This window comes from Bubalus kerabau, chromosome 1 (assembly GCF_029407905.1).
Source record: "Bubalus kerabau isolate K-KA32 ecotype Philippines breed swamp buffalo chromosome 1, PCC_UOA_SB_1v2, whole genome shotgun sequence".
Lineage (NCBI taxonomy): Eukaryota > Metazoa > Chordata > Mammalia > Artiodactyla > Bovidae > Bubalus > Bubalus kerabau.
The window spans coordinates 184,255,585-184,316,532 of record NC_073624.1 but is presented as its reverse complement, the minus strand read 5'-3'; the positions used below and the strand labels follow the sequence as shown (position 1 = coordinate 184,316,532).

General features: G+C 54.1%; 2 protein-coding genes across 9 annotated transcripts; one reads left to right on the top strand and one right to left on the bottom strand.

The window, feature by feature from the left end:
* The first annotated feature begins 12,813 nt into the window (after positions 1-12,813).
* DOCK6 (dedicator of cytokinesis 6) lies at positions 12,814-60,225 on the top strand. 8 transcript variants are annotated; one of them, XM_055545111.1, is made up of 50 exons: positions 12,814-12,965; positions 21,201-21,288; positions 21,936-22,111; positions 22,590-22,658; positions 22,910-23,039; positions 24,603-24,815; positions 26,499-26,584; positions 28,255-28,321; positions 28,425-28,574; positions 29,498-29,578; positions 29,699-29,852; positions 30,009-30,136; positions 30,274-30,367; positions 30,745-30,907; positions 34,111-34,228; positions 34,317-34,387; positions 34,580-34,718; positions 34,805-34,906; positions 35,557-35,643; positions 36,362-36,593; positions 36,812-36,973; positions 38,022-38,185; positions 39,020-39,124; positions 41,297-41,389; positions 41,623-41,718; positions 42,395-42,535; positions 45,768-45,881; positions 46,006-46,176; positions 46,508-46,647; positions 46,738-46,907; positions 49,015-49,175; positions 49,444-49,626; positions 50,289-50,415; positions 50,715-50,799; positions 50,946-51,042; positions 51,177-51,311; positions 51,576-51,728; positions 52,194-52,352; positions 52,466-52,566; positions 53,343-53,535; positions 53,623-53,766; positions 55,109-55,240; positions 55,333-55,347; positions 56,872-56,997; positions 57,096-57,185; positions 57,739-57,975; positions 58,340-58,483; positions 58,579-58,685; positions 59,346-59,507; positions 59,982-60,225. In XM_055545111.1, exons 1-50 carry the CDS (start codon positions 12,922-12,924, stop codon positions 60,022-60,024), a joined length of 6,342 nt encoding a protein of 2,113 aa, XP_055401086.1. In that variant the 5' UTR covers positions 12,814-12,921; the 3' UTR covers positions 60,025-60,225. The 8 variants fall into 8 exon arrangements, 7 of the variants coding, with proteins under 7 accessions (XP_055401086.1, XP_055401078.1, XP_055401120.1 ...); XM_055545103.1 differs by having other exon boundaries at positions 51,147-51,311; XM_055545145.1 differs by lacking the exon at positions 39,020-39,124.
* On the bottom strand, positions 30,788-32,956 carry ANGPTL8 (angiopoietin like 8). Its single transcript, XM_055545168.1, has 4 exons — positions 32,567-32,956; positions 32,228-32,389; positions 31,365-31,474; positions 30,788-31,281 (listed from the first exon to the last, which is right to left on the bottom strand). The coding sequence occupies exons 1-4, from the start codon at positions 32,861-32,863 to the stop codon at positions 31,254-31,256; spliced, it is 597 nt and encodes a 198-aa protein (XP_055401143.1). The 5' UTR covers positions 32,864-32,956; the 3' UTR covers positions 30,788-31,253.
* Positions 60,226-60,948: the final 723 nt, after the last annotated feature.

The window sequence follows — 60,948 nt, the reverse complement described above, 5'->3', positions numbered from 1 at the left end:
AAACGCAGCCTCTGTTCTTTCTGCATTTGAGTCTCTCTTAAGTCTGCCCATTTCTCTCCACTCTGGCCCCTGGCTTTGTTCCTTCAGGCCATCACCATCTCCTCCTTGCTACCCCATCCCAAGTCACTCTCCACTCTTGTACCCTGGCAATCTTTCTAAAACAAAGTTTAGAAAGTCTGACTACCTCCCTCTCCTGCTCTAAATCTTCCCCATGGCTCCCTAGTGCCCTTGCAATAAAGTCTGGTGGAAGAAAAAAGTGAGTGTTAGTCTGACTCTGCAAACCCATTGTAGTCTGCCAGGTTCCTCTGTCCATGGGATTCTCCAGGCAAAGAATACTGGAGTGGGTAGCCATTACCTTTCCCAGGAGACTTTCCCAACCCAGGGATCGAAACTCGGTCTCCTGCCTTGCAGGCAGATTCTTCACCATCTGAGACACAAAGTCTGGTTAGATCCCACCAACTTCTCCAGTCTCCTTTCTCTCCAGTTTTCAAATTACAAATGGATGAATCTCTGGGTATTCCCTGATGGTCCAGTGGTTAGGATGTCCTGCTTCCACGACCAAGGGCGCAGGTTCAGTTGCTGGTTGGGAAACTAAAATCTCACAAGGTGAGCAGCATAGCCTCCTCCAACCCCCAGAAAAAAGGATGAATCTCAAAGAAAAAAATCTCTATACTCCAGTCAAATTAATGCCACCCGGTTTCCTGAATATCTCTCCTCTGGGTTCTGTTCACACAGTTCCCACTGCCTGGAAGGCCCTTCACCTGCCTGATTCCAGCCCAGCCTGTAAGTCTCAGCTTAGATGCCCCTTCCTTTGAGAAGCCCTCCAGCTGGATCAGACGTTGCCTCCGGGTCCCCCTCAGTGCCTAGGATCCCCCACGACTGCTCTGATTACTGGAGCATCATCTGTTATCCAGACAATGAGCTGAATAAATAAATAAATAATAAATTTATTATCCAGACAATAAAACAACGCCCCAAATTCCCCCTTGCTGGTCTTTCATTGCCAGCCCCATCCCCCAGCCCCAGGCAAATACGGATCTGCTCTCCCACACTAGAGATCTGTTTTCTGAGAAAGTTATATAATTGAAATCATACGATATGTAGCCTTTTGAGTCTGGCCTCTTTCGCTGCAACATAAAACGTTTTGGGGCCTAAAGCTTTGTCGCCTGTATCAATAGTTTGTTCCTTTCTGTTGCTGAGGAATGTTCCATTGTATGAATAGACCTGAGTTTATTTTATATTCACCCATTGAAGGACAATTGCGTGTTTCCAGCAATTGGTGATGATGAATAAAGCTGCTGTAAATAATCACATACAGGGTTTTTTTTTTTTAACATGAACATAAAATTTCATTTCTAAATACTCAGCAGTGGGATTGCCAGGTTGTATGATGGCTGTGTGTTTAGTGTTTTAAGAACCACCAAACTGTTTTCCAGAGTGGCTGTACCATTTTGCATTCCCACTGTTCCCAACCAGAGTTCCTGGCTTCCTTCGTCAATAGAAATTGACCAGAGGCCAGACAAGAAATTCAGGCAAGGCTTTCCTGGGGTCCCTGCTGCAGCAGGAGTAGGGGGAGTATAAAAAACAGGTTCTCTTGCTCGCGCCTGGAGTGCGGGGGGAGCTGGTTCCTACATCGGGTGAGGGTGGGAGTGGGTCCAGGGTTCAAGACCGAAGCGTGGCTTAAGTGATCACCCACCTCCTGTGTGGGGTTTTGGTCTTTTTGTATTTTGTTCATAATTTGTTCCAACTGTGCATGCACGCAGTTATTTTTAGTCCCATATAGTTTCTTTGTGTTTTGGTGCTGGAGGAGACATTTGTCCAGTTGCAAGCCCTGTGGCAAAGGGTCTGGATCCCAGCCTGTCTCACCACCAGCAGCATCTGAGAAGCCCAGTTTTTCTGCATCCTCGCCTGCACCTGGTGTTGTTGGTATTTTTAGTTTGAATGTTAATCACTCAGTCGTGTCCAACTCTCTGCGACCCCACAGACTGTAGCCCGCCAGGCTCCTCTGTCCATGGGATCCTCCAGGCAAGAATACTGGAGTGGGTGCCCCTTCCCTTCTCCAGGGGATCTTCCTGACCCAAGGATTGAACCCGGGTCTCCTGCATTGTGGGCAGATTCTTTACCATCTGAGCCACCATCCTAATAAACATGAAACAAGTCTTTTACGGCTGCCATCATGAGCCAAGGTGAAGAATTTGAACCTGAACATCTGAGCATATACTCGGTGCAAGGTGTAGCCTACTTTTCTTGGCAAAACTGTTTTAAAGAGAAAGGAAGTTGCTGGCCTGAGAAAACTTGGTCTACCTAGAAGCTGAAGTTTTGTTGAAGTCATTGCCAACTGCCCCAAAAATTAATTGTTAAAAACTGTCTTTCCTAACTTGTATCCAAGCCCCACCAGTTTTTTTTTTTTTAATTCTTTGAAGGGGCTATCTAGAAAATCAAGTAAATATGGGTATATATATATTTTTTTCTCTAATATTTTATTCAAAGTGGGCTTCCCAGGTGGCTCAGTGGGTAAAGAATACACCTGCAATGCAGGAGATGCAGGAGATGCAGATTCAATCTCTGGGTGGGGAAGATCCCCTGGAGAAGGAAATGTCAGCCCACTCCAGTATTCTTGTCTGGGAAATCCCATGAACAGAGGAGTTTGGCAGGCTATAGTCCATACAGTAACAGAGTGGGACATGATTGAAAGGGCTGAGCACAAAGCACAATATTTCACTCAAAGGATGACTTCCTGTACACCCTGGCATGCATTGATTTTCTCATACCAATCCATTCCATATGCTTCAGGGATGTTGCTTTCATTGTTTCTTTGGTTGAAATTCACGGCTCGTTCTTTTTTGCAGCTGCATAGTATTCCACTGCACAGAAACAGTGAAGCCAGCCCCACAGAAAGAGTCATGTCCAATCTTGGCTGTTTAGTTGACACTGCTATGAATATCCTCATCGTTTTCCATGGAAAGACTAGATTTCTAGAAACAGGCCTTCTGAGTCCAAGGGTTCAGGGGTTTGTAATTTGGAAACCTCCAGCTGATTTGTCCTCCACTTGGCATTTACCTAATGACACCTCTGCCCATGAGGGACAGGAGAGTCAGATGTTCCTGAAACAAACCAGAAGGTGTATCTGACCTGCTCTGCACCGCTCCAGGGCTCCCCACGGCCTGCAGGGCTACGCCCAGGCCCCCACTGGGAGGTCCTGCAGAACCTGCTGCCACAAACCCATCAGCTTTGAGTCTCATCTTTCCCTCCCTGACCTCCACTTGGGAGACTTCCATTTCTCTCCATCTTTGCTTTGTTGTTGTCATTCTACTTTTTTTTTTTTTTAATTCTAAGGAGTTCCCTGGTGGAGGACCCAGTGGTTAGGACTCTGTGCTCTCACTGCCATGGGCCCAGGTTAGGTCCCTGGTCAGGGAACTAAGATGCCACAAGTCACGCAGTGTGGTAATAGAATTTTTTTTTTTTAATTTCATTTATTTATTTATATTTTACCTCTCTCTCTCTTTTTTATTTAATTTATTACTTCTCTCCATCTTTTCATTGCTCGTCCCTCTGCCTAGAACTCCCTCCCTGATTCAGCCTGAACTTCAGGTCTCAGCACTGACATTATGGCTTCCCATGCCTGGCATACAGCAGGTGCTCAATAAATGCTGCTGGAGTGAATGAGTGAATGAATAAATAAATGAGGTGGAAAGGGAAGCGGGGGCAAGCTTATGGGGCACATAAGAGAGTCTGTAGGCCACAAGGAGAAGCATGGCTCCTTCTCAGGGCGATGGGGAGCCACAGCAGGCTTTAGGCTGGGATAGGCAATTTGAAAAATTTCTCTTATTTGTAGGGGCCATCTTTTTGTGCCTTGGGACCTTATCTTAGTGATAACACTTAGTGACATACTTAGTGAAAGTATGTACGTGCCTAAAAGAGAACCCCTCATAGGATTTCCCTGGTGGTCAAGTGGTTAAGAATCCACTTTCCGAGGATTCGGAGGATTCCAGAGGACGTGGGTTTGATCCCTGGTCGGGGAACTAAGATCCAACATGCCACAGAGTAACTAAGTCCCTCCACTGCAACTGCTGAGCCAAGTGCCACAGCTAGAGAGAAGCCAGAACAACGAATATCCCGCATGCCGCACCTAAGACCCCACAGCAGCCGAAAAACAGAACAAAGCAAAAACAAACACAAAAAATTAGAAAATTATTTTAAAAAAAGAGAGACAGAGAGAGAGAAACCCTCAGGGAACTTCCCTGGTGGCTCAGTAGCTAAGACTCTGCACTCTTTTTTTTTTTTTTTTTTTTAGACTCTGCACTCTTAATCCAGGGGGCACAGGATCATGTTCCAACTAAGACCCAGTGCAGACAAATAAATAAATATTAAAAAACAAAGCAGAAGTCCCCTCAGAAGATAAAGGAAACCCATTACAAATCCATTACATAGGATACAGTTATCAAAATATTTTAAAAATATTTGTCTATTTATTTGGCTGCACCAGGTCTGATTGGTGGCATATGAGATCTTTGATCTTTGCAGCAGCACCCAAGATCACTAGTTGTGGCAATGTAAACCCTTATTTGCAGCATGTGGGATCTAGTTCCCTGACCAGAGATCAAACTGGGGTCGCCTGCACTGGGACCATGGAGTCTTAGCCACTGGACCGCCAGGGAAGTCCCTTAAAATTTGTTGAATTGTGACAGAATTTGGGCATCTTTGCTTACGCATTAAATAGCAAGAGAGATCCAGTGGCAGCTCTAATGACTGCTATCGTTGGAAGCAGGGGCAGGCCTGAGTGATGCATTTTTCCCCTCCAAATTCATGGATCTCCCTGAATTCTATTTGCAGACCTCTTGGATGTCTGGGAGCCCTGGAGGAAAATTCCCAGACATTGGAATGTGACAAGAGCACCAGAAATGAGCAAACTGGACAGAAGTGTCACTGCGAGGGATAAGAAGGGGTTACCACGGACAGTGGATACATGTCCAGACAGACAAGCGTCCAGCGGCTTGACCATCTGTTCAAAGAAAAACAGGAAGCCTGTGGCCTGCCCCTCTGGCCTCCCTGGGCCCAGCCTTTGTCTTTGTGACTTACACTCCCAAGGCAGTCCTGGACACCCCGAGCCAGCTCCCTGCTTCCTTCCCGTACTCCGGAAGTGGCAGGAAAAACAACCCACTGAGGCAGCATCTCCCAGGTTCTGTGCTCTCCTGACACCATCTCCTGGGCTCCGAACATGGGCCCCCAGGATCAGCTCTGAGAGTAACATCCCCGTTGCACAGGTAAGGAGGCTGAGGGCCCGACAGCCCCTCATCCCCGACCTCTGCCAATCCATATGGCCAAGCCGGGGCTGGAATCCAGGTCTCTTCGGACTCCATGTACTGCCTGTGACCATTCCTACTTTAAACTCACCACTGCGCACTGTATAGTCCAGGAACACTGCTCAATGTTATGTGGCAGCCTGGATGGGACAGGGGTTTGGGGAAGAATGGGTATATGTACATGAATGGCTGAGTCTCTTCGCTGTCCACCTGAAACTATCACCACATTGTTAATCGGCTATACCCCAATACAAAATTAAAAGTTTTTTTAAAAAATAAGTTCACCATTGACTGTGAGACACCTTTTCATTCATTCATTCATCAAGTGATTCACCAAATTGCCAAAATGCATCTGAAGAATCGCGCTTCCCAGGTGGCTCAGTGGTAAAGAATCTGCATGCCAATGTGGGAGAAAGCAGGAGATATGGGTCCAATTCCTGGGTTGGGAAGATCCCCTGGAGGAATAAAAGGCAACCCATTCCAGTATTCTTGCCTGAAAACCTCCCATGGGCAGAGAAGCCTGGAGGGCTACAGTCCACCAGGTAGAAAAGACTCGGACACAACCGAGCAACTGAGCACATACATTTGAAGAACCCCTGGAGCAGTTTCCCGAATACGACAGACCCGCCCAAAAGTATGTGATTTGAGGCTGGTGGCTGTTTCTCTTTGCACCTTGGTTTCCCGCCCCTGTGGCTGGTGACCTGGGGTGATGACACCACCTCCTGGGATGACTCCAGGGCCTACACACTGCAGGTGGTCAGGAGATGCTTGCTGAATGGAAGTTCCCTGTACCCCTCTTTCCCAACCTGCCCTTATCAACTTATCCCCCTACACCCCTCCCCTTGTGGCAAAAAGGTTCTCTGCCTGTGGGCAGAAGAGCTGGGGGCAGGAACAAGTGTCCTGGTTGCACCATTCCTGCTGTGGGCACCAGAGGGCAGTGGGCACCCACATTCAACCTCCCCCTATATGCCCCCAACACCCCTCAGTTTGGAAAGTTGAGGAATTGACCAAATTGATCTCAGCTTCCCTGGTGGTCCAGTGGTTAAGAATCTGCCTGCCAATGCAGAGGGTGTGGGTTCAATCCCTGGTCCAGGAAGATTCCTCATGCCACAAGGCAGCTAAGCCCCAGTAACACAACTACTGAGCCTGTGCTCTAGAGCCCGGGAACTGCAACAAGAGAAGCCTCCGCAACAGGAAGGCAGCAGACCACAACTAGAGAAAGCACGTGCGTAGCAACGAGCACCCAGCGCAGCCAAGAATAAATAACTAAGTAAAAATTTAAGATGAAAAAAGGAATTGAACCCCCTGCCATCAGGCTGCTTTCTCCCACCACACTGAAAGAGTAGGCACCAGGTGGCAAGGAGGCATCAAAGTCCTCTGGCCACTGGATCCTGTACCACTCTGTCTCATTCATTCTCTTATACAGCACCTACGGTATGTCCAGCCACGAGCTAAGCACTCAGGACACAGCAGCGAATAAGGTAGAGAAAAGTCCTTGCTTTTACAAAACTGACACTTGGGTAGGAGAAACAGATACCGTGGAATCAGGCAGTTACAACCAAGAGTGATCAGGGCTGTGAGGGGGAAAGCAAGGGGCTAGAAGCGAGGGGGCGAGGAGGCCCTGACCCAACTTGGGCAGGGGAGGGAGGTGATCAAGGAGACCTAAAGAATGGTTTGAAGTTCTTTCAGGTAAAGATTAGGGGAAATAGTGTTCCAGGCAGAGGGTACAGCGTGTGCAATGGTCTGGAGGCAGCTGGTTTTGACCCTGACAAAGATAGAAGCAAACATATTACAAAACAACGCTACAATGATTCAAATAGCGAGGTCCTGGAACAGGCACTGAGCAGCAGATCAAGAGAACAGAAGAAAGAGAGACAAATATTTATGGCGCGCTGACTGTGTACCAGGTGGTGGGGAACTCAGACAGGAATTTTGTTGTTGTTCGGTCGCTAAGTGGTGTTTGACTCTTTGCAACCCCATGGACTGCGGCACACCAGGCTCCTCACTATTCCCAGAGCTTGCTCAAACTCACGTCCATTGAGTCGGTGATGCCATCCAACCATCTCGTCCTCTGTCATCCCCTTCTCCTCCTGTCCCCAATCCTTCCCAGCATCAGGGTCTTTTCCAATGAGTCGGCTCTTCGCAACAGGTGGCCAAAGTATTGGAGCTTCAACTTAAGCATCAGTCCTTCCAATGAATATTTAAGGTTGATTTCCTTTAGGATCGACTGTTTTGATCTCCCTGCTGTCCAAGCGATTCTCAAATCTTCTCCAGCACCACAATTCAAAAACATCAGTTCTTTGGTGCTCAACATTCTTTTTGGCTCAACTCTCACATCTGTACATGGCTACTGAGAAAACCACAGTTTTGACTCTACAGACCTTTGTTGGAAAAGTGATGTCTCTGCTTTAGGCATGGATAACGCAGGACAGGGCTTCCCTGATAGCTCAGTTGGTAAAGAATCTGCCTGTACTGCAGGAGACCCTGGTTCGATTCCTGGGTCAGGAAGATTCACTGGAGAAGGGATAGGCTACCCACTCCAGTATTCTGGCCTGGAGAATTCCATGGACTGTACAGTTCGTGGGGTCACAAAGAGTCGGACACGACTGAGCGACTTTCACTTCACTTCACCTCAACACAAGACAGTGAAACACACTGTGATCAGGGCCATCACGGGGGAGGCATAGGCAACCATGAGGGCAGGGATGTCCTCACTGAGACTCAAGGGATGAAGAAGGGATCAAACAGACAAGGTGTGGGTGGAACAGCATCCCAGGTGGAGGGAATAGCATTGGGAAGCAGCATGAAGACAGCTGTCTTCAGTTTCACTCCATCTCTCACATAAACATTCAACTTGCCTACAAGTCAGTCTGCCCAGAGCCCACCCACTTCTGGGCCATCTCCACAGCCCCTCCCCAACTCAGCCCAGGCGTCTCCCACCTGGGCCAGTGCCGTCCCTCCTCCCAGGTCTGCAGGCTGGCACCATCAGATCCCACCATCTGTTCCCCAGCATCAGCCAGAGGAGGCTGAAGTCCCCACCAAACTTGGCCTCAGTATTTTTTTTTTTAATATTTATTTTAGTTTTGGCTGTGCTAAGTCTCTGCTGCTGCATGTGGGCTTTCTCTGGTGGTGGTGAGCGGGGGCTACTCCCCAGCTGTGGTGGCTTCACTTGTTGCGGAACACAGGCTCTAGGGCACGCAGGCTTCAGTAGTCATGGTACATGGGCTCTGGAGCATGGGCTCATTAGTTGTGGCACATGGGTTTGGTTTCTTCACGGCATGTGAGATCTTCCCAAATCAGGGATCAAACCTGTGTCAGTTGCATTGCAAAGAGGATTCTTAACCACTGGAGTACCAGTGAAGCCTGGCCCCTGTTTGAGCAGCTGCCAGGGTCCAGTCCAGCCTGGTGGTACCTTGAAGAGGACCCGCCTTGCCAATCAGATCTGGTTGGCATGGGGGTGGGCAGGTTGCTGGGGCAAGGCCTTTATTGGAGGGATCTGGGGCTTCCCTGATGATTCAGTGGGTCAAGAATCCACTTGTGATGTAAGAAGAGACGCAGGAGATTCAGGTTCAATCCCTGGGTTAGGAAGATCCCCTGGACAAGGTAATGGCAACCCATTCTATTATTCTTGCCTCAAAAATCCCATGGACAGAGGAGCCTGGTGGGCTACAGTTGAAAAGGTTGCAAAGAGTTGGACATGCCTGAGCAACTAAACTCAAAAGTCCAAGATGGTGCACGAGTCAACTTCCACTAGACACTGAGCCTCAGTATATGCTCACTGTAACACAACAGTAAGCTAAATGACACACCCCAGGTGCCATGACAGTTCCAAGACCGACCATCAGGGTCAAAAAGTGGGTGGTGGCCTGCTTCCTGGAAATTCCCACCTCCTTCCCCCAAGTAGCTAGAATGCTCCTCCTGCTTATTAGCCTATGAAATTATCCACCCCTCTAAAAACTGAAAACCCCATCCCCTGGTCCCAGTCTTGCATTCTGAGATGGCTCCTACTCTGTGGAGTGTATTTCTCTCTAAATAAACCCACTTCTTACCTATCACTTTGTCTCTCACTGAATTCTTTCTGCGAGGAGGCAGTGAGAACCTGAAGTTCATTAAGTCCTGGGACCAGGTGTGTGATCTCAGTTAAAAGATCGTGGCTTTCAGTCCCAATCTGTTATCTGGTTTTGCTAAGGTAGAATTCATAGTCCCACCTGGCCCCTGCGTGGAATCAACTCCTACAAGGGCCTGGAGCTTAGTACTGACCACAACCCTCACAGAGCAGACAAGGAAACAGAGGCTGAGTGGTTGAGAGATTTATCGTGGGTCACACAGTGCGACCTGGATTAGAACCTGACTGGTATTTATCTTTTAAAAAAAATATTTATTTATTTATTTGGCTGCACTGGGTCTCAGCTGCAGCACACTGGATCTTCAGTCTTTGTTGCAGGCTCTTTAGTCGTAGAAAGGTGAAAATGAAAATTGCTCAGTTGTGTCTGACTCTTTGCGACCCCATGGACTATATACAGTTTATGGAGTTCTTCAGGCCAGAATACTGGAGTGGGGAGCCTTTCCCTTCTCCAGGGGATCTTCCCAACCCAGGAATCGAAGCCAGGTCTCCCGCATTGCAGGCATATTCTTTACCCGCTGAGCCACAAGGGAAACTCAAGAATACTGGAGTGGGTAGTCGTAGAATGCAGGATCTTTAGTTGCCTCATGTGAACTCTCAGTTGCGGCATGTGGGACCAGTTCCCTGACCAGAGATTGAATCCAGACCCCCTGCATTGGGAATGTGGAGTCTTAGCCACTGGACCGCCGGGGAAGTCCCCCAACTGGTATTTAGAGAAAAGCACTTAGGAGTCAGGCTCCCTGGGCCACAGATCTGGAAGGACAGATCTGAAACTGATTCACTCGGTGAAATAGGACAAGTCATTCTGCCCCTCTGGGTCTCAGTCTCCTCATCTGTACAAGGGGTATGTGACAGCACCCACTTGTGCGGAGGAAAACAGCACATACAAAAGCCCTGAAAGAGAGCTGCGCCTAAAGCTTAGAGCCAGGTGGAGAAGGTAGGCAGCCAGGGTGGCGTGATTATGGGAGACAGTGGGAGGAGGGAAGGGCAGGCTGATGTCGTGATCAGAGCCAGAGCCTTTGTGGGCCACAGCGAGGACTTTGGTTTTTACTCTGAATGAAGTGGGAGCCATGAAGGAGATTCTAAGCAGAGGAGGGACCTGATTCCAGGGTTCGCTGGCTCCTTCTGACCATGGAGGCGTGAGGGCAGGAGCGGGGGACCAGGTAGGATGAGGCCTGGGCTGGGAAGAGGCAGAGAGGAGTGGAGAAACCTGCCAGTCTTTGCTCACCTTCCTGCTTCCAGCCCAGCAGCTCCCAGCAGCCTGAAGGCAAGGCGGGGACTTTAGCCTGCCAGACTGCAGGTTGCGTTGAGGGTGCGGTGAGGCAGGGAGTGATGGGTGGGGTTACACCGGGCGCCTCCCAAGCCACAGTGGCTGGACAACTGGGGCAGGTGTGTGGGCTGCTGACACACTTGTGCACATACCACAAGCCAGGCTGTGCCCTCAGGAGCCTGGGGCTACATGGCAGGGCTACAGTGTTCCCCCACCATCCAGGCCCCCCTCCTGTGGGCTCAGGATCTGACACTGATCCACTGGGCAACTGGGGAAAATCACTGTTTCTCTTGTTGTTCAATCACTAAGTTGTGTCCAACTCTTTGTGACCCCATGGACTACACCACGAGAGGCTCCTCTTTCCTCCACTATCTCCTGTAGTTGGCTCAAATTCATGTCCATTGAATAGGTGATGCTATGTAACCATTTCATCCTCTGCCTGTTTCTTTGGGCCTCATCTGTAAAAGGGAAGGGGTATTGCCAGCACCCATTCGCAGGAATGGGCTTCCCTGGTAGCTCAGTTGGTAAAGAATTCACCTGCAAGGCAGGAGACCCTGGTACAATCCCTGGGTTGGGAAGATCCCCTGGAAAAGGAAAAGGCTACCCACTCCAGTACTCTGGCCTGAAGAATTCCATGGACTGTATAGTCCATGGGGTCGCAAAGAGTCGGACTGAGTGACTTTCAGTTTCACACACAGGACTGGAAACAGTACGTGCAAAGGCCCCCAAGGTACAGCTCATCCCTAGTATGATTCAGTCCCCAGTTCTACCTAGGACATTTTCTGACCAGGGCTAGAAGGGCCTTCAGAAGGAGGCCCCTGTGCATGCAAAGGCAGAGAGGTGAGCAAGAAGCTGGATATGCAGATGGTAAATAGGGCTGGAGAATTCCTCTAAGACTGCTGCAGTGGGACAGAGACAGGAACCATTGGGGAGAGATCTGAGACCACATATTGGCCAAGACGTCCCCACATCCTCCTTCCACTGGAGGCAGCCCCATGGCGCAGCCTCCCCGGCTGGCTCTCGCAGATCCCACCACCAGGTCCTGTGTCACATCCCTTAGCAGGCGCCTCGGAACCTGACTGGACCCCTCTGCCTCTCTCACCACAGACTGTGCTGTGCTAAGTCACTTCAGTCATGTCCAACTCTTTGCGATGCTATAGACTGTAGCCAGCCAGGCTCCTCTGTCCATGGACTCTCCCAGGCAAGAATACTGGAGTGCATTCCATTTTCTACTCCAGGGGCTCTTCCCCCACCCAGGGATCCCACCCGCAGTCTCTTGCCTCTCCTGCACTGGCAGGTGGATTCTTTACCACTTCACCACCTAGGAAGCCCGTGCCTCAGTTTTGTTCAGTCACTCAATCGTGTCCAACTCTTTGCGACCCCATGGACACACACACCCCACCTCCCCGCCCCTTACCATCGCCCAGAGTTTGCCCAAGTTCATGTTCATTGCATCGTTTATGCTGTCCAACCATGTCATCCTCTGATGCCCTCTTCTTCTGTCCTCGATTTTTCCCAGCATCAGGGACTTTTCCAATGAGTCCTCTGTTCGCATCAGATGACCAAAATACTGGAGCTTCAGCTTCAGCATTAGTCCTTCCAGTGAATATTTAGGGTTGATCTCTTAAGGTTGACTGGTTTGATCTCCTTGCTGTCCAAGGGGCTTTCAGGAGTCTTGTCCAGCACCATAGGTCGAAGGCATCAATTCTTTGGCCTTCTGCCTTCTTTTCGGTGCCTCAGCTTACTCATCTGTAAAATGGAAGAAACGATAGGTCTCCCCAGACTCCACCCCAGTTCACCCCCTGCCCCACACATGAGAACTACAGGGCTTTGCTTAATAAACGCTGGAGATGATACTTATGGTGCTTATAGTGATTTTAGCCAGAGGGCAGAAAGAGCATCCCCAGGGGAGGGAGTCAGAGACCCCCCGCCCCAGTCCCTTGTCTTCTCCTCCCCTGCCCACCTCAGAGCCTCAGTTTCCCCAGCTCAGCCCCGAGGGCACGAGGGCGGCCCGGGGGACCCGCGCCCCTCCGGCCGGCAGGGGCAGCACAGAGCGGCCCGGGACACCCGGAAGGGCCCCGCCCACGGCCCGGCCCCGCCTAGCCCGGGCTGCCCAGAACCGGGAGGCGCTGCGGCGGCGGCGGTCACGGCGGGGACGGTGCGCGCGGCGGCGGCGGCAGCGGCAGCGGCAGCGGCGAGGCCGGCGGCCGGACGCGCGGGGCGCCATGGCGGCCGCCGAGCGCCGCGCCTTCGCGCACAAGATCAACAGGTAGAGCGGCCGTCGGGCCCCCTCCCGGGCCGCCCCCACGTGTCCGAGCCCCGCCCCGGGGCGGCCCAGCCCTCCCCCTCCTGGGCGTCCCACATTCAAGCCCCTTGGGTCTTCGCCGGGTCCGCCCGCTTCCTCCGGCCCGGGGGGCGCAGGCGTGGGGAGGTAGGGAGGGCGGCGCGGGTCGGGACTGGGGGTCGTGTCGGGGCTGCTGGCGTGATGGTGGCGGAGGTCCGCCCTCGGAACCGGTGGGACGCGTGGGGGTGTGTCCGGGGGCCTTCCTGGAGGAGGTGGCTCCCGCGCTTCCTCACCAGCTCCTGGCCGATTCCCGGCCCTCGAACCCCGGGGCGTGGGAGTTGGGGGGCTCTTTCCGTCCCATCTGTGCCGGGTGTGGGGCGGGAATGTATCAGGCACCGGAATTTGGGGCCGGGGATAGCGTTCCTGGCAGCTCTTGAACCCCCTCGGGAAGTTTCCCGTGCTCTCCTCCCCGCCAGGGTCCCGTGCCCAGTTGTCTGGGGCGGGTGGGGGGTGGGGAAGGGGACAGCTGTGGATGTCCCCCCGCCCCCAGCCCTGCTTCAGGCTCTCCTAGCACCGCCTGGACGCGCTGGAGATGGATGGGTGATTGAATGGAAGGAGTGGGGGCTGGGGACAGAACCAGCTGGTGGGCAGACGGGGGAGGGGACGGGCGCCAGGCGCTGGGGAATCCGTTTCCGTGGCCACTGGAGACTGTAAGAGACTCGGCCCGGGGAGGGGGATGTCGGACTCTCTGGGGCTGAAGCGCCTCCCCCCACCACTCTGGTCTGTACCTCCAGCAGTGCATTCAGAATCTGCTGGGGGCAGGGAAGCGGTTCTCTTGTATTAGTGCGTGGGCCGGGACACCCTGTGTGTCCAGCACTGCCCTGATGGAGACACCCCGGAAAAGAACCCACCCTTGGGGGCAGATACAATGGGGCAGACAGAGGAGAAGCCGGATAAAGTAGATTACATGTTAGTGGTAAGCAGTATGAGGACATACCAGGCAGAAATGAGAGGTGATGAGTGTGAGGACTACTTTAGACCTAGGAATCAGGATCAGGAAGGTCTGGAGAAGAAGATGACAAGTAAACAAAGAGCTGAAGGAGATGAGGGAGGGATCCATGCCCGGATGTGGGGGGAAGGGCATGTGCAAAGGCCCAGGGGCAGGAGCCGGTGGAGTGTGTTTATAGATATCTGTGGCCAGTCGGGCTTCCTTGGTGGCTCAGATGGTAAAGAATCCACATGCAATGTGGGAGACCTGGGTTTGATCCCTGGGTTGGGAAGATTCTCTGGAGGAGGGCATGGTAACCCACTCCAGTCTTCTTGCCTGGAGAATCTCCATGGACAGAGGACCCTGGTGGGCTACAGTCTATAGGGTCGCAAAGAGTCAGACACAACTGAGCAACTAAACACATAGCAGGCTGGAGCAGAGTGAGAAAGGGGCTGTGGGAACAGGTTGTACAGGGCTTGTGGGTTATGGGGAGGAGTTCAACTTTTACCCTGGGTGAGGTGGGAACCATGGAGAGTTCAGAACAGGGGAAGGATGCTGTGACCTGGTGTCTGGACGCATATCAGTTGGGCAGTTTTTACGTTCTGCTATCTCTGTGTCTGAATTGTCCCTCTGTCTTGGACCTTTGGTGTTTCTGAGCTTGGGGAGGTTATTACTGTTTCTTCACCACTCAAGTCCCTGTGTCCTTGGGTCCTGGCTTCCACTCAAGTGAGAAGCAGAGGCCCTGGGTTTTGCCCTGGGAGATGGATACTATAGAGCTCAGGGTAAGAAAAGCAGAAAAAGATCTTGGGGCTGCCGTGTTGTTGTCGTTAGCTGTTAAGTCGTGTCTAACTCTTTTGCCACCCCATGGACTGTAGCCCACCAGGCTTCTCTGTCTATGGGATTTCCCAGGCAAGAATACTGGGGTGGGTTTTGCCATTTCCTTCTCTGGGGGATCTTCCCAACCCAGGGATCAAACCTGTGTCTCCTAGAGGGCAGGTGGATTCTTTACTGATGAGTCAGAGTCTACCCCACCAGGGAAGCCCTGGGGCCCTAGTGAACCACAAACAAATGGCTCAAGTCTTCCGGCCGTCCTCTGACAGGGTCTGCAGAGCAGACACCCAGGTTCTACATACTGAGACCTAGGCCTGTATTCATCTCCTTGTTCGCTGAAATCATTCATTCCACAAATGCCACAGTAACCTGCATGTTAGACTGTCCCCCAGGTTCCTAATGAACAGGCTCATTTAAAACAAAGATTTGGAGGGATGACTTAAAAATACAAACTCATAGAGCCAATGGTTAGGACTCCAGGCTTCCACTGCAGGGGCATGGGTTCAATCCCTGGTCTGGAACTAAGATCCTGCAAGCCATGTATCCAGATAAAAAAAAGTGATGGTCATTGTCACCGTTCCAAGTTGGATTTTATTTTAAAGAATACAAGTGAAAAAAAAGAAAAAAAATGAACATTGTGTTCCATACAGTAACATTTGTCTGTATTGTTTGTGCTCAGTTGTGTCTGACTCTTTGCAACCCTATGGACTTCAGCCCACCAGGCTCCTTTGTCTGTGGGATTCTTCAGGCAAGAATACTGGAATGGCTTGCCATTTTCTTCTACAGGGGTTCTTCCCGATCCAGGGATCGAATCCACATCTCTTGCATCTCCTGCATCGAATTGTCTCCTGCATTGGAGAAGGATTTACCATTTGAGCCACCATGATGGATGATACGCATTCAGAAAAATGCCAAGTTTAAAAGAGTAATTATGAAACAAATTCCAGGATTTCCCTGCTGGCCTACTGGTTAAAACTCTATGCTTCTAATGCAGGAGGTACGGGTTCCATCCCTGGTCAGGGAACTAAGATCCCACATGCCTTGCAGTGCGGCCAAAAATTTGAAAAAAAAAAAAAAGAAAGAAACAAATGCCATGGAAGAAGTCACTTGGATCAAACCAGTGGCTGTCTCTACCTTCCTGAGCCTTCCCACTCTAGCCGCCTTTCCAGGTGATCTGCACCTGGTTCTGCTCCTCAGGGAACTACCAGGCTGGTGGCTGCTACTCTCATTTCCCCACTTGCATTATAATTTCTTCATTTAATTCGGCTCCCTGTCTGCTCTGAGTTGGTTTTGCCTGTTTAGAACATCCCATAAATGGAACCGCATGGAATTTCGAGTCCTCTATGGCAGCGAGATGTCAGGAGAAGGGCTCATCTGTGTTGCTGCTTAAGTCAGACGCATCCCTTTTCATCGTCGCATACTATTCCCTCTGCTTGTGTATTCTCCATCTTCAGTCAAGGAACTTGTGAGTTGTTTCCCTTTGAGGTTGTCATGATCAGAGCTACCGTGAACATTCTTAGCCATGTATTTCCTCCTGAGTATCTACACCTCAAAGTGGAATTGCTGGGTTGGCATGTTTTCAACTTTGCTTGTTCATTTACAGATGGTTTTCCGAAGCGATTCCCCTAGTAGCAGATAAGAATTCCTAATCCTTGGTGGCATTCATATTATTTGCCCTTAAATTTTGCCAGCACTCATATTATTTGCCTTGCCAGCACTCACTGTTCGCCTTTCAATTTTTCTGCCAGTCCAGGAGGTGTGTGTATAGGGTGGGATATGAAGAGGAATCTCTTCATGGTTTTATTTTTCGAATTTTATTTTTGGCTGCACCACGTGGCTTGTGGGATCTTAGTTCCCTGACCAAGGCTTGAACTCATGCCTCCTGCAGTGTAAGCGCAGAGTCCTAACCACTGAACCACCAGGGAGTTCCCATTTATGTGTGTGTGTGTGTGTTTTTTTAAAGATTTTAAAAATTTATTTACTTATATTTATTTTTGGCTGCGCTGGGATCTTTGTTGCTGCTTGAGGACTTTAGTGGTGGCGAGCAGGGGCCGCTCTCTAGTTGCGGTGCTCTGGCTTCTCATCGCAGTGGCTTCTCTTGTTGCAGAGCACAGGCTCAGAAGTTGTGGCACACAGGCTTAGTTGCTCCGCTGCCTGTAGGATCTTCCCAGATCAGGGATTAAACCTGTATCCCCTGCACTGGCAGGAGGATTTTTTTTTTTTTTTTACCACTGAGCCACCAAGAGAGCCCTATAGTTTTGTGTTTATTCATTTTCTTCCCTCACTTTTTGCAGACTTAAGTCAAATTCCAAGGCTTATGTCATTCTTATTTCTGGTTTTATCATCCTCCTTCCCTGTAAGAGTAGATCTCTGTTAATCTGACCAGCCCTAGGGGGAGGTCCCGGAGAAGGCAATGGCACCCCACTCCAGTGTTCTTGCCTGGAGAATCCCAGGGACGGGGGAGCCTGGTGGGCTGCCGTCTATGGGGTCGCACAGAGTCGGACACGACTGAAGCGACTTAGCAGCAGCAGCAGCAGGGGGAGGTCCACAGTCTCACATGAATTCCTAGAGATGCCACTGCTTCCTCTTTCCCCTCTGAGCACCTCTTAGAATCACATCAGGTTGTCAAGTTTTCACCTTAGAAAGATTGATCTCATCAATCAAATTCTGAGACCTGTTCCTGAGAAAACCCACTAAGTTCAGCTCAGCATTTTGCCTGCTTTTTGTAATGTGGTCCACGGGGACATCCGAAGCACATCTGATGTGGGAGTGAGACAGAGGAGTGGGTAATGACTCCAGGTGAGGGTCCTGAGCATCCACAAGGGTGGGCTGTGCTTGGTGAGACACAGGATGGTGGGAGGGCAGGGTATCTGTGTGTGTGTAAGTGGCTAAGTTGTGTCTGACTCTTTGCAACTCCATGAACTGTAGCCCACCAGGTGCCTCTGTCCATGGAATTCTGCAGTCAAGAGTATTGGAGTGGGTTGCCATTCCCTTCTCCAGATTCTCTGTATGGACCTGGTTAATCTATATAGCATAGATTTGAAGATTTGTCAGGGTTCAGATGGTGCTGAAGGCCGAGACCGGATGGGACTGCTCTGGGGGCAGGTAAAGGGCAGGTGTTCCGCAGTCTCTGTCCTTGGCTCTGCTCCCTGTCACGGGCGTCGTGGCATGCCTAACGCTGAAGGACTTTGACCCCCAGCTGACCAGGGTTCCATTCTGGGCACTGCTGTGTGACCCTGGTGCCTCATGACCCCTCTCTGAGCCCCACTTGCCTTTGGTTTACAAAAGCAGGGTCAGAAATTCCAGTTTCCCAGGATGCTCTTTGAGGCAGTGTGGTGACAGCAAGTCTTAATTAAGCACTTACTGTGTGCCAGGCCCATACTCAGAACAGCTCCTAAGAGGTGGGTGCCAGGGTGCACAGTGGTAAAGAACCCACCTGCCAGCACAGGAGATGCGAGACACATGGGTTCCATCCCTGGGTCGGGAAGATCCCCTGGAGAAGGAAATGGCAAACCACTCCAGTATTCTTGCCTGGGAAATCCCACGGATTAGAGGAGCCTGGTGGGCTACAGTCCATGGGGTGGAAAAAGAGTTGGACACGACTTAGCGACCAAACAACAACAGATACCACTAAGCCCAGAGGCCTGGAGAAGAGGTGTCGTTCACCCATGCTCGCCCAGCTCCAAGTGCAGAGCTCTGTGACTCGGTAAACTAGTTCCCATGGCCATGCCATTGTGGACTCAGTGGGTTCCCACCCTGGGGCACTCACTCCAAGGCCAGTGACCAAATGAAGCTGGACGTTCGGCCCCCGCTCCCCTCCCTGCTTTGCAGCAGCAGCTGCAGAACAGCTGGGCCCAGGGCACAGACAGGTTCCCTGTTCCAGCATCTTTTGTAAATCATCCCCAACCCTCTGTGCCCAGGCTTCCCGAGGAAGCGGCCGGGACTTGGGGAATTTGAGGACAAGTCTCTGGTGGCTCCGAGGGTAAAGAACCTGCCTGCAATGCAGGAGACCTGAGTTCCATCCCTGGGTCGGGAAGATCCCCTGGAGAAGGAAATGGCAACCCACTCCAGAATTCTTTCCTGGAGAATTCCATGGACAGAGCAGCCTGACAGGCTACAGTCCATGGGGTCACAAAGAGTTGGACATGACTGAGCAACTAACACTTTCACTTCCCCTGATTTTTAATATCCTTTGAAATTCCTGCAAGCTAGTCTTCCCTCTTCGCCTCCCACCCCCCATCCAATAGAAATAGTTGACACAGAAAATAAATAGAATCCAGGGTCAGAGAAAGAAGGAGGCTGCAGTCTCACATCAGAGACCCCACGTTGAATCAGGGTCATGGTTGAGTTCTGTTTGACCCACACACATTTGAATTCAGAGGCCTCCAGACTCCGCTGAAGCTCCCAACTGACCCCACCCCCACCCCACACCTGTCTTACCTGGGCCCACCCCGCACATCTATCTCACTGGTGATGCATGGGCCACATTTGCAATCCTTAGCACTTTTAATTTCTTTTTGTTTCAATAGTTTAAAAAAATATTTATTATTTATTTCTTTGGCTGCACCGGGTCTTACTTGTGGCACTCAGGATCTTTAGTTGCGGCATGTGGGATCTTAGTTCCCCAACCAGGGATTGAACCTGGATTGGGAATGTGGAGTCTTAACCACTGGACCCCCAGGCAGTTCCAGGCATAACTTATTTTATTTTATTTTTTAACTTTACAATATTGTATTGGTTTTGCCATATATCAAAATGAATCCGCCACAGGTGTACATGTGTTCCCCATCCTGAACCCTCCTCCCTCCTCCCTCCCCATACCATCCCTCTGGGTCGTCTCAGTGCACCAGCCCCAAGCATCCAGTATCGTGCATCGAACCTGTACTGGCAACTTGTTTCATATATGATATTATATATGTTTTAATGCATTCTCCCAAATCATCCCACCCTCTCCCTCTCCCACAGAGTCCAAAAGACTGTTCTATACATCAGTGTCTCTTTTGCTGTCTCGTATACAGGGTTGGGCATAACTTTCTATTAAGCAGATTTCCAAACAATGAGAAAAGAGTGATTGAGGCCTGAATCTCCCACAGTTGCTTTCTTGATTTTAAGAGACACTGAAGCCCAGAAAGATTGTCCCACCTGCCCAAAGCCACACAGCTAAAAGATAAGGGGCTTTCTTCAACTTACGGTAGATTTAGGCAAGGTGGACTAAGAGGGAGATCAGAAAAGATTCGCTCGTTCCATCAAAAAAAAAAAAACATTAATGGGAATTCCCTGGCGTTCCAGTGGTTAAGAGTTGGCACTTTCACTATCAAGAGCTTGGGTTTGGTGGAGGAATTAAGACCCTGTAAGCAGTGTGGCATGGCCAAAGAAAATAATTTATTGAGCATCTACTGTGTGTGGGGTCCAGTGCCGGGGCATTCATGGGGACAGCACAGTCCTAGTCTTGTTTGTACAAAGCCCTCGGGGAGCAAGGGTCTCCAGGCACAGAGTCCAGCCTCAGAGCCTTGGCACTCAACTGTTCCCTCTGCCTGGCACACTTTCCCCCAGATAACTGCATGGCTGTCCCTTCCTACAAGCTCAGCTGAAGGAATTGAGAGTTTGGGGAACCCCTGCCCCTACTGGGTCTGTTCCCAATTCCTTCTCCTCCTTCCCCTCCTCCTTCTCCCATGCTGGCTCTCTCTCCCCTGTGGGTCTCGCCCCTTGCCCCTCAGTCTCTGCTGTGACTCTGAAGGCCAGCGCAGACGCAGACGGCCCAGGAAGGTCACTGCACTGACCTTGGTGGCTGGGCTGTGCTCCAGGAGTCGTGCTGGCCTCTTACACACCGTCAGCCTCAGTCTTAGACCCCTGATAGGGTGTGTGTATGAACACCAGGACCCCTGCTCAGCTCCACTGCTCTGTGAGGGCAGGGCAGCTCCAGATGGGTAAACTGAGGCTCAGGGGCAGGAGTGACTCGTCTAGCAAGGGTGGAACGGGGCTCACCTTCCTGATAAGGGGTTGGGGTGGGCAGAGATCCTCTAGATGAGGACGTGGAGACCTTTCTGCAGATCTAGGAGCCTGTCCTGGTGGGAAGAAGAAAGTCGGAAGAAGAAAACGGGAAGAAGAAAGAGCGGGGATCAGTGACCCCCAGGCGCTGCCCAACCGCAGCCCCCTGCCCCCCTTATCTGTACTTGGAAGAGGAAAGGGGGTGATGTGTCTGCCACAGCCTTGGGGGCACCTATGCTGAGATCTATGCATCCTGGATCCTGGGTTCTCTTGGCCCGTGGCCGGATTTTTTTCTTTCCACAGCCTGGATTTTCCTCTCCTAGCATGAATCTGTGGGCCCCAAAGCCCCAGTTCCCAGGGCCCCGCTGCCCAAGTTTTCGTGCCCCCCTATGGTCCCCTTCCTGTCCCCACAGGACGGTGGCTGCCGAAGTGCGGAAGCAGGTGTCCCGGGAACGCAGCGGCTCTCCCCATTCCAGCCGGCGCTGCAGCAGCTCCCTGGGGGTGAGTGTTTGGGAGGCGCTCCCCCACCCCCCCTGCTGTGGGGGAGCTGAGGCTGGGAGGGGCCCAGCTGTGGCAGGGGAGGGGGGATCCCAGTCCTGGCCCAGCACTGTCGCATTCCCGTTCCCAGTGAGGGTGATGGGGAGGCTGGCTGGTCCCCCTCTGCAGGGAGCAGCCCCGTGGGTGGTCAAGGTGGGAGAGGTTCAGCCCCCACCCCCGCCCCTCCCCATGCCCACACCTCCTGCTGTCTAGACTGGACCACCCAGCTGGGGATGCTGGGGAGGGAGGTCTGGGGAATGGGCCGCTGCAGCAAGGGAGGGGGTGGGGCTCTCTCGCCCCCAGGGCCTTAGGAATTGTCTCTTTCTTTGCTGCAGTCCACAGGCCTTTCCTTCCACCAGGAGTTTCCTGCCCTTCCAGGCACAGGGTGTGATTTCCTGCCTGGAAAGAGGGACCCGGCCCAGCTGGGGTGGGGGTGGAGTGGCTGAGGTCACTCACTGTCCCCTGCGGCTCCTCCAGGGCCCCTCCTACCACTCCAACACCCTCCATGGCTCCTACCGCCCCCTTGGTTGTCCGAGGCCAGCCCAAGCCCACACTCAGCCTCCAGCCCCCAACCCCGAGGCCCGGGTCACAGCCACTTTGCTCCACCTCAGGTCCCACTGACTGAAGTCGTTGAGCCCCTGGATTTTGAGGATGTGCTTCTGAGCCGGCCGCCGGATGTAGAGCCTGGGCCTCTCCGGGATCTGGTCGAGTTTCCAGCTGATGACCTAGAGCTACTGCTGCAGCCCCGGGAATGCCGCACCACGGAGCCCGGTATCCCCGAGGACGGGTGCGTCGAGCCCCGCACCCTCCCTGTCTGTATCCCCACGCTGCCTCTGTACCCCACATCAACAGCCCCTCTCCCACCAAGCTCCCAAGAGCCCTGGGTTCAGCTTCTGGCTTGGCTGTGTGACCTTGGACAAGTCCCCTTCTCTCTCTGAGCCTTTACCTCTATATCCCTGAAAAAGACAGAAGGACAGGCCGCTGGAAAGATTTAACACTGGGTCCTGCTTCTGTGTGGGGCTCCTTGATGGCTCAGACAGTAAAGAAACTGCCTGCAGTGTGACAGACCTGGGTTCGATCCCTGGGTTGGGAAGATCCCCTGGAAGAGCGCATGGCAACCCACTCCAATATTCTTGCCTGGAGAAGCCTATGGACAGAGGAGCCTGTTGGGCTGCAGTCCATGGGGTTTGCAAAGTCGGACATGACTGAAGTGACGGACACCTTCACTTCTCTGCTTTTGTTTACCCTGATTATATTTTGTGCAGAAAGATGGATGCCCAGGTGAGAGCTGCGGTGGAAATGTACACTGAGGACTGGATCATTGCCCATAGGAGGTGGGTCTGACTCAGGGGCAGCTCAGGGTAGAGAGGCCAGGTCTGAGCCCAGAGGAGCCCGTTGTCTGCCGCTGTCGCCGCTCCTCCTGGTTATCAGCCCACTGTCCCTGCAAGGGTAGCTGGACTTCCGCGGCGGTGCGTCCGGTGGATGGATGGCCCTGCAGGCATCACGGGGGCCTTGCAGGCATGTCAGTCAGCACCTTGGGGAGCCCTGGGGAGCCCCCATCTCTGCTACCCTCCCATCCTCCTAGATACCAGCACCTGAGTGTGGCGTACAACCCCATCACCACGGAGACTCAACGAGAGAGGCAGAAGGGGCTCACCCGCCAGGTCTTCGAGCAGGACACTTCTGGGGATGAGAGGTCCGGCCCCGAGGACTCGGTGAGGGAGCCCTGGCAGGGGTCACTATCGCAGGCGGGGGTGTGGTGTGTGCACGGCCTGCCTGAGGCTTCAACTCTCAATCTTCTGTGATGAGCAATGACCTGAACAGCCTCCAGCCCCACAGGAAATGTATCAGCCCTGTAACTGAAAAGTTAAGAATCATAATTATCAGCATTTATGAAGTGCTTTTTTTTTTTTTTTTTTTAAGTTACCCAGTCATGTCCAGCTCTTTGCGACCCCATGGACTATAGCCTGCCAGGCTCCTCTGTCCATGGCATTCTTCAGGCCAAGATACTGGAGTGGGTAGCCATTCCCTTCTCCAGGGGATCTTCCCAACCCAGGGATTGAACCCAGGTCTCCCGCATTGCAGGCAGATTCTTACCCATCTGAGCCACCAGGGACCCCTATTAAGTGCTTGGTGAATACTAAATGTTTTATACTTGTCCTCTTTCATCCTGTGAAGCAGGGCAACACCCATTTTTCAGATAGAGAAATTGAGGGGGCTGTTCCTTGGCGGTCTAGTGGTTAGGATGCGACGCTATCACTGCTGTGGCCCGGGTTTAGAACCTGGTTGCAAGGAACTGAGATCCCGCAGGCTGCCCAATGCAGCCAAAATTTAAAGAAAAAAAAAAAAAGAAACCAAGGCATGCCTGGCTTAGTAGAGGGCTTTCATTGGCCTGCTGAGGTTTGAACCTGTATTTTGTCAACCAATATTTTATTGAGTTCCTACTTTTACCAAGAATCATATAAAGAATTACTGTTATTGTTTCCATTGTTAGCTGTTTATGAATGTAGTTGGGGAAACTGATGCCCTTAGCTGTTGGGGTTAGAGACCCAGGGTCACAGAGCTGAGCTGGGATTTAAACTAGGGTAATCTGCTTCTGGGGGCTTCCCCGGTGGCTCAGCAGTAAATAACCTGCTTGCCAATTCAGGAGTGTGGGTTCAATCCCTGGGTCTCGAAGATGTCCTAGAGGAGGAAATGGCAACCCACTCCAGTGTTCTTGCCTGGGATATTCCATAGACAGAGGAGCCTGGCAGACTCTAGTCCATGGGGTCACAAAAGAGTCGGACACAGCTGAGCAACTCAACACCAACAAATCTGCTTCTGACCAGAGCTGTGTCTAGAAGGTCTGGCAGATCCTGGGCTGGTAACACCCCCGGTGAGAAGAACTCTCCCTCCCCTGGCAACAGTGAGCAAAGTCCTCAAAGGCTCTCATTGGCCCAGCCCAGACATATCCTGACTTTGCTGTGTTCTGATTGACCAGGCAAGGGTCATGTGATGCCCAGACTGGGAAGTAGCCTTCCCAACCATAGTAAAAGGTGACACCCATTTCGCAGATGAAGAAACTGAGGCATGGCAAGCTTAGTAGAGGTCCTTCACTGGCCAGCTGAGTCTTGAGCCTTTATTTTTTCAACTGATATTTATTGAGTGTCTACTTTTACCAATAATAATCATATCTCCAGACAGAAGTTTCTAGAAAGAAGGTCAGCAAAGCCCTCAGGTGACCCTTGTCATGGCGACCTTAGCCCCTGATCCTGAGCGTGCCCATTCTCTACTGGCAGGATGACCCCCGACACTCCTCAGGCTCCCTGGACGACACCCCACGAAGCAGTGGTGCCTCTGGCATCTTCGACCTGAGGAACTTGGCGGCAGATTCTTTGCTACCCTCACTCCTGGAGCGCGTGGCCCCAGAGGACGTGGACCGGCGTAATGAGGCGTTGCGGCGGCAGCACCGGCCCCGCGCCCTGCTCGCGCTCTACCCCGCCCCCGACGAGGTGGGTGCCCCGCTCAACTGCACAGCCCCGGGATCAGTACACAGCCAATTGACGTGTATCCCTATGTATGATCCCAGTGAGATTTCTGGGTGCCTAATGTATACCCTGCCTTTTAATTCAGTAGCTCTTACTGGATTCTCCTATATTGTATACCCCTGTATTTATCCAGGCAGCATTTATTGGGAACTTACTATATGCTGCTGTATTTACTCAACCAATATTTATTGTATGCCTACTGTATAGTCTTTAAACAAACGGCATTTAATCAACCAGCATTCATTAAGCACCTATTATATATGCCTGTATTTATCCCCCTGGTGTTTATTGGGCACTCACTGTGTTGTTCAGTCTCTAAGTCATGTCCAGCTCTTTACGACCCCATGAACTATAGCTCACCAGGCTTCCCTGTCCTTCACTATCTTTTGGAATTTGCTCAAACTCACGTCTATTGAGTTAGTGATCCAACCACCCCATCCTCTGTAGCCCCCCTCTCCTCCTGCCCTCAATCTTCCCCAGCATCAGTGTCTTTTCCAATGAGTCAGCTCTATTTAATGACTATTATTTATTACATATCCCTTTATTTTTATCTACCCAGCATTTATTGGGCTTTTACTGTATACTCATATTTATTCTGTCAATATTCACTGTATATCTACTGTATAGTTTTCTATTTAATCAAACAGCATTTGAGCAACTAATATTTATTGAGCATCTGTATATATCCAACTAACTTTTATTAAGCACCTAGTATATACATCTGTGTTTTAATTCAGCGATTCATTGAGTGCTTGCTGTATAGCCCTATATTTATTCAACCAGTTCTTACGGGGTGTCTAATATGTATCACTATGTATGTCTAGTCAGCATTAATTAGATATTTTCTGTATACATCTGTGTTTGTTCAACCACATTATAATAGGTACCTACTACATACCTCTGTATTTATCCAACCAGGATGTGTGAGTGCCTGTTATATAGCAGCCACTGAGGATACAGCCATGAACAAGATAGACCCAGTCCCTGCCCTCTGAGTTCAGTCTAGTGGAGAAGAGACCTCCCTACAGGAAATGACAACCCAGAGTAGTGCCATGATGAGCCATGTGTCATTGTCCCTCAGGGTTTCCCAGGTGACATTAGTGATATAGAACCTACCTGCCAGTGCAGGAGATATTAAGAGATGCTGGTTCGATTTCTGGGTCAAGAAGACCACCCCCCGCCACCGGAGGAGGGCATGGCAGCCCACTCCAGTATTCTTGCCTGGAGAATCCTAGGGACAGAGGAGCCTGGAAGGCTATGGTCCGTAGTGTTGCAATGAGTCGGACACGAGTGAAGCGACTTAGCACACACGCACGCACATTGTCCCTCTCACAGCCCTCCGTGTCCCAGCCATGGGGCCCACTGCATCAGGGCCTGGTGAGGACCTGGAGTGTCAGATACCTCTGGGTGAAGGAAGGCTTCCTGGAGGAAGTGCCAGCTAAACTGTGACCTGCTGATGAGCAGGTATTGACCAGGCCAGGAGGAAGGGAGAAGGAGGGCATTCCAGGCTGGGGGAACAGCATGTGCAAAGGCTCAGAGGCCAGGGACTGAAAGCTTAATCAGGCTGAGGGTAGAGCTGGTCTCAGCCCACACGTTCCAACTGCTCCCTGGAGGATGGGTCCCAGCTGCCCCTTCGGCTCTTGGCAGGATGAGGCCGTGGAACGCTGCAGCCGCCCAGAGCCACCGCGAGAGCACTTCGGACAGAGGATCCTGGTCAAGTGTCTGTCGCTTAAGTGAGTGTGCTGATCCATCCCTCCCTTCAGGCACGGCAAGGCGGGGACCATGGGGGATTACGGTGAGGCACACAGTCGGCGCTCATTATGCGAGCCAGGCCATTACTGTGTGCATCCCTGAGACCATAGACTTTTGGGCTGGGAAATAAGACTTCTTTCATTATTCAAAGCCACTAACCCTAAGTTCCAGTTGAGTGCCAGCCTCAGCTCTCAGCCTTCCATGTTTATTTTTTCTTTCTATATTTATGTGTGTGTGTGTGTGTGTGTGTGTATTTTTTATTTAAATTTTTTAAATTTATTTTAATTTTTAAAAAACTTTTGCTGTGCTGGGTCTTCGTTGCTGCACTGGCTTTTCTCTGCTTATGGTGGGCAGGGTTGCTCTCTAGTTCCGGTGCGTGGGCTTCTCCTTGTGGTGGCTTCTCACCTTGTGGAGCATGAGCTCTAGGTACACAGGCTTCTGTAGTTGCAGCACTTGGGCTCGGTAGTTGTGGTGCACAGGCTTAGTTGCTCCGGGGCATGTGGGATCTCACCAGCCTAGAGATCAAACCTGCGTCTCCTGCACTGGCAAGCGGATTCCTTACCACTGAGCCACCAGGGAAGCCCTCCACGTGTATTGCCTCTGACCTTCACCGCAATATCACGTTGTGGGTTCGGGTGGGAAACGGAGGCTAGGGAGGTGAAGTCATTGTGCCCAAGATCACAGTGACTTGTGAGGCCAGAATCTGGCCCTCGCCCAGTCTGCAGCTTGCACCCAGGCTAGAGGGGGCGCTGGTGACCCTGGGCCTGGCTTCTTGCCGCCACAGCCCCCTCCACATCGGCCCTGGGGAGCAGCCAGAGTGCGTGGGAATGGAGCGGAACAGGATGTGGCCTTGGACCCAAGCCCGGCCCTGCCCCTCCCTACCCTGAGTTCCTGCCTGGATGGGCGCAGGAAAGGGAGGCCCCATCTGGCCTGAGGCCTTGGTGGGCCGCCTGCCTCCAATACACAGACTGAGAACCAGCTCTGTAGGCTCATTCAGTCATTCAACCAACAGTGAGCGCCTGCTGTATGCAAGTTGTATCACTGGGATGACCACATGGGGCTCCCTAGGTGGGGAACACAACACACACAAAGGTCTGGAGAAAGAAAAAATGAGGCCAAGAGGTGGGTGGGTTTGCTCCACGCAGGGCAGTGGTGAGCCTCAAATTTTAAGTTTTTTTTCTTTTTCTTTTTGGCTGTGCTGGGCTTTGTTGCTGTGCCCTGGCTTTTTCTAGTAGCATCGAGTTGGGGCTACTCTCCAGTCGTGGTGCTCAGGCTTCTCATTTCGGTGGCTTCTCTCGTTGTGGAGCATGGACTCTAGAACGTGGGCTCAGTAGTCGTAGTGCACGGGCTTCGTTGCCCCGTGGCATGTGGAATCTTCCTGGACCAGGGATTGAACCCATGTTCCCTGCATTGGCAGGTGGATTCTTATCCACTGGACCACCAACTGAGGACAGACCTCAGTTTCCCCTTTTGCAAAATGGGACAGGCCTTTCCTACAAGTCCTTAGATGGTGCTTCTTTGTGACCCATTGGGAATCAGATGCCCTCCCCTCCCAGTGTGCCGAGGCTGGGCTGGACCTCCAGAGGGAGAGGGCATATGGAGATGAGAGGGTCAAGGTCAGCCGCTGCCAGAGAGCCCCCACTCATTGCAGGTTCGAGATTGAAATCGAGCCCATCTTTGGCATCTTGGCCCTGTACGATGTGCGAGAGAAAAAGAAGGTAGGAGCCCCTTTCTTCCCCTTCCTCCCACCCGCTCCTCTTCCTTGCTGCAGGGTGATGGTCTTCCTGGGGGTGGTGGCTCAGCTGTTTCTTGTGCCCCTAGATCTCAGAGAACTTCTACTTTGACCTGAACTCGGACTCCATGAAGGGGCTACTGCGGGCCCACGTCACCCATCCTGCCATCTCGACCCTGGCCCGCTCTGCCATCTTCTCTGTGACCTACCCCTCGCCTGACATCTTCTTGGTCATCAAGGTATACCCACTGGGGCTGGCAAGGGGGTGATCATGGTGAAGGCCACAGGTGAGATCCCTGCTCTCATAGAAGAAGACATGTCTCCAAGAATGGTGATCAGGGCTGTCATGCGGGAAGCCCAAGAGGAAGCCTGAGCCCCCAGGGAGCTTCTGAGTGAACCCAGGTGGGGAGAAATCACCAAGGGCTTCTTGGAGAGGTGACAGCTGAGCTGACACCCATGAGTAGGCAGCCTGGGGAGAAACGGCATCCTGGCACATGTGGGTAGACATTTAAAATGGGTTTTTTGTTTTTTTTTTGTTGTTGAGTTTTTCAGTTTATTAGGGGTGGGAAAACTTAATTGGCACATGGTTTGGGATTTTGTTTCCGGGAGTGAGCTCAAATTTCCTTTCCCAGAATGTTCAATTAGTTTTTGATCAATTAATTAATGACATTAATTGGACACCTTAAGGCAGGCACTGCTTCCAGTCAGTCAGGCTTCACAAGGATTCTGGCCTTTGCTCCTCACAGCCCAGGGAGGTGGGGGTTGCCATGGGGCCCATTTTACAGATGGGGAAGCTGAGGCACAAAACCCAGAAGAAATGTGCTCAAGGTCCCACAGCCCCCGAGGGGTCAGGATTGGAGTCCAGGCCCAGAGCCGCGCTTGGAGTGGACTTTGCTTATTCTAAGAAATAAATATGTAAATATGGGAGGAAAAATGGAGTCTTGGCTTTGGGGGCGGGGCTTAAATGGTGGGGCGGGGGCAGCTAGTTACACAGGCTGACAGCTAACACTCAGTCCAAGGGATATGGGAGCCACGGGAGGTGTTGGAGCGAGAGCCCTAGCTGGGTGGAATGTTTGGGAGACGGTGAAGGTCAGAGAGGTTGGGAGTGAGGTGGGGAGGTTGGGGTCCTGGCAGCACCTTACTGGGCTTGCCCGCCCCTCAGCTGGAGAAGGTGCTGCAGCAAGGAGACATTAGCGAGTGCTGCGAGCCCTACATGGTGATGAAGGAGGTGGACACAGCCAAGGTGAGCGTGGGAGGCTGGGCCGAATGTTGAAGGGGTACCCCCGCATAGCAGATCCTGGATTCAGCAGGCCTGGGACACTGAGCATGTGGGGGGGTGTGTGTGTCGGGGGTCTCCTCCCAGAACAAAGAGAAGCTGGAGAAGCTACGCCTGGCAGCTGAGCAGTTCTGCACCCGTCTGGGCCGCTATCGCATGCCCTTCGCCTGGACGGCCGTGCACCTGGCCAACATCGTGAGCAGCGCCGGCCAGCCAGACCGAGACTCAGACTCAGAGGGCGGTGAGGAGGCGGGGCCGACGGGCCAAGGGCGGAGCTACTAGGGTGATGAAGGGGCGCCCTCTGCTGGCCGGACTAGGTCTAACCAGGCCTGAGTCTGCAGTGTCTTGGCTCCCCGCACCCTTCATTTCTGTCCCTCTCCATCACTGTCTCCACTAGAACGCCGACCCACCTGGACTGACCGCCGCCGTCGGGGACCCCAGGACCGGATGAGTAGTGGGGACGACGCTTGCAGCTTCTCTGGCTTCCGCCCAGCCACACTAACCGTCACCAACTTCTTTAAGCAGGTGTCATGGCTGGGGGCGGGGGCAGGGGGCTGAGAGACGGGGACCCCACGCACATCCCCATTTCCCTCTTGCGGCCGCACGATCGCTGGGGATCCCCAAACCCCTCAGCCCTGGTTCACTGGGGCGGGTTCGTGCAGGAGGCTGAGCGGCTCAGTGACGAGGACCTCTTTAAGTTCCTGGCTGACATGCGGCGCCCGACATCCCTGTTGCGACGCCTGCGTCCCGTAACCGGTGCGTGGTGTGCCCCGTACATGAGACGTGTCACTCATGTAGTCACTCAAACCCGCATCTGCTGTGCCGGATCTTGGTGACCATGATAGACAAAGCCCTGACTTCAGGGGTGGACCTTCCAGTGGGGGCCAGAGATGAGAAACAGAATAAATAAGACAGGTAGTGGGTCAAACCGGGAATGTGGGCAGAGCTGATCAAAGATGGGAGGCAGCAACGGGAGTTGAGGGTGACTTCCCGCCATAGCACCTGAAAGATGGAGCCACCAGAGGGCATTGTTGGAGAGTCAGAGCCCTGACCTGAGCTTGGAGTGTGTGGGGGGGGCAGGGGACCCCAGCTGGAGACTCCAAGGAAGGTGCAAACTGGCTCTCCCTCCCTAGCCCAGCTCAAGATCGACATTTCCCCAGCCCCCGAGAACCCCCACTTCTGCCTCTCCCCGGAGCTGCTTCATGTCAAGCCCTACCCAGACCCCAGAGGCCGGCCCACCAAGGAGATCCTGGAGTTCCCCGCCCGTGAGGTCTATGCCCCTCACACCAGCTACAGGTACAACCTCTGGGGCAGCTGGGCACTTGAATATGGGGGTCATCATGCAGAGTGAGGTCTGCTTCCCTTCCAGCACACACAGACGCTGGCCTGAGATGCCACTGCTCTGCTTTAATAGGGAATGTATAGGTATGAAGGGGCATATCCTTCCTCCACCCCTCCTTGACCATCCATGTTCTCTGCCTGCGTCCCCACCTGCTTCCTTCTTTGCTCCATGACTGGAAGCCGGGCCCAGCGCCCTGGCTGACCTCAGCGGATGGGCAGCTCCTCCCTGTGCAGGGGCCGCATGGGGCAGGGCTGTGTCCCTCGATGCATGACTGGTCCTCAGTTCTGCCCAGGCTCAGGCTCAGGCTGGGAGTGCAGCCATGTGGAGTCTGGGAAGGAGGTGAGGCTTAGCCAAGGCACAGGGATACCCCCATTCCGCTGCCCTTACACACCTAGACCCCCTCCAGCTCACCTCTCCTGAATCTGTCTCAGCCGCTGCTGCTGTGCCATCATCTCCTGCTTCTGTCGCTGCACATGACCCGTGAGGACCCACATGATGTGGCTCTGCTCATCGGCATGGGCCTGTGGGTCAGGACAGAACCCTCAGCTGGGGGCCCCCTCACCTCCTATCCCTGTATTCTGCCCAGACTGCCCCCGCTTCCCACTGTATCTGTGTGATCTGCAAGCCACTGCCACTCCTTGGCCTCAACTTTCCCAGCTGTAAAATGGGGATGAAATAGGAGTCCCTCTATGGGATTGTTCTGAGCATGATAGAGATTGTGATGATTTAATCGCTAAGTTGTGTTCGACTCTTGCAACCCCATGGACCGTAGTCCACCAGGCTCCTCTGTCCATGGGATTTTCAGGCAAGAATACTAGAGTGGGTTGCCATTTCCTTCTCCAGGGGATCTTCCTGACCCAGGGATTGAACCTGTGTCTCCTGCATCACGAGTGGATTCTTTACCTCTGAGCCACCAAGGAAGCCCATGATAGAGATTATTAGAGGGTATAAAACAGTGCTGGGTACATCATGGGTGCTCCAGAAACACTCTTCTAGCATTTGTTGAATAACTATTACGTGCCCCATCCCAGGTTGAGGATTTTATCTGCGCTGAGTCCCTGGCTCTATTTTGAGACATCAGTTATTGTTCTTATTTACAAATAAGGCAACTGAGGCATGGGAAGGCACATGGCTTTTGCCCAGGGTCACATAGCATAGAGCCCAGGGTACCAGAAGCCTTAACTGGGTCTGGGGGTCTCTGGGACAGAAGGTTCAGAAATGAGGTCTGATTGTGAATCAAGGTCTTGATTCCCCCAGGGCCAGGAACCCCTTACCTTTAAGGCCTCAAATTCTTGGCGGACATGGCCCAGCCACATGCCCTTCAGTTGAACTTCTAGCCGCTTCATTTTCTCCCGCAGCACCTGCTGTCCCCGGGCCACCTTCCCCAGCGCCTGGGCTGTGGCCTCTGCCTGCAGCTTGAGACCATCCTCTTCTATCTACCAATAGACCGTGGATGTTAGTAGGATGACCTACTGAGATCAGCCTGATTTTAACATTGGAAATCCTGTATTCCAGGAACCCCCTCACTCCTGGGAAAACCCCAAAGGTCAGCCCAGGCATAACTCCACCATAGACTCCTACCCACCCCACAACACCCCAACTGCAGTGCCCACCTGCATCTCCAATAGACTCGCACGTAGCTCTTGGGCTGCATCCTGGCCCTGGCTGACCTCCTTCCCCAGGAGCCCCAGCACCTGGCCATAGAGGCTCAGGCTGTTCCTGGCCTTTGTCAGCTGTGCCTCTGTGGCCTTGTACATGCCGTTGAGAGCCTGGCTCAGCTGCAGGGCCCCGTGGAAGAGCAGGGTCAGCTCCTCCTGCTGTGCTGGCTCTGAGCCACTCCTGGAACCCAGCAGGGCCGGCTGGGCCGCCGTTGCCAGGGCACACAGCAGGCACAGCACGAGCGCGGGCATGGCTGGAAGGCTGGGGAGGGTGTGGCCCCAGCCCCGTTGGGGCTGCCTTTTATGCCTTAACCCCCCCCCGACTTCAGGTCAATCGTTAGCCAGCCAGCTGGGCGCCCCGTGTTGTGCAAGGGCCTGGAGGTGGCACCACAGTTGCGTCAGGCGGATGTCCAGCCAGCCACGCTGGAATCACGCTGGCCAGGGCTCGGGGCCAGGTGCGGGCTGGGGCCCTGGTGAGAGGATAGGCCCAGGCCTGGCTGGAGAGCCCTACGGCTCCTAGCCTCCGTTTCCCATTTGTGGATGGGCACGACGACAGTAACGACAATAACAGCGAGGCGTTTATGGTCGCCGGTGGCTCACCCGCAGCTGCCTCACTGCTATCACACAGTAGCTGGTCTCGTAACCTTCTCACAAGCCTGCAATGCCCAGTCTTTGTTGACCTGGTTAAAAGCTAGGGGAGCAGGTGATGGCGATCCTTTCAAGGCCACACAGCCTGACTCCAGGACCTCCACGTGCCCTGGATCAATGCTCACTGCTGTTTTTCTCCCTGGATGACTGTGGGCAAGTGCTTCTGTTTCCCTGCCTGTGACTGTGAAATGGGGGATGATGTGAGCATTACCCCAACAGGCTGCTGGTAAGAAATAAATGAGTCGCTTCACGTCAGGTGCTTAGAACAGAACCCAGCACAGGGTTGGCCCCACATAAGTGTTTGGTGCAATTATTGATGTTATTGTTGCTTAGTATCATTGATATGACAAAGGCTCAGCTGGGAGGCTTGATGCCCCCATTATATAGTTAGGGAAGCGGAGACCCAGGGGCCTGCTGGGGCTTGTACAAGCTTACTGTGGAGGAGGGAGGCAGAGCCCTGACCTCAGCCCAGCTCTTGTCTCCAGCTCTCGCCTCCATTTCCCCAGCTGAGAGACAGGCCATGTAACCCTAGTGGCCTCTTCTGGGGGAAGGGGCAGTCGGGCTCCGGAGCTGGATGAGGGGCAGGTCAGCCTGGCCCTGAGCACCCATGTGTCTCCTCTGCCTCACCATGCACCCTCAGTGGCCCTGAAGTCCCTGTGTATTCCCACCCTCTGTCACTCTGTTCCCCCATCTGTGCTCTGAATGGTACCCATCTATTCCCCACTCTGGACTCACGTCTCCCGCCTGCTGCCCATCACTGTCCCTGACCCAGCCCTCCGTGTCCCGGTGGGGTGGCCAGTGTCCCCCAGGCTCTCTGTCCCTCTGACGTGGCCATGCCCCTGCCCCCGCAGGAGCCTGCTGTACGTGTACCCACACAGCCTCAACTTCAGCAGCCGCCAGGGCTCCGTGCGCAACCTCACCGTGCGAGTGCAGTATATGGCAGGCGAGGACCCCAGCCAGGCCCTGCCGGTCAGTGGCTGGACCCAGGGGAGGTGGACGGAGGTGGGGGGCTGGGGGTTGGTCCCCAGCCAGTCCCTCATGCCTTTGCTCCCCCCAGGTCATCTTTGGCAAGTCCAGCTGCAGTGAATTTACCCGTGAAGCCTTCACACCGGTGGTCTACCATAACAAGTATGTGGGCTGGGGTGGGGGACTGGTGGGGATACAGATGGGCAGGAAGGGGGTGGGGGGATGGGCAGGCTCCTGGAGTGCAAATGGGGGCACCTGAGGCAGACAGCAGGGACAGTGGGGCCCAGCAGAGGGGGTGGGACAGGCAAGGGGGAGCCTAGCCTCCAGCAGAACCCCCCAGCCTGGCCCCGCCAGGTCTCCCGAGTTCTACGAGGAGTTCAAGCTGCGTCTTCCCGCCTGCGTGACTGAGAACCACCATCTGCTCTTCACCTTCTACCACGTCAGCTGCCAGCCCCGGCCTGGCACGGCCCTGGAGACTCCTGTGGGCTTTACTGTGAGCCCCCCACCGCCTCTCCCCATCCATGCCCCGCCCTCCCGGCCCTTGTCCGGCCCCACACCTGACCCCCCGTCTCTCCCCAGTGGATCCCACTGCTGCAGCACGGCCGGCTGAGGACAGGCCCCTTCTGCCTCCCCGTGTCGGTAGACCAGCCCCCGCCCAGCTACTCAGTACTCACACCGGATGTACGTGCCCTGGACCCCCTGCCAACCAGCACCGGGTCCCAAGAACCCCAGTCATGCCCTGCTTTCCTTCCCGCAGCACCCCTGGGCGCCTTGTCCTCTGCTGAGGCCTCATCACACCCACCCCTGTTATTAATCCTGTGTGTCTTCCTGCCCCATCTGTATCCCTCCCTGCTGTGGGGTGTCCCTCGCTTGTTAATGCCCCCCCGCCCCCGCACTCACTGTTCCCCACCAAGACCCCACTGCCTCGCCGCTTCAGGCCCCCGTTTGCAGCCCTGCCTGCCTGACAGTCTCCCCAGAGCACTTCCTCCCCATGGGAATGCTGTGTCAACCTCCCACAAACCCTTTCATTTGCGCCCGGGTCCTCTCATTATGCTGTCTCCTGTTCATTCCCTCCAATAACATTCATCCTCAGTCTCCCTTCTCCTGTGAGCGTCCTGGGCATCCCTGAGCTTGCCCTGTGGACCCCCGTCAGTGCTGCCCACAATCCACCCCCATCTCTGGGCTGGGCTGCGGGGCCAGGGGGCAAGGTGCCCAGCAGTTCCCCCAGGCAGGGCCACAGTCAGGCCACAGTGTCGCAATGGCTGAGCTGGTGGCCTGAGCGGTGGCGGGGGAGGGCGGGCCCGTGCCCACCTGGCGTGTTCCTCCCGCAGGTGGCGCTGCCGGGCATGCGCTGGGTGGATGGTCACAAGGGCGTGTTCAGCGTGGAGCTCACAGCTGTGTCCTCTGTGCATCCCCAGGTAGGGGGCGGGGCCGCAACCCGGGAGTCTGGCCCTGGGGTTGGGCAACAGTTTCCTCTGTCCTGGGAGGCCTGGCCTTGGGCCATGGACGTGACTTTGGTCAGCAAGGCTGGCTCCCAGGGAAGCTGCTGACTCAGGCGGGGTAGCCATGCCAATGGCCATCGCAGCTGGAGCTTTGGCCTTTTTTGCATGGTCTCTCCTCTTCCCCCGGCCCCAATTTGTCCCTTGCTATGTCTGCGATCTCTCCTGTCTTTTTTTTTTTATCTATTTATTTTTGGCTGTGCTAGGTCTTCGTTGCTGCACACACTTTCTCTAGTTGCAGTGAGTTGGGGCTCCTCCCTAGTTATGGTGGCTTCTCTTGTTGTGGAGTGCAGGCTCTCGGGCACACGGGTTTTAGAAGTTGCAGTGTGCGGGCTTCAGTAGTTGGGGCATGTGGGCTCTAGAGCCTGGGCTCAGTAATTGTGGTGCACAGGCTTAGTTGCTCCGTGGGCATGTGGGATCTTCTCAGGCCAGGGTTTGAATCCACATCCCCTGCATTGGCAAGTGGATTATTAACTATTGGACCACCAGGGAAGTTCCCTCCTCATTTCTTTTCCATTCACTGGCTTCCAGCCTCGGTGTCTTGACCCACTCAGTCTCCCGCTCAAATCCCAGTCCTACCCCACTCACCCCTGGTCCTTCCCTGTTCCTACCCCGCTCACCCCTGGTCCCCCACCAGGACCCCCACCTGGACAAGTTCTTCACCCTGGTGCACGTCCTGGAGGAGGGGGCCTTTCCCTTCCGGCTGAAGGACGCGGTGCTGAGTGAGGGCACCGTGGAGCAGGAGCTGCGGGCCAGCCTGGCGGCCCTGCGCCTCGCCAGCCCCGAGCCCCTCGTCGCCTTCTCCCACCATGTGCTGGACAAGCTCGTTCGTCTGGTTGTGCGGCCCCCAGTCATTGGTGGCCAGATTGGTGAGCTGTCACAGACTCAGACTTGAGCTCCCCCATCTAGAGAGTGGGCCCGGGGTCTAGCGGTGACCTCCCATAGCCCTTTTATCTCTCTGGGCTCAACTTTCCAATCTGAAAAATGGCCCCTCAGTCCCCTAGTCCCCTGACCTTTTGAAGACCACATGACCCCCCTTGGATCCTGAAGCAGGAGCTTGGAACTTAACCTCTGCTCTGCCTGGCAGTGAACCTGGGTCGTGGCGCCTTTGAAGCAATGGCCCATGTGGTTAGCCTCGTCCACCGGAGCCTAGAGGGTGCCCAGGACACCCGTGGTCACTGCCCGGTGCTGGCTGCATATGTCTACTACGCCTTTCGACTGCCTGGCACAGAGCCCAGCCTCCCGGGTGGTGAGTGTTGGTGGGAGACTCGGGGGCACAGGAAATACCTGAGAGGGAAGCATCCTAAGCAAGGGGAAGGCATGTGCACAGGTCCTGAGGCTGTACAGGCCTTGGTTGGTTTACACAATTTATAGGAGAGCGAGAGAGAGAGAGAGAGAGAGAGAGAGAGAGAGAGCTTTGTATCCCAGCCCCAGGACTGTGGTCTCTATAAATTTTATTGACAAGCGATTCAGCCAGTTAGCAAGCAGGGACTGGAGCAGAGCAGCCTGGGTTTGACTCTCAGTTCTGCCTGTAAGCTCTGTGACCTCAGGCAATGCCTTTACCTCTCTTGGCCTGTTTTCCTATCTTTTAACCATTGATAATACTAGTGCCCCTCCCGTGGGGGTGTTAGTAATAATAAATGGCAAGTGAAAGTGTTAGTCACTCAGCGACCCCAGGGACTGTAGCCCCCCAGGCTCCTCCGTCCATGGGATTCTCCAGGCAAGAATACTGGAGTGGGTTGCCATTTCCTTCTCCAGGGGATCTTCCTGACCCAGGGACTGAGCCCAAGTCTCCTGCATTGCAGGCAGATTCTTTACCGTCTGAGCCCCTAGGGAAGTCCAAACGGCATGGTGAAATACTTGGCACAGTGAACACTCAGTAAAGTTGGATTATTTTCATTTGCTAAATGATTAATAATAGCCAGTAATCCCTCTGGACACATACAATATGCCGGGCACTCCGTGTTTTTCATCCTTTTCAAAATTGCTATGAGGCAGAGCCACTGTGACACCCATTTTATGGGTGAGGAACCTAGAGGTTTAGAGACAGAAGTTGACTTTGGGGACTTCCCTGGAGGTCCAGTGGTTAAGACTCTGTGCTTCCACTGCAGGGGACGTGGGTTCAATCCCTGGTCGGGGAACTAAGATCCTTCATGCTGCATGATGCAGCCAAAAGAACAACCCATAACAACAAAAACACAAAGAAAGTGTCTTCACCAAGGGCATCCAACTGGGAAGGGACAGGAGGTCATCAGGGCAGGTGGGCAGGGGGCTGAGCATATTCCTTCCATCCTCAGGGGCCCTTCCAGTGACGGTGCAGCCTGCCACGCTGGCCCGTGGCCCTGGCCGCCCCGCCAGCCTCTACCTGGCACGTTCTAAGAGTATCAGCAGCAGCAACCCCGACCTGGCCGTGGCCCCTGGCTCTGTGGATGACGAGGTTTCCCGCATCTTGGCCAGCAAGGTAGGCTAGCGGCCCCTGCTGGCGCCAGCCTCAGGGGTCATGGCTGCTGTGTGGGTGGGTGAAAGATCTCAGTGTTGAAGGAAAATGGAACGACAGACAGCAGCACAGATGAAGACTTGACCCTGGGGGATCCCCTGGCGGTCCAGTGGGTAGGACTCCGCACTTTCACTGCCAGGGGTGCGGGTTCAATCCCTGGTTGGGGAACTAAGATCCCACAAGCCACGCACGTGTGTGTGTGTGTGTGTGCGTGTGTGTGTGCTAAGTCACTTCAGTTGTGTCCGACTCTTTGTGACCCAGTGGACCTTAGCCTGGCAGGCTCCTCTGTCCATGGGATTCTCCAGGCAAGAATATTGGAGTGGGTTGCTATTTCCTTCACACAAGCCACACAGAATGGCAAAAAAAAAAAAAAAAAAAACAAACTTGACCCCGGACAGCAAGGCTGGGATCTGGCTGTCAGTTTGGGAGCTGTGACTTGGATTCTGAGGCTGACCCAAGGAGGGGTGACTGGAGCTTGAAAGAAGAGCAGCGTGTACGTAGCGCAGCAGGGTGTTTCCACATGTGCCACACGCATGTATCCACAGGGGGCATCCTTGTGCACATTGCCCACACACATTGGAGCACGGTTGCGTGTACTCGTGTATTCCATGCACAGACATATGTGGGAGGCATAGACACACATACCTTGTGCGTGTTTTGCACACGTGTATTGCAGGGTCACATGTGGGTGTCCACGTGGGCACATGTGTGGCCCAGGGCAGTGAGCATGGTCTGTGTTTGTTGCTGGTTTCCCTGCCCTCTGCCCATAGACACTCCCATTTACCCATGTATCTCCAGGGTATCGACCGCTCACACTCCTGGGTGAATGCTGCTTATGCTCCGGGAGGCAGCAAGGCTGTGCTGCGACGGGCCCCCCCTTATTGTGGGGCCGACCCCAGACAGGTGCCCTCCCTACCTGACGTGCCCCTGCACGTGCATCACCCCACCTCAGCATGGGCTCCTCCCACCTTCCTGGCTGCTGCCAACTAACCTAGGGGGGCTGCCTGGAGGAGGCAGCAGACCCCCCCCCCCACCTCCTGCCTTCGTTTGGGGCTGTGGCATGGATGTTGTAGGCAACACGGGCATCTTCACCAGCCTTTTGCTGCCACACAGACCACAGCCTCAGGCAGAGACAGAAGGGACAGAGTAGTATCCAAATAGCATGCAATTGATGTGCAGTGACAGAAAGGGAGGGGCAGTATGCAACAGCATGCAAATGACCCAGCCACTCTAACCTCACTTCCTGCATGGCCTCTCTCTCTCCTTAATCCACTCTGTTCAGGAGATTCAGCTGTCCCCTTGACACAGCAACCTGAATGATGCCCAGAGGGCAGAACTGATCCTTGGCTCCCTCACCCCATTTCAGGCAGAGGGACCCCTTCCCAGGACCCTGGGTGTGGGGAGGGGCTTTGCCATCAGATAGTCCTAGGATGAGTCCTGGTTCTGTTAGGGGCTCGCTCTGCGCTCCAGGCTTTGAATTTTCAGAAGTAGTGAAGACTCGCTGTTCAGTGCAGCGACCCCAAGCCTGGGAAGGAGTTAGGGCATCGCAGGTAGGACTTTGTTGGGGAGACAGATCCTCGGGCCAGCCTCATCCTTGAGTTGCTGGCTAGTTGGGGAGATTGATGCCCATCAAACAAACGCATGACTATGTAAGTGTAGGAGGTGAAAACGCCTGCAAGGAAGTGAACCGAGACAGGGTGGTCTGAAGAGTCTCTCTCCTAGAAGGTGACCTAAAGAGTGAGATAGTGCCAGCCAGGGACGAGTGGGTGTTCCAGGTGGAGGGAAAGGCTCTGCAGAGGTTGGGAGCAAGCTCAGAGGCCCCTGGGCACCCAAGGCTAGATTCCCTGCACGCTTGGCCCCAGGCCACGTGTTCCAGCTTTGTACCTGTCACCTAGGCAACCTGCACAGCATGGCAACCAGGGGACTGTTCACAGCTTGAGCAGGGGAACTTCTGGGCAGGCTTCTAAGATTTCTGAGAGTCTGGCTTCATGGGCCTTTCCATACCCCCCTGACATTTTTAACAGGCCTCCCCACAGTGCCCTCAGTTCTCTGGGGTGTCAGCTGGGCTTGGAAGGGCACACTGCAGGTGACAAGGTGTCAAGAGGGCAGGCATTCCGGACCTCAGGAGGAGGAGGGGGGAGGCGGCAGTGAGGCTGGCCTTGGCAGGCCTTGGCAGTGGGTGGCCCATCTGATACAGGCCAGGGAGCCCAGGGTGTGTGGCTGGGACTGGGAGCTGTGGGGGCCCCCTCATGCTCGAGGCAGTTCCCAGGGCTGGGCCAGCTCCATCATTGGGTCATCTCCTCTCCCTGTCAGTGGCCTCACCTTCTGACCAGCCAAGGAGGTGGGGAGAGTGGAGTTTGAGCACTCCATGCCCATTTCACAGATGGGGATGCTGAGGCCTGGCGAGGCCCCAAGTAAGGCTGGAGTGGGGCCAGGCCTGGAACCTGGAGCTCTCGGCTGCTCCTGCTGCCTCTCACCATTTCACCTCCTCTGTCCTTATCTTTCTTTTTCTTCTTTCTCCTCCTCCATTCTCCCCTTTAATCTCCTTTGTCTGTACTCTGCGCCCCTGTCTACGCTCTCACTTCTCCTTGTTGCCCTGTCCATCGGTGAACTCATGGACTCACCCTCCACCCTCAACCCCACTCGCGCTCCCTGCTCTGACCACGTTATCGTCTCCACCTATGTTGATTTCATTCTCTCCATCCACATGCCCCACCCCCCACCACTTTTCTCTTACTTTTGTCTGCCTGGTCCTGCTCCATCCGTGCTCACCTCTGATGGGCTCCCGTCCACATGCTCACCTGTCCCCTTCACTCTGCTTGTCGCCTCCTTACCGTGTCTTGCTTATTCTCATCTCTTCCATCACTTTCATGCCTTCTCCGTCTGAATCCACACACTGCTGTCTTTATTTATTAACACTGCTCGTTCCATCCACGCCCCCACTGTCCGTCCACATGGGCACACCTCCCCTCCATCCATGCCACCGACCGTCTCTCTTCTCCATCCGTACCGTCTGTACCCACACTAACCGCCCCCCACCCCCCACCATCCCATCCCCTCGCCATTCCATCATAGGCCATCGACCGCAGCTCTAGCCGAACCTCTTCCTGCCTCGAGAGCTCCTCCTCGTCCCCGCCCACCACCCAGCCGAGACCCACTATGCAGAAGGTAGTCGGAGACGGGGTGGGTGACTCCACTTTGGGGTCCAGAGCTCCCTTGACCCCCCAAGCCCAGTGGGGTCTGGAGAGCCAGGGAGAGGGCACACTGACTCCTTCTGGCCCCTCTCCTCCTGCATGGCCTCCCATTGCGCTAACCCCGAGCCATCCAGCTGCATCCTCCCGTCACGCTGGGGGTACAGCGTGGGTGCCTCTGCACTCCGTGACCCCTGCCCCTGCCCCCAGCTGCTGCATGAGGAGCTGGCCCTGCAGTGGGTGGTCAGCGGCAGTGCTGTGCGTGAAGCCGTCCTGCAGCACGCCTGGTTCTTCTTCCAGCTCATGGTGAGACTCCCTGTTCCCTGCCCTAGAGCAAGGGCCCCTGGAGAGACTCTCTTAAGGGAGAGAAACCCCCTGAGATTTCATCTAAGCCCCCTGAGAAATGGCCCCAAGAGACCCCCCACATGGAGATAAGAGATGCCTAAGGGAATCTCTCCCTGAAGAGCTCCTGAAACTTACTTGAAACCCCCTCCCCTGTGTGAAGGATTCTCCCCCCATTTTTCCTGTGACAGCATTGAGAAATTACCTAGCAAGGAGACCCACCTCATCCCTAAGAGACAGAAGGAAACTATTGAGATCAGACTTGAACATGCCCCCAGACTCCTCAAGAGGTGCCTTGAACTATTCCTGCTGACAGTAACTGCCCCCACCTCAATCTGGTGGGCCTTGAAGCCCCACCCTCATTCCTACCACCCAACTTTGACCACTGGAGACCAGTTCTAGCCCCACACATGCTCTCTCTGAGCCTCCTACCCCTCTAGCTAGCCCTCACTTAGGCCCCACCCATGGCCTTCTCAGGCCCCGCCCACCATTCTCGGGCCCCACCCACACAGTCAGGTCCCAGGATCCCTTATGCCCACCTTTAACCCACCTCAAGCCATCACTCACAGTCCCCCAAGTTCCACCCCCTTCTGGCGAGCCACCTCCACCTCCACCCCCTGTCCTCTCGTTCGGCCCCCAGGTGAAAAGCATGACGCTGCACCTGCTCCTGGGTCAGAAGCTGGACACGCCCCGCAAACTTCGCTTCCCTGGACGCTTCCTGGACGACATCACAGCCCTAGTGGGCTCTGTAGGCCTGGAGGTTATCACCCGTGTCCACAAGGTGAGGGGTGTGGGGCCTCCATGGTGTGTGGGGGGGGCGGGGGTGCTGAGGGAAGACATGGAGCCAGCCAGGTGGGGTGCCAATCTGCCTGGTGCTTCCTGGCTGCAAGACCACAAATCCCATTCACTGGATGGGTCTGTTCACTCAACATCTGTTTCTTAAAGCACCTACTGTGTGCTTTACAGCCCTAGGCTGGAAACTAGAGACAGACAGTGGTGACCAAAGCAGACCCAGTTCCTTGCCTTCATGGAGCTGTTAGGGAGAGATTTGAAGGAGGTAAAGAAGCAGTCTATGTGATATCCAAGGAAAGAATGTTCTAGGCAGTGGGAACAGCAGTTGCAAAGGCCCTGGGGCAGGACCTGCCTCTGTTAGAAAGCAGTGAGCCTGAGCCTATGCTTCAGGCTGCAGTGGAGTTAACCAAAGACGGGAATAAGAGTTGGGGAGGGCAGGGAGCTGGCAGGGCAGATCCATTAGCCCTTGCACAGTGCCAGTATACAGTAAGTACTCAATAAATGGACATTGATATTTGAAACCTTGACAATTATCCAGATGCTGAACCACTGATTCTAGTGCTCACAGGAGCTGTGCAGACAATAATGATAATAATTGTGCGTTTGTTGAGCACTTGCTGTGTACCTAAATACTTTAGATGGATCCCATCATTAAACTCTCCCAACAGCTTCATGAACTTAGTGTTATTGTTTTCTCCATTTTACCAATGGAGAAACTCAGGCAGAGAATGACTAATAACCTGATATCACATGACTGGGAAGGGGCAGAATGGAGATTTGAACCCTCACCATCAGCTTCAGTTGGGAGAGTAGGGCTTCTGGTGGACCAGAGGGCATGTGCCCACTGGCTGTGGCCAGAATGTTTGATTTTTTTAATAAGTTTGTTTATTTATTTTGGCTTTTTGTATAGCTTTATTTAATTAATGTATTTATTTTGGGGAGTGCTGGTAAAGAAAGGCTCGCACCTTGCTTTAGTTCCGGAGAGTGGGGTCTGCCCTCTAGTTGCGCTGTGCAGGCTTCTGGTTGTTGTGGAGCACGGGCTCTAGGGCACGCAGGCTTCAGTGGTTGTAGCACGTGGGCTCCGTAGTCGTGGCTCCCGGGCTCTAGAGCACAGGTTCAGTAGTTGTGGCACATGGGCTTAGTTGCTCCGAAGCATGTGGGAATCCTCCCGGGTCAAGGATCGAACCTGTGTCTCCTGCATTGGCAGGTGAATTCATAACCACTCAGCCACCAGGGAAGTCTAGAATGTCTGATTTCCAAAGAGAAAGGGGACTTCTGTATTTGATGGGAATTTTCCAGATGTTTGAAATGCCAGTCCAGCCCAAGCTGGCTCTTGTGCAATTCCGCTTGACCTTTGGGCTGATCTCAAAGGCCTTGACCTGGTTGCACCAAAGTCTCCCTAAGAGCTAAGCTCCAGATTACGAGGAAACCCCCCTTCAAGAAGGCTACGGGGAAGAACAGCACCCTTGAGGAGCAGCTTCGTCACAGCCACTGGGGGGGCATTGGTGACGGGTCCCAGTGGTCATTCCTTCACTGGACATTTATGGAGCATCCAACTATATCAGGCTCAGTGCACCAGGCAGACCCTGTCTCTGCCCTCCTGTGGACTTGGAGCTCAGGCGGGTTTTGTATTTTGTCTCTGGGTCACAGGACCTGAGAACCCCTGAGGCTAACTTCTGAGGCCATAGGGTAACTCACGAGAACAGGAGGGCAGCTGGGCCTTGAGGCCATATCAGCCTCCTTGCTGTTCCTCCACTTGCTGGGCACTTCCTGCTCCAGGGCCTTTGCACTTACTGTTCCTTTTTTCTCATCCTTCAGGCTCCCCCCCCCCCCTTTTTTTTTTTTTAACTTAATTAATTTGTTTTTGGCTGTGATGGGTCTTCATTGCTGTAAACGAGTTTTCTCTAGTTGCAGCAAGCAGGGGGCTACGCTCCAGTTTGCAGTGCTCAGGCTTCTCGTGGTGGTGGCTTCTCTTGTCTTGGCCACCTGATGCTAAGAGCCAACTCATTGGAAAAGAATCTGATGCTGGGAAAAATTGAAGGCAAAAGGAGAAGAGGGCAGCAGAGGATGAGATGGTTAGATAGCATCATTGACTCAGTGGACATGAATTTGAGCAAACTCCCGGAGATAGTGAAGGACGGGAGCCTGACATGCTGCAATCCATCAGATCACAGAGTCAGATACGACTTAGCGAATGAACAACTCTTGTTGTAAGCACAGGCTCAATAGTTGGTAGAATATAGGCTTAGTTGCTCCAAAGTGCATGGGATCTTCCCGCTTCAGGGATTGAATTTGTGTCCTCTGCATTGATAGGCAGATGCTTAACCACTGGACCACCAAGGAAGTCCCCAGGCTTCTTTTGAAATAGCATCTTGTTAGGTGTCTTTGAAACATGTAGAACTATCTGGAATACTTTTATCAGTTAGGGCAAAAGTTAATTTGCCTGAATATCATCACAAGCGGTTTAAATGTGACCAGAGTTTATTCCTGAGCGTAAGTGGGTTGCAGGGAGCTCCACAGTGTGGGCCTGGCCATCTCAGTTCATCATAGTACCCAACACATCAGGTGGTGGGAACAGGAGGACCAGCCACATCACTTTTCTCAAATTCCATTGGCCAGAATATGGTCACGTGATTTTTCTCAGCTGCAAGGAAGGCTGGGAAATGTAGTCCCTACCCAGCTCTGAACTCCGAGAAAGGGTCCCAGTACCTAAGAGAGGATATGGGAGCAGAGGAGGTTAGCAGCCAGTCTCTGCCATCTGCTTTGTCTTACTGAAATCTGGTGAGAGAAGGGACTTCCCTGGTGGTCCAGTGGCTAGGACTCGGTGCTCCCCATGCAGGGAGCCCAGGGTTTGATCCCTGGCCAGGGAACTAGATCTCACATGCTGCAATGAAGACCTAGCACAGCCAAATAAATAAATACTTATAAAAATAAATAAATAAAATCTGGTGAGAGAAGAAAAAAGAGTGCCCTCAACAGAGCTGGATGGAGAGTAGACACCTACCTGAGGGGGAAGGGAAGAGCTAGTCAGAGAGAGGAGGACAACCAGGCAGGCCAGGAGTCTGGAGCTGAGACAAGGGCGTGTCAAGGAGGCCCAAGGCTCTGTGGCAGTGACCCGGCTCCTGGAGGTCATTGGTGGCCTTGGCGAGAGCCAGGCCCAGGGCAGGGACTGAGGCTCCATGGGGCGAGTGGGCGTAGGTTGACAGGCCCTGTGCCCCCAGGACATGGAGCTGGCCGAGCGCCTCAACGCCAGCCTGGCCTTCTTCCTCAGCGACCTGCTGTCCCTGGTGGACCGCGGCTTTGTCTTCAGCCTGGTCCGGGCTCACTACAAGCAGGTAGGAGTGGGCGTGGCGGGCATGGCGCACCTGCAGGAACGTGGGGGGCTGGCAGTCCTCCAGGGGACATGGGTGGAGGGTGGGCAGAACCATGTAATGTCTCCTGCCAACCCCTCCCCTGCAGGTGGCCACACGGCTGCAGTCGGCCCCCAACCCAGCAGTGCTGCTGACGCTGCGCATGGACTTCACGCGCATCCTGTGCAGCCATGAGCACTACGTGACCCTCAACCTCCCCTGCTGCCCTCTGTCGCCCCCAGCCTCGCCCTCGCCCTCTGTGTCCTCCACCGCCTCCCAGGTGGGCTGGCCTCACTTCTGCCACCTCTTCTTGACCTATCGACCTCTTGCCTTCCAGCCCTCATCTCTGTCCATCTCACACATAGGCCAGTGCTCAAGGGATTGACCCCTTCTCGCTGACCCTTCACCTCTGACCCTGCATTCTCAGCAACTTCCTGGGAGGACCAGCTTCTGATTTCTTACTTCTAACTCCCAGACTGGCATTCCATCTGCCATTTCTAAGATCTCTGATTTTGGACTCAACCCCCTGTCATCTCACAGATGAGTTAACCCCGACCTCTCCCCTCTGACCCTTGACTCCCTCATCCCGTTCTGTCCCCCAACCTCTCCAGAGCTCCACCTTCTCCAGCCAGGCCCCAGACCCCAAGGTGATCAGCATGTTCGAGCTGAGCGGGCCTTTCCGGCAGCAGCATTTCCTAGCCGGGCTCCTGCTGACGGAACTGGCCTTAGCCATGGAACCTGAGGCCGAGGGGTGAGTGCAGGCCCTGTGTGGTCCCTCGGGGTGGGGGGTAGGGTGCAGGATCCACGCACACTCCATCCTGAGCACCTCACTACTTTACAGGGCGTCCCTGCTGCACAAGAAGGCCATCTGTGCTGTCCACAGCCTGCTCTGCGGCCATGACGCCGACCCCCGCTATGCTGAGGCCGCCGTGAAGGCCCGGGTGGCCGAGCTATACCTGCCACTGCTGTCACTCGCCCGGGACACGCTGCCGCGGCTGCATGACTTTGCCGGTCAGCAGGGCAGGGTGGGACGGGGTGGGTTCCACCATCTGGGGGCCTGATTGATCCCACAAGGCTCAGATCAGGAAATGTGGGCAAGGAGTTAAAACATGGGTGTGAAGGTCAGAGGAGCAGGTTTAAGTTCTGCCACAAGGCCCCAGGAAAGCCTCAAGGTCAGAAAAGGCTCAAGTCAGAAAACGTGGGCAAGGAGCAAAAAACCTGAGTGTTAGCATCAGAGAAGTGGCTTTAAGTCCTGCCATAGAGCCTCAAGAAAGCCATTAACCTTGCTGAGCCTCAAGTTTCTCACCTCTAAAATGGGGACACTGGTAGTACCAACTACTCTTAGGATTTTGTGAAAATCTGAGAAGGTGTAGGACTGGAATACTGTCAGTGCACGATCAACGGGAGATGAATTATCTGTTAGAAAGAGGTGGGAGCAGGGAGAGGTGGGGACCATCAGGGTGAGAGGGCAGTTGGAGCCTTGTGTTCATTAATTTGCACACTGACCAGCACCATCGATGAACAAGTGTGCACTGTGGTTGAAACACACAGACTTGGAATTGGTGGGTTGATGCCCTTTGTCATTTCGGGGAAACTCTCAGTTGTTATCTTTTGATTTTTTTTTTCTGCCTCGTTTTCTCTCTTCTCTCCTCCTGGGACTCCAATGACACGTATGTTAGACCTTTATGATCCTGTTACACGTGTCTGCTGTGCTCTGTTCTGCTTTTCAATCTGTTTGCTCTCTTGTGCATGAGTTGGGAAACTTTTCCCCTGTGTTTGAGCTCACGACCTCTGTCTTCTGCTATGGCTGGTCTTCTGTTAATGCCCTCTGTTGAGTTCTGAATTCCAGATGTTTTATTTTTCACTTGTAATATTTGATGTTTTTTGTTGTAGATTTCGGCTCTCTGTTGATATTCTCCATCTTTTTACCCTTGTTTGTGCATCTCTTCTACATTTTATCTTTGAAAATATATTTATTTACTTGGTTGCACCAGGTCTTAGTTAGAGCATTTGAGGTCTTTAGTTGAAGCACGTGAACTCTTAGTTGCTGCATGTGGGATGTAGTTCCTTGACCAGGGATTGAACCCAGACCCCCTGCATTGGGAGTGCAAAGTCTTAGCCACTGAACCACCAGGAAAATCCTCTACTTTTTATTTCAGTGTCCTTGTTTGCTCACTTCAGTATATGATCATCTCTGTGCCGTGCCTGCTCCTGTTGTTTTTTCTCCCCTGTCAATCACATTTTCCTGCCTCTTCACGTCTTCTGATTTTTTTCTTGTATTTTGGACATTGTGTGTAAAAGGGCCATCAGGACTGAGGCATTGTCCTCTTTTCCCAGTGAGGGTTCATCTTTCCTTCTCTTAGGCAGATAGGAAAAGGGGCTGATCACCTCAATCCAGTCAGAAATCCATGTTAAACTGGGCTGGAGCTTGAATAAAATTCAGTTGACCTTGTATCTCAAGAATCTCTAGGCTGAGACCTAGTCTGTATTTGTTGGTAGCAGCTCTCTCTGATGATACTGTTTTTGGGGCGAGTGGAGAGGATCATCTTTTAAGATCATAGATTTTGGAACCAGACTGTTTAGGTTAAAATTCTAGCTTTACCATTTACCTACTGTGTGATCCCAAGCAGGTAATTTACCCTGTCTTTACCTCAGTCCCTTCTTCCATAAAGCAAGGATGATGAAAGAACTTATCTCATAGGGTCGTGTTGAAGAATCATAGTTAATATTTTTAGAGTGCTTGGCACACCACCTGATACGCAAGAAGTGCCAAGTCTGCGTCGGCTGATGCTGCAGCGATGGCAGCAGCGGTTACTATCACGGTCGCCACCGTCGTGGTCGTCATCTTTACCGTGACTGCTCCCGTGCACCAGGCCACGCTCTAAGCGTTGAGCATGGCGTGGCCAGAGCAGACTATAGTCCAGGCTTTTGTGGATCTTAGTTGTACGATGACTGTATCTAATCGCAAATACAATAAGTGAGCTCTGGGAGTCAGTAACTAGAGACCACACCCTGGTCTGGGAGGGTGGTATCAGGGAAGGCTTCCTTGAGGAGGTGACCTCTGAGCTGAAATTTGAGAAAGAGAACTAACCGAGTGCTCTTGGTTCTCTTGTCCCAGAGGGCCCAGGTCAACGCTCAAGACTGGCCTCTATGCTCGACTCAGACACAGAAGGTGAAGGGGACGTGGGAGGCACCATCAACCCCTCAGTGGCCATGGCCATTGCAGGTGGCCCCCTGGCCCCTGGCTCCCGGGCCAGTATCTCCCAGGGCCCAGTGGCGGTGAGTACTGGCCTTGTCCCCAGAGACACCAGCTAACATCTGATCATCTTTGTGCCTGTGTCTAATGTCTTTTCTCCCTTATCAATCACATCTCCCTACCTCTTCATATGTCTTATGATTTTTTGGACATTTTGGACATCATGTGCCCGATAACCCAGTAATAGAAGTTACGTAATAAAGTACCAGTCGGCCAGTTCTCATTTTACTGTGGAGAAAACGAAGGTCAGCTCTCTTCCTTCTGATCCCCCTGTCCGCTCTCCGGCCCCAGGCTGCTCGCTCAGGCTATGCCCTCTCTGCTGAGTCCAGTCGGACCTTGCTGGTGTGTGTGCTATGGGTCCTGAAGAACGCTGAGCCGGCCCTGCTGCAGCGCTGGGCTGCGGACCTGACGCTCCCTCAGCTGGGTCGTGTCTTGGACTTGCTGTACCTCTGCCTGGCTGCCTTCGAGTACAAGGTTCGAAGGTCGGGCAGGGGACTGGGGCATAGGGGGCAGGTTGAGGACACACGGCGGGGCCTGGAGTGACGTGGGCTGGGTGTGCAGGGGTGGACTGCACCAGTTGCTGGGGGGAAGGGATAGACTGTTTCAGTGCTGTAAGTTACCAGCCAGCTGCTCCTACAGTTTTGCCTCCGAGAGAAGTTCCTGATAGAAATCAAGGAATAATAAGAGTCCATGTACCTTTCTCAGTTCCCCTGGTGGCTCAGTGGTAAAGAACCTACCTACCAATGCAGGACATGCAGGAGATGTGGGTTCGATCCCTGGGTTGGGAGGATCCCCTAGAAGAGGAAATGGCAATCCACTCCAGTAAATGGCAATCCACTCCAGTATTCTTGCCTGGAGAATCCCATGGACAGAGGAGCCTGGTGGGCTACAGTCCAAAGGGTTGCAAAGAGTCAGACATGACTTAGCAACTGAGCACATGAGCACGTGCTGAACCAAAGCAAAAGGGGGAAATTTCCTTCATGAACAGAATCCGGGAGGTGCCGAGAGCTTGCTGTAAAGGGGAGGACTGTGTTTGCGAGCACAGGTTCCTGGTGGGATAGGGCCAGAAAAAGCAGACAAGGTTAGCGCACAGAAAAGGACAGAGTCAACCTTGAACCTGTTCTCTGCCATCTCAGGGGAAGAAGGCCTTTGAACGCATCAACAGCCTCACATTCAAGAAATCGCTGGACATGAAGGCCCGACTGGAGGAAGCTATTTTGGGCACCATCGGAGCCCGACAGGAGATGGTGCGACGGAGCCGTGGTGAGAGGAAGGTGTACCCCCACACATGTCTCCACTCAACACCTCCCACACTTTGTACAAGGGTCCCCGAGACGGGAGCCGTTCCCGCCTATCTGGCTCACTTTTCCCAGAAGTCCACACATTATCTCTGTACACGTGGCACATGGGTTTCTGTGTTCCCTGTTCATGTCTAACTGCGTCCACTCCGAGGCGTCCACATCATCCATTGACCTCACAGGGATCCCATGTATGTATCTTTTCATGGTCACATGTGTCCTTATGTTTTTGCACATGTGTGAACACCCACCTGTGTGTCTCAGAGAGGAGCCCATTTGGGAACCAGGAGAACGTACGCTGGCGGAAGAGCGTCACACACTGGAGACAAACCTCGGACCGTGTGGACAAGTGGGTGTAGGCGGGACATAGTTCACCGGGGTTAGATCAATTTCCAGAGAACTGCGCCCCCAGGGAAGATAAAGGGAAAGCGCCCAGCTGTCGGGGGAGGAGTCTGGCCAGGAGAGGCCCTCCCCAGCCCCTCCCCTCCCCTCTAGGACCAAGGATGAAATGGAACATGAGGCCTTGGTAGACGGGAACCTGGCAACCGAGGCAAGCCTGGTGGTCCTGGATACACTGGAGATCATCGTGCAGGTATGGCTTGATCCAGCATCTCCATGACCTCAGACCCCACCAACGGGCCTTGTGATCTTTGACTTCAGAATCCCTCTCCCTCCCTGACTCCATAACCACCCCAGTCTCTAAGAGCTGGATTTCTGGCCTGCCAGACGGTGATGCTGTCAGAGGCCCGGGAGAGCATCCTAGGCGCAGTACTGAAGGTCGTGTTATACAGCCTGGGCAGCGCCCAGAGTGCCCTCTTCCTGCAGCATGGCCTGGCCACACAGCGGGCTTTAGTATCCAAGGTGAGTATCTCTGACAGCCATGCCTGCTGAGTGCCCAGACACACCCCTTAGCCACAGTTTGCAGAGGAATTGAGGATCAGAGTGGCAGTTGGTTACCTGGAGCCACACAGCAAGGGCTTAAACTGGCTCAGACGCCAAAGCCTGCTGGTTTGGCCAGAGAAGGCAGAAGAGCCCTGTGCTTCTGCCCAAGTCCTCATGGGGAACCTTGAGTCAGAACAGGGAGAGGCTCACTGGTATCTCTTTCACCTTGGGGGCGGGGGCCAGTTCCCAGAGCTGCTATTTGAGGAGGACACGGAGCTGTGTGCCGACCTCTGCTTGAGGCTCCTGCGCCACTGCGGCAGCCGCATCAGCACCATCCGCACCCATGCCAGCGCTTCCCTCTACCTCCTCATGCGCCAGAACTTCGAGATTGGCAACGTAAGTGGGGACCGGGGGGCGTGGCCTACACAGGGCTCCAGGGAGGGCCATTGATTAGGGTTCTTTACTCATGTTTTTAATAAGTTGTATTTGTTCATTTTTGCCAGGTTGGGCTATATTCCTGCCCGCGGACTCTCTCTAGTTGTGGTGTGCAGGCTTCTCATTGTGGTGGCTTCTCTTACTGCAGTGTGCAGGCTCTAGGCCTGTGGGCTTTAGTGGTTGCAGCACGTGGGTTCTGTAGTTGTGGTGCACAGGCTTAGTTTCCCCGTGGCATGTGGAGTCTTCCCAGACTGGGATCGAACCCATGTCCCCTGCAGGGCAGGCAGATTCTTAACCACTAGACTACCAGGGCAGTCCTGAGCAGGGGTCTGGATCAAACAGACGCGAGGCAGAAGGGGAGACGGGTGAGGTCAGCAGGCTGAGAAGGCCCACAGGCAGGCGTGCTCTTCCTCCTGGCCCACCCAGAATTTCGCCCGCGTGAAGATGCAAGTGACGATGTCGCTGTCGTCCCTGGTGGGAACAACACAGAACTTCAGTGAAGAGCACCTGCGCCGTTCACTCAAGACCATCCTCACCTATGCCGAGGAGGACGTGGGGCTGCGGGATAGCACCTTTGCTGAGCAGGTGATCCCCGGGGCCCGGCCCCACCTTCCACAACCAGAGTCTTTGCCCCACCCTGCTTGACCCCCGACCCCGTCACTTTGGCCACATCACTCCCGGCCCTTCCCCCACTCCAGGTCCAGGACCTGATGTTCAACCTGCACATGATCCTGACTGACACAGTGAAGATGAAGGAGCATCAGGAAGACCCGGAGATGCTTATTGACCTCATGTACAGGTGAGGAGGGCCGGTTGGGACCGTCAGCCATTCACAGACAGGCGAGGGGCGAGGAGACGGTGGGAGGGAGCAGGTGAGCGTACAGGTAATAAGAGAGACAAGTAAGGATGGACAAGTGATGAGGGACCAGGAGAGCAGACAGATGAGGACCAAGGGAGAGGGAAGACGACAGGTGAGGGCACAAGTAAGGTACGGGCAGGTAAATGAGCAAAAGAAAAGGGCACCAGAGGAACATACAGATCAGGGTGACAAAGCAGAGCCAGGACAGGTGAGGTAGACAGGTGGGAGAGGCAGGTGAGGCGCCAACCCATGAAGGGCTGACAGATCAAGAGAGCAAAGTGCTTTGGAGGAGTACTTAGTAAGAACCTGGGGAGTGGGAGATGGGGGCCCAGGTAATGCAGACAGGGAAGGGAGGGGGCATACAGAAGGGAGGGCCCCAGGCAGACAGGTGGCATGGTTCAGGGTCCAGGTGGAGTAAAGTGACGAGCAGGACAAGTGAGGGAGCGACACTTGTGCAGGGATGGACAGGTGTGGAGTGGAACAAGTTAGGAGACAGGTGAATAGAGGAAGGGAGGCAGTGATGGGCAGGGGAATGGGGAGACAGGTGAGACAGGTGCGGGGAGGGAGAGGTGAATGAAGGTTCAGGTGGGGAGGTTGTCTGGGGCAGATGGCTGGGGTAACAGAAGAAGGGGATGGACAAGGGAGGGGCGAGCAGTGAGGGGCGAGGTGAGTCTCCACTCTCCTCCCACCTCCCATCGCCCTCACCTGGGCTCTAGGATTGCCCGGGGCTACCAGGGCTCCCCAGACCTGCGGCTGACGTGGCTGCAGAACATGGCGGGGAAGCATGCGGAGCTGGGCAACCACGCGGAGGCCGCGCAGTGCATGGTGCACGCGGCCGCCCTGGTGGCCGAGTACCTCGCGCTGTTGGAGGACAGCCGCCACCTGCCTGTGGGCTGCGTTTCCTTCCAGGTGAGTGGCGGGGCTGGGGGTCGTGGCGGGCTGGGGTGTGGCCCGTGTGGGGAAAAGACCAGGCTCTGAGCCCACCTCCCACCCCAGAATATCTCGTCCAACGTGCTGGAGGAGTCCGCCATCTCCGACGACATCCTCTCACCCGACGAGGAGGGCTTCTGTTCCGGGAAGCACTTCACGGAGATGGGGCTGGTGGGGCTGCTGGAGCAGGCGGCCGTCTACTTCACCATGGTGAGGCCCAGGGCCGGGGCCCGCGGCGACTTCCGCTCTTGGGCCCCGTACCCGCCCCCGAAGATTCCAGATGGAGCTGCTGCGAGGACACTTTCTGGGTGGGAGACTTGTGGGGGAGAAGGATTTGGGTCCCTCTGAAGCCACTTTCCTGCCTTTCTCCCCTTAAAACTCTTGGTATATGAGTAAGGCTTGAGTATGTTCAGTGACCATTTAAAAAAAATTTATTTTGGCCACACCTGGAGGCTTTGGGGATCTTAATTCCCTGACCAGGGATTGAACCCTGGTCCTCTGCAGTGAGAGCGTGGAGTCATAACCACTGGACCACTGGGAAAGTCCCTAAAATTCTTTTCTGTTATGAAAAATTTCAAGAACACATAAAAGAAAGTTGTGTCCCCACCACCCCTCATACGCAGCACCCAAAATCAGTGACCACCTATGTTTACCATCCTGTTTCAGTTCTTTGCATTGAACCTTCTTTTTTCCTTTTTTTTTTTTTTTTTAAATTATTTGTTTGTATTTATTTTTTGGTTGTTCTGGGTCTTCACTGCTGCACGGGTTATTCTGTAGTTGTGATACACTGGCTTATTGTGACGGCTTCTCTAGTTGTAGTGCGCGGGCTTCCCAAGCACCGGCTCAATGGTTGTGGTGCACGGGCTTAGTTACTCTGCATCATGTGAGATCTTTCTGGATCAGGAATCAAACCCATGTCTCCTGCATTGGCAGGTGGATTCTTTACTACTGAGCCACCAAGGAAGCCCCTCGAGGTTTTTTTGATGTTGTGTTTCTTATTATTACTTTGCTGGAGTCTCAGAGACAAAGGCCTTGGGAATAAGCCCGATGGTGGACACAGACCTCAGACAGTCAGCAAATAGCTCGGGACACCTGTTGTGTGCCAAGCTTGATGTTGGCCCTGGCTGGCACTCAGGAGTGCCTATTACCATGCGCCAGCAGGCGTGTGTGGAGGCCTTAGGCATCATGCCAGAAGGGCTTACATCCAGGTACTGGTCCTGGGGAGCCCCTCCTGTCTCAGGTTCAGTTTCCTGTCTGAGGGATGGGGAAAAAGAAAATGACTCCTCCTACCAATGAAGGAACATGGATAAAGCATAGATGTACACAGCACCTGGTCCGCAGTAGGATGGTGGAGACCACAGAGGATGTCTGTAAGGGCTGAGTGGAAAGGCTGGTACCCGATCTGGGGCAGATGCAGTCAGGGTGGGCTTCCTGGAAGGTGATAGAAGATGGCACCCTGGGGGAGTGGGTAGGAGCCTGGTTGGTACAAGCAGGAGAGAAGACCAGGGTAGGTGCTGGAAACCCTGACATATCCCCACACCCCCATCCCCAGGGCGGGCTCTACGAGGCTGTGAACGAGGTCTACAAAACCCTCATTCCCATCCTGGAAGCCCACCGCGACTACAAGAAGCTAGCTGCTGTGCACGGCAAACTGCAGGAGGCCTTCACCAAGATCATGCACCAGGTGTGCCCAGGAAGCCCTCCCAGCCCCAGCCCCAGCCCCTGTCGACCCCTGCCATCCCCAGCTGACTTTGCCCCTTCTCTCTCCCACCACAGAGTTCCGGCTGGGAGGTGAGTGGCCACCTACCTGTCTCTGGGACCCCCATGACAACTGGTCAGCAGTGGTCGGGGACCACCAGGGGGCGCTGGCGGAGCACGGCTGCCTGGCCACAGGGGCTCAGTGGGCGATGACCAATGACGCACCCCCACTACTTCCCCCCAGGTCCCCCTCCCTGCCCCAGATCTCCAGGGCAGTTTGTGACTCACCCAGCTGGGAGCTCTCCAGTGACACCCCTCCCTTGGGCAGGGCCAGCTTGGTCACTGCCTGAAAGGGGGGCCTCCCGCTCCCGCCCTCTGTCTCTGTTTCTTTTTGTCTCTATCTCTTGGTCTCTTCCCATCCATCTCTCCCTGTCTGTCTCCTTGCTAGCTCACTCTGTGTGTGTCTCTGGGTCTCTTATGTCTCCCTGTCTCCTCAACTTCCCCCAGGATCTCTGCTCATTTGCCATTTCATGTTCCCCCTCTCTGCCTCTCCCCTACTTGGGTCTATTTTTAGGCATCTCCTAGTTTGGGGAGAATTTTCTGGCCAAAGATGGCAGGAACCCAGAGCCAAGGCGGGAGGGCTGGGTGGGGGCCGGGCAGGGCAGGCGGGTCTCCTCCCTCCCCGGATCTCCCTAGCCACAGAATGATTGTCATCAGGCTGCATAACTAGGACCCTGGAGGTTGGGGGTTCTGTCCTCTGACCTCTGCAATGACTTTGTCTCTCTGCCCCTGGCTCCCACCTCCCTCTCCTGGTGCCCACCCTACCCTACCTGGATCCGCTTTGGTGAGTGAACATGAGCCACCCCTGTCCTTCCTGGTGGTGGGTCATCTACCTAGGGTGGGAGGAGGGGGAGTCCCTCTTTCCAAACTTAGATCAGGGAGGGGAGGGGATGCCCTGGAACAAGGGAACCAGAGCCTCTGTCCCAGAGCAAGAGACAGCCATGACTTCCTTCAGCCACGTGTGCATTTATTGAGCACCTACTGTATACCCGGGGCTCCCAGGTGGCACAGTGGTAAAGAATCTGCCTGCCAAGGCAGGAGACAGGAGTTCAATCTCTTGGTTGGGAAGATCCCCTGGAGAAGGAAAAGGCTACCCACTCCAGTATTCTTGCTTGGGAAATCTCATGGACAGAGAGCCTGGCAGGCTGCAGTCTATGGGGTTGCAGGGAGTCGGACATGACTTAGCAACTAAACAACAACTATATACCCAGCCCCACAGACATTGAGAAGCGAGTTGTGAGCAATAGAGCCCTGTTCCTCATTGCGTATTGAGATCCATACTCTGAAGAAGTGCATGGGGCGAGAGGGAGAATCAGAAACTCAGGGTTTATGTTCAATGAGAATAAAGATTGAGGGGGCAGCAGATAAGCTGGGGAGAAAGAGTGAGGGTGTGGGCAGTGGACAGTCGGCCAGGTCCACATCTCTGCCTGTGATGTGATGTTCTTGGGGTTCTCCCAGTCCTCCATCCATCCCCCCGTCTTCTGCACATGGGGCTGGAGGACACGTATCTCTAGGGTAGGGGCCTCCCGGTCAATAGCAGCTCTCCCACAGCCCCAGCGCGTGTTTGGAACATATTTCCGTGTGGGCTTCTACGGCGCCCGCTTTGGTGACCTGGATGAACAGGAGTTCGTATACAAGGAGCCATCCATCACGAAGCTGGCTGAGATCTCACACCGGCTGGAGGCACGTCCTGGTGGTGGGGGGTGGGCAGGGCACTGGGCCTCCCTGGGGCTGGGTGGGGGCTGCAGCCGTGTGGCCCTGAATCAGCCCCGTGTCCCCAGGAGTTCTACACGGAGAGGTTCGGGGAGGATGTAGTCGAGATCATCAAAGATTCTAACCCTGTGGACAAGACCAAGCTGGACCCGCAGAAGGTGAGGGCTTCCAACCATCCCCCCAGGGTCTTCCAAATCCTATATTCAGAGACTCCATGTACCACATCCTGTGGCCCCTCAAATCCTGTTTCTCTAGGAAAACTCCAAAGCTTGTCTCTCTCAGGAACCCCAAAATCCTATTCCTCAGGGATTCCCATACATCCGGATGAGATGTGAAAGTGTTAGTCGCCCAGTCATGTCTGACTCTTTGCAACTCCATGGACTATAGCCCACCAAGCTCCTCTGTCCATGGGATTCTCCAGGCAAGAATACTGGAGTGGGTAGCCATTTCCTTCTCCAGGGGATCTTCCCAACCCAGGGATTGAGCCCTGGTCTCCTGCATTGCAGGCAGATTCTTTACTGTCTGAGCCACCAGAAAAGCCCCAGATGAGACATAGGGAGACCTGAGAACCCAAATCCCTGAAACCCAAAGCCCACAGACCCAGGGAGGCTCAACCCCCGTTCTGGAGGGATGGGGCCCCTGCAGGAGGCTGGCAAGCCCCAACTGTGTGTAATGGGGCTGAAACCTTTACCCCTGGGCCCCACGCCCCAGGCCTACATCCAGATCACATACGTGGAGCCACACTTTGACACCTATGAGCTCAAGGACCGGGTGACCTACTTCGACCGCAACTATGGGCTGCGAACCTTCCTGTTTTGCACACCCTTCACGCCGGACGGGCGTGCTCACGGCGAACTGCCGGAGCAGCATAAGCGCAAGACACTGCTGAGCACGGCCCACGCCTTCCCCTACATCAAGACCCGAATCCGTGTTTGCCACCGGGAGGAGGTGGGTGGTCAGGGGCGGCCCAGGGAGTGGGGAGGTGAAGAGAGCCCAGACCAAGGGAGGCGGGGAACCCCCAAATTCCAACCTCCAGGCCCTAGTCGGCAGACTTAAACCTCTCCCTTCAGACCTCGCTGACCCAAGTCTGGACTAGAACCAGGCCAGAGTTAGCAGCAGCACACCAAAAGCAACTGAACCTTGACCCTCACCCTGCCAGACCCAGGCAGGCAGGAGCCCCCAGACCCAGTTCCTTACACAGCTTCTTGGATCCCTATGAACCCCCAGCCAAGATCCAAGCTGCCGCGGGCTGGTTTGGGTCAAGGCATCTCCAGGCCCCAGCCAGCGGCACATGCCCATCCTTACCCCACAGACGGTGCTGACGCCGGTGGAGGTGGCCATCGAGGACATGCAAAAGAAGACTCGGGAGCTGGCCTTCGCCACTGAGCAGGACCCTCCTGATGCCAAGATGCTGCAGATGGTGCTGCAGGGCTCTGTGGGGCCCACTGTGAACCAGGCACGGCTGGCGGGGGAAGCAGGCTGCCCAAAGCCCCAGCGGGGGCAGGGGGTGGTGGTGTGCAAATGGCCTCATGAGCCCCTGTCACCCCACAGGGACCTCTGGAGGTAGCCCAGGTGTTTCTGGCTGAGATCCCAGAAGACCCCAAGCTCTTTAGGCATCACAACAAGCTGCGGCTCTGTTTCAAAGACTTCTGCAAAAAGTAGGCCTGACCCCATCCCCAGACAGGGCCCCTCTAACCACCCCCCATTATGACTTTGCCTACCTGACTCCCCAGTACAGCCAGTCTATCAACCTGGCCCCCCTTTATGGCCTCTCTGATTTCCATTAAGTCATGTCCACCATCAGTGACTCAGTGGACATGAGTTTGAGCAAGCTCCAGGAGATAGTGAAGGATAGGGGAGCTTGGCATGCTGCAATCCATGGGGTTGCAGAGAGTCAGACACGACTGAGTGACTGAACAGCAATATATCCACCTATCAGACCCCCATTATTACTGTGCATGCTTGACCCCAGTTCATGGCCTCCTCACCTCTCATTTTTTTATCTTTTTTTCTTTTGGTTGCACTCGGTCTTCATTGCTGCACACAGGCTTTCTCTAGTTGTGGCAAGTGGGGTTTGCTCTTGTGGTGTGTGGGCTTCTCGTTGTGGAGCATAGGCTTCAGGGCCCACTGGCTTCATTAGTAGCAGCACGTGGACTCGGTCATCGCGGTGTGCCGCTCTACAGTGCGTGGACTTCAGTAGCTGTGGCACCTGGGCTTAGTTGCTCCACAGCACGTGGAATCTTCCCAGACCAGGGATCGAACCCAGGTCCCCTGCATTGGCAGGCAGATTCTTTACCACTGAGCCATCTGATCCTCAGGTGTGAGGATGCGCTGCGGAAGAACAAAGCCCTGATTGGGCCGGACCAGAAGGAGTACCATCGGGAATTGGAGCGCAACTATTCCCGCCTGCGGGAGGCTCTGCAGCCTTTGCTCACCCAGCGCCTGCCCCAGCTGCTGGCACCAAACACAGCCGGCCTCAGGTGCCTAACCCAAGTCCCCCGCCACCCCAGAGAGGGTGAGATGGGGCAGGCAAAGCCCAGCAGAGTGTGGGGGCTACCATACGTGTGCCCATCAACACGGGTGCTCGGGGCTTTGCACATGCATGTGAACACTTGCACATGTACATAATATTCAAGCTCTGAGCCACCATTTCTGATCCTGGCTAGGTTATTTCTCAGGCATGTGACTTCATTTTTCTGAGCCTCCGTTTCCACATCTGTCAAATGGGTATGATTCATATCTCCAGTGGTGGATTCTATGAAGGAATCTCCAGTTCCACGGCTGGATCAGAACCAATGTTAAAGGAGCCAGGATGACCATAGAAGGATCTTAGGGGGAGGAGGAGGAGGGGCAGGAAAGGAGTGGGAGTAAGAGGAGGAGGTGATGGCTGGAGAGCATTATGGAGTTGGGAACCATGTGGCCGTGTTGATCTACTTCATTCCTCCCTCCCCCAGGAACTCCTTGAACAGGGCAAGTTTCCGGAAGACTGACCTCTGAGCTCACAGGGCCTGGAGCCACTCCCAGAGGAACCAGGACCCTGGCCTCAGCTACCTGTGCCTTCCTGACAGTCTCTCCCACTGCCCACTTGGCTGTGAGGCGACCACATTGTGCACGGGGCTGGGCCCTCTGTTCCTCTGTTCTCGTCTGTGTGCACTGATGCTTCTTGTCTTTTCTAATTTAAAATGATTTTTGTAAACAGCCTGTGTGGTGTGGTCCCTGGGGGCTGGGTCCCAGGTGCATACTCGACCTAATTGTTGATGACGACACTGAGAACTAGTTGGGTGCAACAGACAGCAGTGACGACCCATGCAAAGTCCTGCCCTTGTGGAGCTGACATTCTAGTGGGGAAGGCAACACACAAATGACAATGTCATGTGTGTTCATGGGGAATAATAGTGACATTTGTTAAGCCCTTGCCCAGAGCCCAGATCTGTACAATTGCCACCCAGAAAGACCCTGTCCCATCTATGGGCCTGGCTGCACGAGGGACAGCCTGCTTCATGGTTACAGAATCATCTCAACACCACTGTCAGGCAGGCAGCATTCTTATCCCGGTTTACAGATGGGGAAACTGAGGCAGCCAGTAGTTGGAGGCTTGGTGATGGTGAAATTGGAAACCAAGTCTGGCTGGCCACGGAGCCCAGGCCTTGGCCGAGGTCTGCGGCCTCGCGCTGACCCACCCCTCCCTTCCCGCCCCGCGGTGGTCAAGTCACTGTACCAGGCCTGCGCTAGGCGGCTGGGGGAGGGGTGACCTCCCGCAGTCACCACCACTACCGCCGCCCGCCCTCCAGGAGCTGGACTCCGGCCAGCCCCGCCCCCTCCCGCCCCCCGCAGCCGCCCAGCTGCAGCGGGCCGCGGAAGACAGCAGTAGGGGAGCACTGTCCCAGGGACTGGAGGAGGGGACGAGGCCGGACACCCCCA

Bases quoted from the DNA above. Each gene is read 5' to 3' on its own strand.
- DOCK6 (XM_055545103.1), top strand. From the start codon at position 12,922: ATGGCGGCCGCCGAGCGCCGCGCCTTCGCGCACAAGATCAACAG. The intron at 36,594-36,811 runs GTGAGCTGTCAC...TCTGCCTGGCAG, and splicing joins AGTCATTGGTGGCCAGATTG to TGAACCTGGGTCGTGGCGCC. The intron at 49,627-50,288 runs GTTCGAAGGTCG...CTGCCATCTCAG, and splicing joins TGGCTGCCTTCGAGTACAAG to GGGAAGAAGGCCTTTGAACG.
- ANGPTL8 (XM_055545168.1), bottom strand. From the start codon at position 32,863: ATGCCCGCGCTCGTGCTGTGCCTGCTGTGTGCCCTGGCAACGGCGGCC. The intron at 31,475-32,227 runs GTAAGGGGTTCC...CCTGACCCACAG, and splicing joins AAGAATTTGAGGCCTTAAAG to GCCCATGCCGATGAGCAGAG. The intron at 31,282-31,364 runs GTGAGCTGGAGG...CCTCCTTCCCAG, and splicing joins CTGAGACAGATTCAGGAGAG to ACTCCACATGGCTGCACTCC.